General features: G+C 40.5%; 1 protein-coding gene across 2 annotated transcripts; it reads right to left on the minus strand.

Annotated features, from left to right (window-relative positions):
• Nucleotides 1-18800: 18800 nt before the first annotated feature.
• FAM104B (family with sequence similarity 104 member B) lies at nucleotides 18801-49340 on the minus strand. Of its 2 annotated transcripts, XM_010374537.2 has the most exons (4): nucleotides 48874-49340; nucleotides 45775-45874; nucleotides 21863-21993; nucleotides 18801-19562 (listed from the first exon to the last, which is right to left on the minus strand). In XM_010374537.2, the coding sequence occupies exons 1-4, from the start codon at nucleotides 48891-48893 to the stop codon at nucleotides 19466-19468; spliced, it is 348 nt and encodes a 115-aa protein (XP_010372839.1). In that variant the 5' UTR covers nucleotides 48894-49340; the 3' UTR covers nucleotides 18801-19465. The 2 variants fall into 2 exon arrangements, with proteins under 2 accessions (XP_010372839.1, XP_010372838.1); XM_010374536.2 differs by having other exon boundaries at nucleotides 18802-21993; nucleotides 48874-49278.
• Nucleotides 49341-72089: the final 22749 nt, after the last annotated feature.

Here is a 72089-nt window from a genome sequence, read left to right on the forward strand (position 1 = left end):
CTTGCAGTTAGATCTCAGACTGCTGTGCTAGCAATGAGGGAGGCTTCATGGGCGTGTGACCCTCTGAGCCAGGTGTGGGATATAATATCCTGGTGTGCCCTGTGCTAAGACCCTTGGTACAGCACAGTATTAGGGTGGGAGTTACCTGATTTTCTAGGTGTTGTGTTTCTCAATTTCCTTTGGCTAGGAAAAGGAATTCCCTTCCCCCTTGCGCTTCCCAGGTGAGGCAATGCCTTATCCTGCTTCAGATCTCGCTGAGGTACCAGGTTCATCTCACTGGGACATGTGGGACCACTTCCGCGGACCAGTGCCAACTGTCCAAATGCCTCAGTGTGATGAACCCAGTACCTCAGTTGAAAATGCAGAAATCACCCGTCTTCTGTGTCACTCATGCCAGGAGCTGGAGGCTGGAGCTGTTCCTATTCAGCCATCTTGGGCATGCCCTCCCTCACTAGGTTGTTTTTTATTTGGGACGCCTGGGGAATAAAAAGGCATGGCCAACTCTCCTTTTTCAGATAGATCAGTCTGTGAAACATTTTGCAATTTTCCAATCATAGTTGAGTTCAATTCAACTTTTCTGACACTCCACCAAAAGTCTCAGCCCTGCTTTGTGGCCCTGCTGTCACCTTCCCTCCTGGCCCTGAGTATTTCTTTGGTTTTTGTTCTAGGATATGACATTCTGAACATTGGTAAATGCCTTTTGATTTGAGCTCTTATCTGTTACTTATCAATATACACTCTCAGAAATGGCCCCTAGATTCCTGCATAATGATCAGAACTGTCTCTCTCATTAATGCTCTCTCTCTCTCATGCACACACACACACGCACACTCACACACACACACATGCACACTCACACACACATACACAATATAGTAATGGGCTTGGTTTCCCCAATATTTTTGTCCCTTCACTCCCTGAGATTGGTTCCATTATTCAGCACAGGTGTTCAGGAGACAGACAGAGACATATAGTAGCCATGTTTGCAGACATGTCCAACATAGGTGAATGAATATACTTTAGGCTTCCATTATGATGTGTTCTCATATGCCAAGGATAGATGGAAATGAGGCCGCTCTCCAGGGAACAGAACAAGTCTAATGAGAGCTTTCTGCATAAGGACCTTGTAGCAGTTCTGGTACACTGTTAAGCATAGAGATGGCCAACAAGGTAATCTTCTCACAACACCACAGCTTGGTGTTTCCAGCTCTTTTGACACAGCCTTTCAGATGGAAACCAAATAACTTGATTGGAAAAGTCTATTTTTAAGAAAGAAGAGATACCTCATATGGGCATTTTCTCCCATATAAGAAGAGCTGCCTTGGGACAAGGATGAAGAACTAGAAATTATCCCAGCAACCACACATCTTGCTAGTGACCCTATGGGTCACAGCATCTTGCAAGAACCTACATGGAGGACTCCAGTGGGAGATTCTAGTGGTCTTGCTTGGCTACCACACAAAGAAGTATTTTGGTTGGGACTTCTAGGCCTATCACAGATGGAGAGAGTACAGGATGTATTTTCATATATTTAGAACATTAGCCACATGCTCAAGACTTCCACAGAGTGGAAATTGACCATCTCTCTTTTCAGAAGGGAAACACAGACCAAGACAGTTTTGTGCTCAGTAATACTGCAACCTCAGGCTCCTTTGTATCAGACCCATAGGCTCAGCTTGTGAGCAACAGCTTTATTATAGGTTTTCTTGATCCTCATGCCCCAGTGGGCACCCAGCACAATCTTTATAAGAGAGAAATAGAGAGCTTCATTTTTACCATGGCATACATGACCTCACGGATTAAAGTATACTTGGTTTTGTTTTCAGCAAAATGAAGTCCCATGGGTCTGTAACATGGTGCAGACAAATCAGAAGGCAGGTAATTTGGTGTTGAATAAATATTTACATACAAATCATATGAAGGAATGGATGGAGACATGGTTTTACAACAGAGAGGGAGGTTTAACCAAGATATGAAGATTTGACATCAAAAACTACAACTTCGAACAAGGGTTTAAATGTTGTACTTCCTGTTCCAGGATGCATGTGAGTTGAGAAGCACCACTTAAGTAGATATATAGTACTTAAATCATTTGGGGATTTTGTAGTGTTTGGTATTGAGAGTGGAGAGAACTCCATGCTCCAGCATCCAGAAAGATGCATAAAAACATGGCTGTATATGAAAGCTTTTCTTGATGAGGTAGGTCGTGGTGAAAACATGTCACAGAATCTCCAAAGTAGGTGACTGGGCTCAGAAGAGACAACAGAGGACCAGTTTTGAAATTAAGAGTAAGGTCCCTTCAGGGGATCCCTTGCCTTTTTTTTTTTTTTTTTTTTTTTTTTATTATACTTTAAGTTCTAGGGTACATGTGCATTACGTGCAGGTTTGTTACATATGTATACTTATGCCATGTTGGTGTGCTGCACCCATCAACTCGTCAGCACCCATCAATTCATCATTTATATCATGTATAACTCCCCAGTGCAATCCCTCCCTCCTCCCCCCTCCCCATGATAGGCCCCAGTGTGTGATGTTCCCCTTCCCGAGTCCAAGTGATCTCATTGTTCAGTTCCCACCTATGAGTGAGAACATGCGGTGTTTGGTTTTCTCTTCTTGTGATAGTTTGCTAAGAATGATGGTTTCCAGCTGCATCCATGTCCCTACAAAGGATGCAAACTCATCCTTTTTATGGCTGCATAGTATTCCCTGGTGTATATGTGCCACATTTTCTTAATCCAGTCTGTCACAGATGGACATTTGGGTTGATTCCAAGTCTTTGCTATTGTGAATAGTGCTGCAATAAACATACGTGTGCATGTGTCTTTGTAGTAGAATAATTTATAATCCTTTGGGTAAATACCCAGTAGTGGGATGGCTGGGTCATATGGTACATCTAGTTCTAGATCCTTGAGGAATCGCCATACTGTTTTCCATAATGGTTGAACTAGTTTAGAATCCCACCAACAGTGTAAAAGTGTTCCTATTTCTCCACATCCTCTCCAACAACTGTTGTTTCCTGACTTCCTAATGATTGCCATTCTAACTGGTGTGAGATGGTATCTCATTGTGGTTTTTTGATTTGCATTTCTCTGATGGCGAGTGATGATGAGCATTTTTTCATGTGTCTGTTGGCTGTATGAATGTCTTCTTTTGAAAAACAAACAACCCCATCAAAAAGTGGTCAAAGGATATTGGAGCTTTTAATAGGGTGTGCACTTTGGTTTAGTTCGTGGCCTATAGAGACTTCCCAAACATTTCTTGGATAGGTATGTGGATGGGATCATAGTTTCATGTATTCATAGACAGAGAGGTCGACAGACAAATGAATGGATGGATTGAGACAAGATTATGCAGTATCTGTGGTGTCACATTTATGGTATAAAAGTCTTTGTGCAATTTGCAAAATAAAGGGAAGCCTGATATCCTTCAGTTCATGTTGTGATTTAAGTGTTTCTGGAAGAAAGTGGGTAATAGGAAATATAGCTGAAGGGTTTCACTGGGGCAAGGAAAGCCTTGACCACCAAGTAAGATATAAAGTGGTGGGGACCTTTTAGAACTGACCAAAAATATGACCCAAATGGCATCTACATCAGGTTAATCTGGCAGCAAAGAAAGGAAAGACAAGAGGAGACAGAGAAAGAAAACCATCCCTAGAGTGTTATTGAATTAATCTAAATGTGAGATGATTGTGATCTAAATTTGAGACCTGGAAGTAGCAACTGAAAAATTATAGGGAAGAGACATCCAAGGAACAATTAGAAGGTCAAGGAAGGCCTAGAACATCTAGGGGCATGGTGGTGGGATGCATTGAGATATGAAGGAATGTAAGCTGCATTTTGGGTAGTCTTGATGAATTTTTATTTAGCTATACGGATCATGAGTTGACAGAGAAACTTACTGGAGCAAATGTTCAGCATGGAGAACAGAATGCATATCTGGAATTTAAGGCAGTGATGAGGACAATAATAGACATCTAGTAGTAGTCATGTGCTTAGAGGTAATGTTTTAGGAAAGATAATCCTGAGGCAGAGAAGATAGACTAAAATGAGTAGATTCTTGAGGACTGAATTCAAGAAATATTTGATAGTGTGTGTCTTAGTTAGTTTGGCTGCCTGCTATGTCAAAGTACCATAGGCTGGTGGCTTATAAACAATAGAAATATATTTCTCACAGTTCTGGAGGCTGGAAATCTGAGATCAGGGTTCTAAGAGGCCGCCCCTAGAGTTGCAGACTGCTGGCTTCTTGCTGTACTCCTAGGTGGTGGATAGCTCTCTGACTTCTTATAAGGGCTTTAATTTTGTTCATGAGGGTTCCACTCTCATGAACTAATCACTTCCTAAAGGCCTCACCTCCTAATACCATCACATTGGAATCAGAGTTTCAATACATGAACTTTGAGGGGACACAAACTTTCAGTTCATTGCAGTGGGGGTGTGGCAAAGAGGAACAGCTTGGAAAGAATTCCATGGTGCACTCAAAGAGACAAGACGAAAAGTAGTGTGGCAGAAGATCAGAAAAGGGAAGGGAAGGAGAAAGCTTCCAGGAGTGGTAGTGAATAGGGCTCCATGCTGCTGAGAACTGAAAGAAAAAAAACTGAGAAAAGGCATCTACCATATTTGTTAACTAGCATGTGAAATGATAAAATTAAGCTTGCTTCTCCATGGGAGTGAAGGAAGGTGCTATCAAGCAGCAGCAAATAAACAGTGGAATTTTATAGCACTGCTGGTCAGCTCTCATTCAATCATACTGACCTTCCACGCTGAGAATTAGGAAATTAATGCAAAGTCGTCCCACAAAAATAGCCCCAAATTGCTCGCCAAAGACGCAGAGAAATGGCATTGCTTTTCTTTCTTGTTCTGACATCATTCTTTGCTTTTCCATGCAGCCATGAAACAAGTTCCATAGCATAGCTGGGCCACCAGATCAAGTTACAATCAGAAATTCTTGAAAACAGTCTGGAGCTGGATGGTTTCTTCTCATTATCTCCATACCTTCTGTGCTGCCAACTTTCACAACCTGCTCCTTCTGTGTTCCAGTACATTACGATCCTTTCCTTTCCACTCACATTCCATATGCCCATCCAGCAGGTGGCAGGAGCCATCCACTTCCAGGAGTGGGTATAGCTTAAAGATTTCTGATGACAGTCACTCTTTAGCACAATAGTTCTGTGGTATGTGTCTTTTCTGACATACCAAGGTCCTTCTCCCATGACCTTCATCATACCAGACCCTACCTTTGTCATCCAGCATATCCTTTTATTGGTCTTCTATAGGGGAACAATTTTGAATGAAAGCAAGTTACTTCTCAAATGCTGAGCCATGTCTCTGACCAAGTTGCAGTTCAGGCCCTATATTCTATCATGCTGGTAGAAGAGAGTCCTTCTTGCTAAGTCATATCAGACTTACCATTGACCAGAAAAGCAGTCATTCAATGAATTCCCAAACAGCCCCATAATGAGTCTGGCCTGCCTTCAGACTTAGCTCCTTAAACATGGGATAGGAAAGGGTAAGCTGAAGGGGAATGAAGGATCCGGAGCACTTTCTGTTTTTAGCTTACCTAGGGAAATTGTTAGATGAAGATAGTTTCCTCCTATAGGCTTAAGTATCAAGACTCAGCTTTGTTCGCTAGATTAATTGGTGGCCACCACTTTGAAACAATCTCCTTTCAACACTTTGCCAAAAGACCTGCTGCCAGATCCATCCCTGTTGTGAGTTGCTCTGATCCATTTTGGAGGCCATCCTATGGGTGGGAGCCCTAACTCACCTTTCTTTTCTGCTTCATTTAACCGGTATTTATTGTGTGTTCTGGAAATATAGCAATGAACCAGACACATATGGATCCTTTTTCATAGAGGTTTTAGTCTGGAGGGGAGGCAGATGTTTCACTCATAAATAAGTATCTATATCAATATTAACAATTGCCATAAAACAAAATTATAATCTGCCTTTGAAACATATAACAGAGAGACATCACCAAGCCTAGATGATCTGAGAAGGCTTTCCTGTGGAAGTGACATTTAAACTTCAACCTGAAGGATGAGTAGGAGTTATACAGGTGAATAAGACAAGGGAGGAAATTCCAGGCAAAAAGAAGAGCTTGTTTAAAGGCCTAAGTCAAGAAGGATGTTGGTGTATTTGAGGATGTGAAAGAGTCAGTGAGGTTGAGAGTTGTGCACTGAGAGAAATAGTGACATGAGATGAGCTTGGATAAATAGAGACTGAGTCTGGCTATATCAAGGAAAGCTTTGTGGGCCAGAGTAAGGGTCTTGCACATTGTCCTAAAAGGAATGGGTAGCCTTCCCTAGTTATCCAGGCCCTTAGAGATCCCTCACTATATATGCCCAGACATCTTATTCTTGTATTTTGCAGCATCTATCACAATTAAACAAATATTTTCACAGTTTTCCTTAATTACACAGTCTATTGCAGGGTTTGGAGAAGGAGAGTAACATAATCAAAATTACAATTTTAACTCAAAGTTTAATTTAAAAGTCAAAGTTTAATTTTACATTCATGTGATAGTGGATCACAGTGAGGCTGCAATAGATGTTGGGAGGTCACAACAAAGCTCTTACCTTAATCCACGTGAGAGATGATCATGGATTGGATTATTGTTAGCAGTGAAGATGAAGCTAATTGAACCAATGGTAGGTTTAGTTCTGAGGAGAGGATTTAATGATGGCTATGGAAGGTGTGGGAAAAGAGGTGTCAGAGTCAATGAGGAAACTGTATAGTCAGAAGGATAAGATGATAAGATTACACGTGAAAATGTCAAGTTTGAGAGGACTGAGACCCCCAAATAGGAGGAATGGGCTAGGGGATTTTATGAGTCTGGAAGAGAGAAGTGAGAGCTCAGGCCTGGCAATACACATTTGGGTTCTCTCAGCATAGGGATATTACTTGGGGCTGTGAATCTGAATGACATCCTTGATGAGAAGAAAAGAGGACCAAGGACTGTGCCCTGGAGAAATCCAAAATTCAAAGGCCAGATGGAGGATTTGGCTATATTGACTGAGAAGAAAAAGGGATTGGCAAGAAGAAAACAAATAGAATGGGATGACAAAGCCATGTAATCATTTTGTGAGAGAGATGCAGTGAGCATAGTCTGATTCCAGGCTTCTTTTGCCCTTAAACTAGGATGATGCCACTTTCTGATGTCTGTTTCCTCAATATCCTTACCTATAACAATATGACCCTCCCTCAAAAGCTGAGTATTGACAAAGTTGTCATTGTGTTAGATAATAGAAGTGCCAGGGATCTTAGAAGAGTTTCTGTGTTACACAACTCCAGAAGTCACCGTTCACATAGAGTGCAATGTGAATGGGACTTCCTAGGGCCTTAAGGCCTAGTGCAGCTCCATTCTTGAGGTGTCCTTTGTACTCAGCAAATTTGTTTACTCCAAGAGCTGTGTTCTGGAAAAATCGGTCTTAGAAATTAACATGAATCTATACTCTTGAGCTGAAAGAGAATAGGGCTCACTTAGTTGTTTGGGAATAAGCCCACATCCATTACTATTGGCCTCCTTTCTCTCTACCAAAACTGTCCTTCTCAGTGTGGAATGGGGGAGTTCTGGCTGCTAGGAAAAAGACTGACTTGAGATATCCTTGAAAGAGAAATCTGAGAATTTTCCTCTCATACTCTGTTTTTTTTAAAAGGTTAACTTCTACAAGATATTTATTAACTTTTATCATAGGTATGGGAGAGGGTATAATATTATCACTGGCATGGGAGAAAATTTTTGCAATCTACTCATCTGACAAAGGGCTAATATCCAGAACCTACAAAGAACTCAAACAAATTTATAAGAAAAAAACAACCCCATCAAAATGTGGGTGAAGTATATGAACATACTCTTTCAGGTTCTGACAAAAGGATGCCAAGACTCATTTTCCAGTAGCTCTATTCAAAGAGCTCCAGGTTTTATCTTTGCAGGTTCTTGACACCAGAGTCAGCAATTCTACTTCAAATAAACAGATCCAAATATGCAGCTGAAGCATATCTTTCTTCCTCCAGTTTGAGGATCCTCAAGACCTGCCTTCTGATGCTACCTGGGCCAATATGACAAGGCGGGGTCTACTTGCCAATACAGGCTTCTCCACTAATGCTCAGCTGTTACTCTTTGTGAGCAGAGCTTCCCTTCAACCCTAGATTTTAAGTTGAAGATTACACTGGATAACTTTCTGGTTTACTTTCCCTCTGATGACTCCTCCCAACCCAAAAAGGTCCTCACTATGCAGGTTAAAAACTCTGCTATTGACAGATTTATAGAGACTGGGACTGTGGAGGAAATGCTGCTCCAGAATCACTCCCTAGCATTCATCAAGCACGTCTTGTACTGCATGTGGGCAGAGCTGCAAAGCATTGAAGAGATTATGCAAGGATAACAAGATATCCACAACCAAATCGAAGTACACATAGTTCTATACATGGTCAGATGCTGGCAATCACTGGGGAAACAGTGTTCCCATCTGATATGGTTTGGTTGTGTCCCCACCCAAATCTCATCTTGAATTGTAATCCTCATAATCCCCATGTGTTGAGGGAGGGACCCAGTGGCAGGTGATTTGATCATGGGGGTGGTTTGTCCATGACGTTCTCATGATAGTGAATGGGTTCTCACGAGATCTGATGGTTTTATAAGTGTTTGACATTTCCTCCTTCACACGCTTACACTGTCTCCTTTTGCCTTGTGAAGAAGGTGCCTGCTTCCCCTTCTGTCACGATTGTAAGTTCCATGAGGCCTACTCAGCCATGTGGAACTGTAAGTCAATTAAAACTCTTTCCCTTACAAATTTCCCAGTCTCTGGTACTTCTTTTTTTTTTTATTATACTTTAAGTTCTAGGGAACATGTGCAAAACGTGCAGGTTTGTTACATATGCATACATGAGCCATGTTGGTGTGTTGCACCCATTAACTTATCATTTATATTAAGTATATCTCCTAATTATATCCCTCCCCCCTCCCCCTTCCCCATAATAGAACCTGGTGTGTGATGTTCCCCTTCCTGTGTCCAAGTGATCTCATTGTTCAATTCTCACCTATGAGTGAGAACATGGGGTATTTGGTTTTCTGTTCTTGCGATAGTTTGCTGAGAATGATGGTTTCCAGCTGCATCCACGTGCCTACAAAGGACAAGAACTCATCCTTTTTTTATGGCTGCATAGTATTTCGTGGTGTATATGCGCCACATTTTCTTAATCTAGTCTGTCACTGATGGACATTTGGGTAGATTCCAAGTCTTTGCTATTGTGAATAGTGCCACAATAAACATACGTGTGCATGTGTCTTTAGAGCAGCATGACTTATAATCCTTTGGGTATATCCCCAGTAATGGGATGGCTGGGTCAAATGGTATTTCCAGTTCTAGCTCCTTGAGGAATCGCCACACTGTTTTCCACAATGGTTGAACTACTTTACACTCCCACCAACAGTGTAGAAGTGTTCCTATTTCTCCACATCCTCTCCAGAACCTGTTGTTTCCTGATTTTTTAATGATTGCCATTCTAACTGGTGTGAGATGGTATCTCATTGTGGTTTTGCATTTTTTTGATGGCAAGTGATGATAAGCATTTTTTCATGTGTCTGTTGGCTGTATGAATGTCTTCATTTGAGAAGTGTCTGTTCATATCCTTTGCCCACTTTTTGATGGGGTTGTTTACTTTTTTCTTGTAAATTTGATTGAGTTATATACAGGTTCTTGATATTAGCCTTTTATCAGATGAGTAGATTGCAAAACTTTTCTCCCATTCTGTAGGTTGCCTGTTCACTCTGATGGTAGTTTCTCTTGCTGTGCAGAAGCTCTTTAGTTAAATTAGATCCCATTTGTCAATTTTTGCTTTTGTTGCCATTGCTTTTGGTGTTTTAGACATGAAGTCCTTGCCCATGCCTATTTCCTGAATGGTATTACCTAGGTTTTCTTCTAGGGTTTTTATGGTTTTAGGTCTAACATTTAAGTCTCTAATCCATCTTGAATTAATTTTCATATAAGGAGTAAGGAAAGGATCCAGTTTCAGCTTTCTACTTATGGCTAGCCAATTTTCCCAGCACCATTTATTACATAGGGAATCCTTTCCCCATTTTTTGTTTTTGTCAGGTTTGTCAAAGATCAGATAGCTGTAGATGTGTGGTATTATTTCTGAGGACTCTGTTCTGTTCCATTGGTCTATAGCTCTGTTTTGGTACCAGTACCATGCTGTTTTGGTTACTGTAGCCTTGTAGTATAGTTTGAAGTCTGGTAGTGTGATGCCTCCAGCTTTGTTCTTTTGGCTTAGGATTGTCTTGGCAATGTGGGCTCTTTTTTGGTTCCATATGAAATTTAAAGCAGTATTTTTCCAATTCTGTGAAGAAAGTCATTGGTAGCTTGATGGGGATGGCATTGAATCTATAAATTACCTTGTGCAGTATGGCCATTTTCACAATATTGATTCTTCCTATCCGTGAGCATGCTATGTTCTTCCATTTGTTTGTGTTCTCTTTTATTTCACTGAGCAGTGGTTTGTAGTTCTCCTTGAAGAGGTCCTTGACATCCCTTGTAAGTTGGATTCCTAGGTATTTTCTTCCCTTTGAAGCTATTGTGAATGGGAGTTCATTCATGATTTGGCTCTCTGTTTGTCCATTACTGGCGTATGAGAATGCTTGTGATTTTTGCACATTGATTTTGTATCTTGAGACTTTGCTGAAGTTGCTTATCAGCTTAAGGAGATTTTGGGCTGAGACGCTGGGGTTTTCTAAATATACAATCATGTCATCTGCAAACAGGGACAATGTGACTTCTTCTTTTCCTAACTGAATACCCTTGATTTCTTTCTCTTGCCTGATTGCCCTAGCCAGAACTTCCAACACTATGTTGAATACGAGTGGTGAGAGAGGGCATCCCTGTCTTGTGCCAGTTTTCAAAGGGAATGCTTCCAGTTTTTGCCCATTCGGTATGATATTGTATGTGAGTTTGTCTAAATACCTCTTATTATTTTGAGATATGTCCCATCAATACAGAATTTATTGAGAGTTTTTAGCATGAAGGGCTCTTGAATTTTGTGAAAGGCCTTTTCTGCATCTATTGAGATAATCATGTGGTTTTTGTCTTTGGTTCTGTTTATATGCCAGATTATGTTTATTGATTTGCATATGTTGAACCAGCCTTGTTTCCCTGGGATGAAGCCCACTTGATCATGGTGGATAAGCTTTTTGATTTACTACTGGATTTGGTTTGCCAGTATTTTCTTGAGGATTTTTGCATCGATTTTCATCAGGGATATTAGTCTAAAATTCTCTTTTTTTGTTGTATCTCTGCCAGGCTTTGGTATCAGGATGATGTTGGCCTCATCAAATGAGTTAGGGAGGATTTCCTCTTTTTCTATTGATTGGAATACTTTCAGAAGGAATGGTACCAACTCCTCCTTGTACCTCTGGTAGAATTCAGCTGTGAATCCGTCTGGTCCTGGACTTTTTTTGGTTGGTAGGCTATTAATTGTTGCCTCAGTTTCAGAGCCTGCTATTGTTCTATTCAGGGATTCAACTTTTTCCTGGTTTAGTCTTGGGAGAGTGTCCAGGAAATTATCCATTCCTTCTAGGTTTTCTCGTTTATTTGCGTAGAGGTGTTTATAGTATTCTCTGATGGTAGTTTGTATTTCTGTGGGGTCATTGGTGATATCCCCTTTATCATTTTTTAATGCATCTGTTTGATTCTTCTCTCTTTTCTTCTTTATGAGTCTTGCTAGCGGTCTATCAATTTTGTTGATCTTTTCAAAGACCCAGGTCCTGGAGTCATTGATTTTTTGGAGGGTTTTTGTGTCTCTATCTCCTTCAGTTCTACTCTGATCTTAGTTCTTTCTTGGCTTCTGCTAGGTTTTTAATGTGTTTGCTTTTGCTTCTCTAGTTCTTTTAATTGTGATACTAGAGTGTCAATTTTAGATCTTTCCTGCTTTCTGTTGTGGGCATTTAGTGCTAAAAATTTCCCTCTACACACTGCTTTAAATGTGTCCCAGAGATTCTGATACATTGTAACTTTGTTCTCATTGGTTTCAAAGATCATCTTTATATCTGCCTTCATTTTGTTATGTACCCAGTAGTCATTCAGGTGCAGGTTGTTCAGTTTCCATGTAGTTGAGCAGTTTTGATTGAGTTTCTTAGTCCTGAGTTCTAGTTTGATTGCACTGTGTTCTGAGAGTCAGTTTGTTATACACTCTCTTCTTTTAGATTTGCTGAGGAGTGCTTTACTTCCAAGTATGTGGTCAGTCTTGGAAAAAGTGTGATGTGGTGCTGAGAAGAATGTATATTCTGTCGATTTGGGGTGGAGAGTTCTGTAGATGTCTATTAGGTCTACTTGGTGCAGTGTTGAGTTCAATTCCTGGATATCCTTGTTAACTTTCTGTCTCGTTGATCTGTCTATTGTTGACAGTGGGGTGTTAAAGTCTCCCATTATTGTTGTATGGGAGTCTAAGTCTCTTTGTAAGTCTCTAGGGACATGCTTTATTAATCTGGGTGCTCCTGCATTGGGTGCATATATATTTGGGATAGTTAGCTCTTCCTGATGAATTGATCCCTTTACCATTATATAATGGCCTTCTTTGTCTCTTTTGATCTTTGATGGTTTAAAGTCTGTTTTATCAGAGACTAGGATTGCAACCCCTGCTTTTTTTGTTCTCCATTTGCTTAGTAGATCTTCCTCCATCCCTTTATTTTGAGCCTATATGTGTCTCTGCATGTGAGATGGGTCTCCTGAATACAACAAACTGATGGGTCTTTACTCTTTATCCAATTTGCCAGTCTGTGTCTTTTAATTGGACCGTTTTGTCCATTTACAAGAAGGTTAATATTGTTATGTGTGAACTTGATCCTGTCATTATGATATTACTGATGATTTTGCTCACTATTTGATGCAGTTTCTTCCTAGCATCGATGGACTTTACATTTTGACATGTTTCTGCAATGGCTGGTACCTGTTCTTCCTTTCCGTGTTTAGTGCTTCCTTCAAGATTTCTTGTAGGGCAGGCCTGGTGGTGAGAACATCTCTAAGCATTTGCTTGTCTGTAAAGTATTTTATTTCTCCTTCACTTATGAAACTTAGTTTGGCTGGATATGAAATTCTGGGTTGAAAATTCTTTTCTTTAAGAACGTTGAATATTGGCCCCCACTCTCTTCTGGCTTGTAGAGTTTCTGCCGAGAGATCTGCTGTTAGTCTGATGGGCTTCCCTTTGTGGGTAACCCGACCTTTCTCTCTGGCTGCCCTTAACATTTTTTCCTTCATTTCAAGTTTGGTGAATCTGGCAATTATGTGTCTTGGAGTTGCTCTTCTCGAGGAGTAGCTTTGTGGTGTTCTCTGTATTTCCTGAATTTGAATGTTGGCCTGCCTTACTAGGTCGGGGAAGTTCTCCTGGATGATATCCTGCAGAGTGTTTTCCAACTTGGTTCCATTTTCCCCGTCACTTTCAGGCACGCCAATCCAATGTAGATTTGGTCTTTTCACATAATCCCATATTTCTTGGAGGCTTTGTTCATTTCTTTTTACTCTTTCTTCTCTACACTTCTCTTCTCGCTTCATTTCATTCATATGATCTTCAGTCGCTGGTACTCTTTCTTCCAGATGATCGAGTCGGTTACTGAAGCTTGTGTATTTGTCACGTAGTTCTCGTGTTATGGTTTTCATCTCTATCAGTTCTTTTAAGGACTTCTCTACATTGGTTATTCTAGTTAGCCATTTGTCAAATCTTTTTTCAAGGTTTTTAGTTTCTTTGCACTGGTTGTGTAGTTCCTCCTTTAGCTCTGAGAAGTTTGATCAACTGAAGCCTTCTTCTCTCGACTCGTCAAAGTCAGTCTCCATCCAACTGCGTTCCTTTGGAGGGAGAGATGCACTCTGATTTTTTGGATTTCCAGCTTTTCTGCCCTGTTTTTTCCCCATCTTTGTGGTTTTATCTGCCTTTGGTCTTTGATGATGGTGATGTACTGATGGGGTTTTGGTGTGGGTATCCTTTCTGTTTGTTAGTTTTTCTTCTAACAGTCAGGACCCTCAGCTGTAGGTCTGTTGGAGTTAGCTTGAGGTCCACTCCAGACCCTGTTTGCCTGGATATCAGCAGCGGAGGCTGCAGAAGTTAGAATATTGCTGAACAGCGAGGGTTGCTGTCTGATTCTTGCTCTGGAAGCTTCGTCTCGGGGTGTACCCTGCCGTGTGAGTTGTAAGGTGTCAGTCTGCACCTAGTGGGGAATGTCTCCCATTTAGGCTACTCAGGGGTCAGGGACCCAGTTTCGCAGGCAGTCTGTCAGTTCTCAGATGTCAACCTCCGTGCTGGGAGATCCACTGCTCTCTTCAAAGCTGTCAGATGGGGGCATTTACCTCTGCTGAGGTTTCTGCTGCTTTTTATTTAGCTATGCCCTGTCCCCAGAGGTGGAGTCTACAGAGGCAGGCAGGCCTCCTTGGGCTGTGGTGGGCTCCACTCAATTCGAGCTTCCAGGCGGCTTTGTTTACCTTCTTAAGCCTCAGCAAGGGCGGGCGCCCCACCCCCAGCCTCGCTGCCACCTTGCAGTTAGATCTCAGACTGCTGTGCTAGCAATGAGGGAGTCTCCGTGGGCATGGGACCCTCTAGGCCAGGTGTGGGATATAATCTCCTGGTGTGCCGTTTGCTAAGACCCTTGGTAAAGTGCAGTATTAGGGTGGGAGTTACCTGATTTTTCAGGTGTTGTGTGTCTCAATTTCCTTTGGCTAGGAAGAGGAATTCCCTTTCCCCTTGCACTTCCCAGGTGAGGCGATGCCTTGCCCTGCTTCAGCTCTTGCTGGTCGGGCTACACCCGTGGACCAGCGTCAACTGTCCGACACACCCCAGTGAGATGAACCTGGTACCTCAGTTGAAAATGGAGAAATCACCCATCTTCTGTGTTACTCATGCTGGGAGCTGGAGGCTGGAGTTGTTCCTATTCTGCCATCTTGGGCACACCCTTCTCGGGTACTTCTTTATAGCAGTGTGAGAATGGACTAATACAGGAATATGGACTGCGGATAGTTGGGCACTACTATCAAGATACCTGAAAATGTGGACGCAACTTTGGAACTACATAAGAGGCAGAGGGTGGAACAGTTTGGAAGGCTCAGAGAAAAGACAGAAAGATGTGGGAAAGTTTGGAACTTCCTAAAGACTTGTTGAGTGCTTTTGACCAAAATTCGGATAATGATATGGACAATGAGGTCCAGGCTGAAGTAGTCTCATATGGAGATGAGGAACTCATTGGGAACTGGAGCAAAGGTCACTCTTGCTATGCTTTAGCACAGAGGTTTGTGGCATGTTGCTCCTGCCCTAGAGATCTGTGGAACTTTGAACTTGAGAGAGTTGATATGAAATTGGACCTTATGTTTAAAAGGGAAGCAGAGCCTAAAAGTTTGGAATATTTGCAGCCTGACGATGTGATAGAAAATAAAAAACTATTTTCTGGGAAGAAATTCAAGCCAGCTGCAGAAGTTTGCATAAGTAATGAGGAGCCAAATGTTAATTGCCAAGACAATGGGGAACGTGTCTCCAGGGCATTTCAGAGATCTTGGCAGCAGCCCCTCCCATCACAGGCCTGAAGGCCTGGGAGGGAAAAATGGTTTCATGGGCTGGTCCCAGGGTCCCCCTGCTCTGTGCAGCCTCAGGACTTGGTGCTCCATGTTCCAGCTACTCCAACTCCAGTCATGGCTAAAAGGGGCCAAGGTACAGCTCAGGCTGTTGCTTCAGAGGGTGCAAGCCCCAAGCCTTGGTTGCTTCCACATGGTGTTGGGCCTGCAGGTACACAGAAGTCAAGAATTGTGGATTGGGAACCTCCACCTAGATTTCAGAGGATGTATGGAAATGCCTGGATGTCCAGGGAGAAGTTTGCTGCAGAGGTGAAGCCCTCATGGAGGACCTCTGCTAGGGCAGTGCAAAGGCTAAATGAGGGACTGGAGCCCCCACAGAGAATCCCCACTGGTGCATGGCTAATGGAGCCATGAGAAGAGGGTCACTGTCCTCCAGACTCCACAATGGTAGATGTACTAACAGCTTGCATAGTACACCTGGAAAAGCCACAGACACTCAATGTCAGCTGTGAAAGGAGTCAGGGCAGGGGGCTGTATCCTGCAAAGCCCCAGGGGCAGAGCTACCCAAGGCCATGGGAGCCCACCCTTTGCATTGGTGTGCCCTGGATGTGAGACATTGAGTCAAGGGAGATTATTTTGGAACTTTAAGATTTAATGACTGCCCCGCTGGATTTTGGACTTGCATGGGGCCTGTAGCCCCTTTGTTTTGGCCAATTTCTCCCATTTGGAATGGAAGTATTTATTCAATGCCTGTGCTCCCATTGTATCTTGGAAATAACTAATTTGCTTTTGATTTTACAGGCTCCTAGTTGGAAGGGACTTGCCTTGTCTCAGATGAAACCTTGGACTTTTGGGTTAATGCTGAAATTAGTTAAGACTTTGGGGAACTGCTGGGAAGAAATGACTGTGTTTTGAAATGTGAGGACAGAAGTGGTGATCAGCCGAGGCAGGCAGATCACTTGAGGTCAGGAGTTTGAGACCAGTCTGGCCAACATGGTGAAACCCTGTCTCCACTAAAAATACAAAAACGAGCCAGATGTGGTGGCAGGTGCCTGTAGTCCCAGCTACTCAGGAGGCTGAGGCAGGAGACTTGCTTGAACCTGGGAGGTGGAGGTTGCAGTGAGCCAAGATTGTGCCACTGCACTCCAACCTGGACGACAGATTGAGACTCCATCTCAAAAACAAACAAAAAAAAAAAAGAGAGAGAGAGAGAGAGAGAGAAAAGAAAAAAAAAAAAAAGAAAAAAGAAAAGAAAAGAAAAAAGAAAAAAAAAAAGGAAATGTGAGGACATGAGATTTGGGAGGGGCCAGGGGTGAAAATATATGGTTTGGTTGTATCCCTACCCAAATCTCACCTTTAATAGTAACCCCCATAATCCTCATGTGTCCAGAGAGGGACCCAGTTGGAGGTGATTGGATCATGGGGACAGTTTCCCTCATGCTGTTCTCATGATAGTGAGTGAGTTCTCATGAGATCTGATGGTTTTATGAGTGTTTGACATTTCTTCCTTCAGACACTCACATTCCCTCCTGCTGCTTTGTGGAGAAGGTGCCTGCTTCCTCTTCTGTCATTCCCTTTCTGCCGTTCCCCTTCTTCCATGATTGTAAGTTTCCTGAGGCCTCCCCAGTTATGCAGAACTGTGAGTCAATTAAACCTCTTTCCTTTATAAATTACCCAGTGTCGGGTATTTCCTTACATTAGTGTGAGAACAGACGAATACACCATCTAAAGAAATGCATTTGGGGCAACCTAAGGAGCTCAGAGAAACCACAGAAGATAAAAAAAGAACCAGGGCCAATGAAACATGGAAGAAATTGATTCTACTTAATCCAAGTGATAGAAAGTTAAAGACCTACTCCTTAGTCTAAAGGAATACCAAATCTGGAGTCTGGGGATTGTCAAAGTGAGTGATGTGTAAATTTATACTTTCCATGTTAGTCTGTTAATCATCTATTTGTTTTATTTTATTATGTTACAATCTTGCCTACTTCAAAAAAGTCTTTTAGTAGTAAAGGAAGAGCAACTCTAACTCCATACAATTACTTTCACTGGATCCCTGAGAAATAGCACAGATATAAAATCTTTTCCTTTCATTTTAATTAGATTTTATAGACCAAAAAGTTGGGTTTTTTCCCCTTCCATCAGATGAGAATGAATGAATGACTTTCTCCCTGGAGAAGGCTATATATTTTCCCTAAAGTCTCCACCAGTATCTTAATTGGCATCTGAATTTCTAGTTTTGTTTGTAACCAGAAAATTTCCCTTCATTATAACAATACTGTGGCCAAAAGATACATGGAAATTGCCAACTAGTCAAATGTGCATCAGTGTGGAATCCCACATGTGATTTAGGCAGGTGCACCATCTTTGTACAGTTGGTCTCAAGAAACTGTCTTAAACAAAATATAAAATAGATCTCAATGGCTTCCTGGTCAGAATATTTGCCTCTTTTGGCCAGCCTCGGTTCATGTATTCAACCAGTTGTTCCATTCAGATGATATAGATTATACTCTGACCACAGCCTCCAGCCAGGAGGAACAAGAAATCAAGGAGGAGACAGAGTCTGGTAACCCTGTCAGCTTTAAGATCTGACTCACTCTGCAGCGATTTAATTGACAATACTAGAGTATTCATTTGAAAATGCTGCTGTATAAAAAGAAATGAATTTAGAAAATCATTCAACATGTAGACTCTGATGAAGAGCTTAGAGTAAATTTTGTTTCATTCTACTTTTTCTTTGGTTATGTAAACAGGGAACTATTCCCTAGAGAAAAGGTGTCCTGGCAGCCCTGGTCTTCACTATAAAAGCAGAGATACCCTGGCACTGCTGCTTGACCACTGTGTTTCTTTTAGCAAATCATTAACCACTCTCAGTCTTCTCAGGATTGTATGCAGTCATAGGGATAACTTACTGTCAACCTCCCACTCCTCACCTACGCAATGGAGAGCCCACAACACCTACCTCAGGGTTTAATGAGTAACTCACACAGAATATGACAAGCGGTGGGTTTGAATTTAAGGGTAGTTTCTTTCCCCAAGCACCACCACACCTCATTATTGGTGCAGCATTCTGCCCCTGCTTTATACTCTCATTTTAAAATATATAACAGGGTCCAATTTCACCTCTTAAACTAATCCGGTTCCCTTTTTTCAAACTCCTAATTAAAAAAAAAAAAAAAATCCAGAGAAGTCCTTTTGTAACACCAAAGGTTCTTGCCTGAGCCATGCCAAAGAGAGAGACACAGATCGGACCAAGAGAGAACAAGCTGTAGGCTTTATTAAGCAGAGTGACCATACAAAGCTTCCACAGCGTAGAAGGGGTACCAAGCGGGTAGCCAGTGTTAGATTTTTTGAACACCCTTTAAACTCTTTAAGGCGGGAAATATGTGCGGCAGGAACATGTTACCAGAGCGAGAAACAAAGACAATTAACATGACTCAGATCTTGAGGCAAACCGGAATTGTAACTTAAGTTTTATCTACTTATAACCTTGCAGTGGCATGACAAAGGAGACAGGATCTCACAGGATTTTACATATTGTGTTTACAAGGAATTGGAATTGGGAACATAGATAAGGTCTGCTGGTCACAGAAAAAGGGGCTTTTAACATTCCTTTTAGTTTCAGGGGAGGGGGAAGGGAGAGAGAGAGGACACAGGGAAGCTTACAACAAAATTTTTGCTGTTTATAGCTTTCTTGGGGAAGGAAACACAGGCACAAATTCTGATGTTAGGAATATTTTAAGCATGTATCTTCAATACTATTCATCCAGGACCAAAGTAAGTCCTGATGCAGGAAATGATGAGTTTCACAGCTTTCTGAGCCCCTACTCGACTCTGGAAGCTCAGCTGGAACCTCCTCTCACTTTCTACTTTCTTCTGATATTCCTTGAAAATACTTCTCCTTCATAGTGGAGATAATTAGTTTTAAACAGCCTGGTTCCTTCCCTGCTGTGAAGTATTGAGTTTTATTTCAGGACCAAAGGACATAAACCAGTTTATGACATGAACAGGTTTACACAATCTGCAAAAGACAGGACAGAGATTGCATATTGTATTTACTAGGACACGAGATTTACACTGACCACTCCGGAATAAGACTGTGCTTACTTAGTTCAAATAAGTACTGAAAAGTCATAGAGACTGAAAAGCCAACACTTTTTCTGTGTGTATGTAATTGCTTTATTATGTCTTTTTTTTTTTTTTTACTTTGAAAAAATAGTGCTTTGTTGTGGTGATAGTTCTATCTTTCATATTTTTAAATAGGGGGAATGAATGGAAATTTGCTTTCTCAGCTTTTCAACTACACTGTGTTTTTAACAGACACTTTCTTTCAGTAGGATGCTGTGTATTTAAGCCCGCAAAATTCTTCCTAGGTATTTCTGAATCCTGTTGTGTACATGTGGGTTGAAAGTTCAAATATTTCATCTTCTTTAGTGTTTAGTTGCTCACTTTATTGTTAGAGAAACTGGTGGCCAGGTATTCTTTCTCTGTTTTCTGCCATAAAACCTTTTAGAATTCAAATTTCTTCTCACATACATCTGGAATTGACTTTGGAAGCACTGGCCATAGAAAAAATGTTCTTACTCAAACCATCTAATTGAGAAATAATTGACTCATGCCTACTCCCTAAGGTTGGGGCCAATATAGTGTTGTAATTTTTTCTCCGTAACACTAAAATTCTACTACAAGTATCTTCCTTAAAATCCTACCCATATTCAAGGAAACAACCATGAAAATTGTGTGTGTGTGTGTGTGTGTATGTATGTATTATTTTCCTAGGATAGTGTTCATTTTCATACGTTAATTCTGTCATTTAATAAAATCTCATTCTTCTTTAAGTAAAACTGTTACCTTACATCTTTTCCAAACCTTGCCAATTGGCAAACACCTCTTTGTAGAGCTATCCATAGTTCACAGATCTGCTAGTTTCCACTCTGTGGACCTCCAAATATAGTGCAAAAGAGAATGTGACTAGGGAGGAGAGGACTGTTAGACTCTAAAGCATTTTTGTTTAAATCTACCAACAGGTTGTACACCTTGCATACTCCAGGGCAGACAACCTGATGCATCCTGGTCCATTGTTCTCACAGCTCACCACTGAGGAAGCACATCTATGAATTCCCTATTCAAATTTGGTTGGTTCTTTAGTATGACTAAAACATGGGGATCCCCCCATCTCTAAATCAATATTACTGCCTATTTCTTCTAATGGCATCTCAGCTTATTGTTTCTAAGCCATGCGAATCTTCGCAATTTTAATAATGGAAGCTAGCCCCCTTATCTCTATGAAAGGGTCCGTGTAGCATAAAGTGGGCAGTTCTCCAACCCACTTCCACAATTCTTGTTACTTTAAACATCAGTTTAGAAGCTTACACTGTATTAACATTTACTCTATACATAATAGATGGAATTATGAGATCACATAATGTGCTAATGTAATAAATTTTCATTTAAGACAAAATGTAATTACATATTTCTTATCTGACAGAATTGAGAAGTGTTTCCTACTAAGTCTGAAGTGCACACTCTAGAGGATAAATGATACAGAAGGTATCTAAGTATACAAGAACCTTAGAAACATTCTCCCTGGAAATACAAAGTGTAGAGACAGTTATTAGAGAGAGGTTTTCACGTTCATAGTCTAAACTGGGTCTGATTGTTGCCATTACAAGTAGAGAGCAATTTCAATAGAATATCTACCTTCTGAGGGGAGTATGGCAGTTCATTTCAGTGCAAGACTGAATCTGGCTTTGCATATTTGGGAATACTAACTTACAGTATTTTGAGTGTGGATTTTTTGTTTGTTTTTTTAAATGAAAGCTACATACTCTTTACTAGGCTATTGTGGTTTTTAAAATGAAGACTTACTTGTATTTTAAAAAGATGTTTAACATAGAGTTTCTAATTGATGGATCTGGAAATCAATCTGAATTGGACATATGGCTTCAATGCACAGGAGAAGTTTCCTCATATTGCTACCTTAACATGAATTTGACACCCAACTTGAAAACTCCATGTAGAAAGAGTAAAATAAAAATAAAAATTTCATAAAAAATTCTTCACAGACCCTTTAAAACTGCAACAGTGCAGTAAAACCCCAATTAAACAACTGCCCATTAACTTGTTATTTAAAATGTAGACTTAAAAACCAATAGACTTTTTTGGTGTGTATGCAATTGCTTTCATAAACACAGTTTACGTTGGAATAAGGAAGTCCTAGTTCATAATGTTGGAGGTCGTCCTCGCTGCTGCAGGCTGTTGAAGTGAGCCTCCTTCAAGGTCTGGTTGATGTGGGAGTAAAGACCTTGGCATGGTACATACCCCTCATGCAAGAACTGGGGAATGTTTGCATTGGGTTCAGTAACAATCTGGTTTAAGTTGCCTTCTGGTCCACTTGCTCTCTCTGGGATATTAATGCAGCTGCTGCTCCTTTCATTATCACTCCATGAGAACTGGAAGGAAAAAGACAGAAAGGGGATTGCTATTATGCTATTACAATATTTTTCCTACTTGGCTTGGAGAATAGCAGCATAAAACTCTATACTGGGTTTTAAAAAGCCATTTAAGATAGTTCATTCTATCCTCACAACAACGCTTTAATTAAGTTGGGATTAACAGCCCCATTTTACAGATGAGGAAACAGATCACTGCCTTGTCCAAAGTCACATAGCTACGAAGTGGCAGGGTGAGGATTCAAACACAGGCCTTCCAGTTCCAAATCCCTTCACACATTCTCTACCCTTGCTTGTACCATTTATTCCAATAACTGCATCAGAGAAGTAAGTACTCATCCTTTACCTGAAGTATCAATTAATGCTAAGAATGTAGTAGAAATAATGACCATAACAAGTAAGTTGGACTATGGGTAGAAGTTACAATGAAGCAAATAAGACACATACATTTATACACACATGCATACACACATAGATACAAATAAACAATGATTTTGTACACATATCCTGATAGTGGACATGTATGGTCTTCCTATATCAATTCAATGCTACATACATATCCTGAAAGGCATTTGACATACTTTTAGTCAAAGTTATATGCTACTTATTAGCATTTTATGACTAGCATTTATTGTTCTTCTATATTTATGGATTTAATAGGGTGTGTATTTTCTTCTTAAGATCTTTTTTTTTTATTGAACTAACCTGATTCAGTGCTATTTTTTACATTGGAGAAGCTACTCAGGGATCCCTGTAAACAGTCATTTCCAAGAATTTCCTGCCTTCCAATGTTACAATTCCCAAAAGAAGAAGGTAATGGCAAGGACTCTTATTCAAATTACAATATTTAACAATGCTGGTATTATATTTCTTCTAAGTAAGTTTTTTCCAAAGGCAACATTAGTAAGACTTAAACCAAGAGTGGTCATAGTCCATAGGTCACTTGCAGCTGCTCAACTTAGGTCACACAGTACACTGCCCACAGCTACCAAGAGACAACCTATGCTCATCTTTATCCAACTAGAAACATATGTTAAAAGAATCTATACAGGAAAAGAGATAGAAGGGGCCAAATGAAGCCAGATGTGAGAGTTAGCAATAGCAATCAAATTGATTTAAGGATTAAATGTCAAGGCCAATTCAAAAAGAAAATTAAAAAAAAATTCCTAGGCCTGAGTATAAAAATATAGAACTACCACTGTCACAAAGTAATGAAGTTATGAATATTCCAAAATTAAGCTATTACATTGGATAAAAAACCCACAGCCTACACTTTGGTTCCTCTTAGTTGGCTTTACTTGTTTTTTTTTGTTGTTGTTACAGGTACTGCCTGAAAAATAAGGTAAGAACTAGAAATCATTTCTGATGAATCAAATTTTCATCTCCAATGACATCATATTGATTTTACACTACAGTGCAACACTAGGGTGATGCTATGCTGTGTATATTAAAAATTCATAGGCTACAAGGGATTTCCTTAGAATAATTATTAAGAAAAAATACACCTACCTTTAATTTGTTTCATTTTAAAAGTTTTTAAACTCAATTGTGTACAGATATAAATAGAAATGCTCATTAAGACATTTTTATACTATCAATATTTTAATAGCTGAAAATCAGAAACAACTAAATATTTAAAAACAAAGAAGCAGTTAAATTATAGTGCATGCATTCATACAACAGAATCTCATCAGCCATTAACAATAATGATATATCATGCTATATCAGAAGTCTTTATACTTCAGGTTCTTAGAAAAGTCTAAATTTATAGGCTATAAAAATAGTTAATGAAGAAATAACTAAACAATGACACTGACAGCTTTCATTTGGGTAAACCATTTAAAAAATTAATTAGGTAAATGTAATGGAATAAATGCTTATAATTAAACTTGTCATATAATTTAAAATCTAAAGTTATATTGACTTAAATAATAAATACTCATTAAAGGTCTGGATCACTTCCAATTTTTAAAAAATTATACGAAAATATTTTTCTAAAAAATGTTTTCTTATTTAAAAGAAAATTATTTTTGTCTAATTCAAAGGTTACTTAAAAGTTATTTACGAAACAAGGTGAAAGTAACCAGTAAATAAGAGCAATGTAAAGAAATGTCTCCCTCTTTACATACTATATATTTACCTCTTTATAAATATAAAGGGGTATTTTTGGCAAGAAAGGTTAAAAGGAAATAGTTTTTTAATAATTATTTTATGAGAAATAATAATTTCTTTATATGAGAAAGAATCTTGTATAGTAAATTTCTATCCTAAAATAACTGGTTATTTAAGAAAGAAAGATGTCTAGCATAAAACAGGAAGTCTGAGCATCTCATTAATGATTTGTATCAAGTTGTATATAATTAAAGGGAAATTATTTATAATAGTCTTTTTAGAGATTGGGTTTTGATTTTTTTTAATTTATTTTTATTATACTTTAAGTTCTACGGTACATGTGCATAACGTGCAGGTTTGTTACATATGTATACTTGTGCCATGTTGGTGTGCTGCACCCATCAACTCGTCAGCACCCATCAATTCATCATTTATATCATGTATAACTCCCCAATGCAATCCCTCCCCCCTCCCCCCTCCCCATGATAGGCCCCAGTGTGTGATGTTCCCCTTCCCGAGTCCAAGTGATCTCATTGTTCAGTTCCCACCTATGAGTGAGAACATGCGGTGTTTGGTTTTCTCTTCTTGTGATAGTTTGCTAAGAATGATGGTTTCCAGCTGCATCCATGTCCCTACAAAGGACGCAAACTCATCCTTTTTTATGGCTGCATAGTATTCCATGGTGTATATGTGCCACATTTTCTTAATCCAGTCTGTCACAGATGGACATTTGGGTTGATTCCAAGTCTTTGCTATTGTGAATAGTGCTGCAATAAACATACGTGTGCATGTGTCTTCGTAGTAGAATAATTTATAATCCTTTGGGTATATACCCAGTAGTGGGATGGCTGTGTCATATGGGACATCTAGTTCTAGATCCTTGAGGAATTGCCATACTGTTTTCCATAATGGTTGAACTAGTTTAAAATCCCACCAACAGTGTAAAAGTGTTCCTATTTCTCCACAGCCTCTCCAACATCTGTTGTTTCCTGATTTTTTAATGAGTGCCGTTCTAACTGGTGTGAGATGGTATCTCATTGTGCTTTTGATTTGCATTTCTCTGATGGCGAGTGATGATGAGCATTTTTTCATGTGTCTGTTGGCTGTATGAATGTCTTCTTTTGAGAAATGTCTGTTCATATACTTTGCCCACTTTTTGATGGGGTTGTTTGTTTTTTTCTTGTATATTTGTTTGAGTTCTTTGTAGGTTCTGGATATTAGCCCGTTGTCAGATTAGTAGATTGCAAAAATTTTCTCCCATTCTGTAGGTTGCCTGTTCACTCTGATGGTAGTTTCTTTTGCTGTGCAGAAGCTCTTTAGCTTAATTAGATCCCATTTGTCAATTTTGGCTTTTGCTGCCAATGCTTTTGGTGTTTTAGACATGAAGTCCTTGCCCATGCCTATGTCCTGAATGGTACTACCTAGATTTTCTTCTAGGGTTTTTATGGTATTAGGTCTAACATTTAAGTCTCTAATCCATCTTGAATTAATCTTCGTATAAGGAGTAAGGAAAGGAACCAGTTTCAGCCTTCTACTTATGGCTAGCCAATTTTCCCAGCACCATTTATTCAACAGGGAATCCTTTCCCCATTTCTTGTTTCTCTCAGGTTTGTCAAAGATCAGATGGCTGTAGATGTGTGGTATTATTTCTGAGGACTCTATTCTGTTCCATTGGTCGATATCTCTGTTTTGGTACCAGTACCATGCTGTTTTGGTTACTGTAGCCTTGTAGTATAGTTTGAAGTCAGGTAGCGTGACGCCTCCAGCTTTGTCCTTCTGACTTAGGATTGTCTTGGCAATGCGGGCTCTTTTTTGGTTCCATATGAACTTTAAAGCAGTTTTTTCCAATTCTGTGAAGAAACTCATTGGTAGCTTGATGGGGATGGCACTGAATCTATAAATAACCTTGGGCAGTATGGCCATTTTCATGATATTGATTCTTCCTATCCATGAGCATGGTATGTTCTTCCATTTGTCAGTGTCCTCTTTGATTTCACTGAGCAGTGGTTTGTAGTTCTCCTTGAAGAGGTCCTTGACATCCCTTGTAAGTTGGATTCCTAGGTATTTTATTCTCTTTGAAGCAATTGTGAATGGAAGTTCATTCCTGATTTGGCTCTCTGCTTGTCTGTTACTGGTGTATAAGAATGCTTGTGATTTTTGCACAGTAATTTTGTATCCCGAAACTTTGCTGAAGTTGCTTATCAGCTTAAGGAGATTTTGGGCTGAGATGATGGGGTTTTCTAAATATACAATCATGTCATCTGCAAACAGGGACAATTTGACTTCTTCTTTTCCTAACTGAATACCCTTGATTTCTTTCTCTTGCCTGATTGCCCTAGCCAGAACGTCCAACACTATGTTGAATAGGAGTGGTGAGAGAGGGCATCCCTGTCTTGTGCCAGTTTTCAAAGGGAATTTTTTCAGTTTTTGCCCATTCAGTACGATACTAGCTGTGGGTATGTCATAAATAGCTCTTATTATTTTGAGGTACGTTCCATCAATACCGAATTTATTGAGCATTTTTAGCATGAAGGGCTGTTGAATTTTGTCAAAAGCCTTTTCTGCATCTATTGAGATAATCATGTGGTTCTTGACTTTGGTTCAGTTTATATGCTGGATTACGTTTATTGATTTGCGAATGTTGAACCAGCCTTGCATCCCAGGGATGAAGCCCACTTGATCATGGTGGATAAGCTTTTGGATGTGCTGCTGAATCCGGTTTGCCAGTATTTTATTGAGGATATTTGCATCGATGTTCATCAGGGATATTGGTCTAAAATTCTCTTTTTTTGTTGTGTCTCTACCAGGCTTTGGTATCAGGATGATGTTGGCCTCATCAAATGAGTTAGGGAGGATTCCCTCTTTTTCAATTGATTGGAATAGTTTCAGAAGGAATGGTATCAGCTCCTCCTTGTACCTCTGGTAGAATTCAGCTGTGAATCCATCTGGTCCTGGACTTTTTTTGGTGGGTAGGCTATTAATTGTTGCCTCAATTTCAGAGCCTGCTATTGGTCTATGCAGGGATTCAACTTCTTCCTGGTTTAGTCTTGGGAGAGTGTAAGTCTCCAGGAAATTATCCATTTCTTCTAGATTTTCTAGTTGATTTGCGTAGAGGTGTTTATAGTATTCTCTGATGGTAGTTTGTATTTCTGTGTGGTCGGTGGTGATATCCCTTTATCATTTTTTATTGCATCGATTTGATTCCTCTCTCTTTTCTTCTTTATTAGTCTTGCTAGTGGTCTGTCAATTTTGTTGATCTTTTCAAAAAACCAACTCCTGGATTCATTGATTTTTTGGAGGGTTTTTTGTGTCTCTATCTCCTTCAGTTCTGCTCTGATCTTAGTTATTTCTTGCCTTCTGCTAGCTTTTGAATGTGTTTGCTCTTGCCTCTCTAGTTCTTTTAATTGTGATGTTAGAGTGTCAATTTTAGATCTTTCCTGCTTTCTCTTGTGGGCATTTAGTGCTATAAATTTCCCTCTACACACTGCTTTAAATGTGTCCCAGAGATTCTGGTATGTTGTATCTTTGTTCTCATTGGTTTCAAAGAACATCTTTCTTACTGCTTTCATTTCGTTGTGTACCCAGTAGTCATTCAGGAGCAGGTTGTTCAGTTTCCATGTAGTTGAGCAATTTTGATTGAGTTTCTTAGTCCTGAGTTCTAGTGTGATTGCACTGTGGTCTGAGAGACAGTTTGTTATAATTTCTGTTCTTTTACAATTGCTGAGGAGTGCTTTACTTCCAATTATGTGGTCAATTTTGGAATAAGTGCGATGTGGTGCTGAGAAGAATGTATATTATGTTGATTTGTGGTGGAGAGTTCTATAGATGTCTATTAGGTCCGCTTGGTGCAGAGATGAGTTCAATTCCTGGATATCCTTGTTAACTTTCTGTCTCGTTGATCTGTCTAATGTGGACAGGGGAGTGTTGAAGTCTCCCATTATTATTGTATGGGAGTCTAAGTCTCTTTGTAAGTCTCTAAGGACTTGCTTTATGAACCTGGGTGCTCCTGTATTGGGTGCATATATATTTAGGATAGTTAGCTCTTCCTGTTGAACTGATCCCTTTACCATTATGTAATGGACTTCTTTGTCTCTTTTGATCTTTGATGGTTTTTTTTTTTTTTATTATACTTTAAGTTCTAGGGTACATGTGCATAACGTGCAGGTTTGTTACATATGTATCCTTATGCCATGTTGGTGTGCTGCACCCATCAACTCGTCAGCACCCATCAATTCATCATTTATATCATGTATAACTCCCCAGTGCATTCCCTCCCTCCTCCCCCCTCCCCATGATAGGCCCCAGTGTGTGATTTTCCCCTTCCCGAGTGCAAGTGATCTCATTGTTCAGTTCCCACCTATGAGTGAGAACATGCGGTGTTTGGTTTACTCTTCTTGTGATAGTTTGCTAAGAATGATGGTTTCCAGCTGCATCCATGTCCCTACAAAGGACTCAAACTCATCCATTTTTATGGCTGCATAATATTCCATGGTGTATATGTGCCACATTTTCTTAATCCAGTCTGTCACAGATGGACATTTGGGTTGATTCCAAGTCTTTGCTATTGTGAATAGTGCCGCAATAAACATACGTGTGCATGTGTCTTTGTAGTAGACTAATTTATAATCCTTTGGGTATATACCCAGTAGTGGGATGGCTGGGTCATATGGTACATCTAGTTCTAGATCCTTGAGGAATTGCCATACTGTTTTCCATAATGGTTGAACTAGTTTATAATCCCACCAACAGTGTAAAAGTGTTCCTATTTCTCCACATCCTCTCCAACAACTGTTGTTTCCTGACTTCTTAATGATTGCCATTCTAACTGGTGTGAGATGGTATCTCATTGTGCTTTTGATTTGCATTTCTCTGATGGCGAGTGATGATGAGCATTTTTTCCTGTGTCTGTTGGCTGTATGAATGTCTTCTTTTGAGAAATGTCTGTTCATATCCTTTGCCCACTTTTTGATGGGGTTGTTTGTTTTTTTCTTGTATATTTGTTTGAGTTCTTTGTAGATTCTGGATATTAGCCCTTTGTCACATGAGTAGGTTGCAAAAATTTTCTCCCATTCTGTAGGTTGCCTGTTCACTCTGATGGTAGTTTCTTTTGCTGTGCAAAAGCTCTTTAGTTTAATTAGATCCCATTTGTCAATTTTGGCTTTTGCTGCCGTTGCTTTTGGTGTTTTAGACATGAAGTCCTTGCCCATGCCTATGTCCTGAATGGTACTACCTAGATTTTCTTCTAGGGTTTTTATGGTATTAGGTCTAACATTTAAGTCTCTAATCCATCTTGAATTAATCTTCGTATAAGGAGTAAGGAAAGGATCCAGTTTCAGCTTTCTACTTATGGCTAGCCAATTTTCCCAGCACCATTTATTCAATAGGGAATCCTTTCCCCATTTCTTGTTTCTCTCAGGTTTGTCAAAGATCAGATGGCTGTAGATGTGTGGTATTATTTCTGAGGACTCTATTCTGTTCCATTGGTATATATCTCTGTTTTGGTACCAGTACCATGCTGTTTTGGTTACTGTAGCCTTGTAGTATAGTTTGAAGTCAGGTAGCGTGACGCCTCCAGCTTTGTCCTTCTGACTTAGGATTGTCTTGGCAATGCGGGCTCTTTTTTGGTTCCATATGAACTTTAAAGCAGTTTTTTCCAATTCTGTGAAGAAACTCATTGGTAGCTTGATGGGGATGGCACTGAATCTATAAATAACCTTGGGCAGTAAGGCCATTTTCATGATATTGATTCTTCCTATCCATGAGCATGGTATGTTCTTCCATTTGTCAGTGTCCTCTTTGATTTCACTGAGCAGTGGTTTGTAGTTCTCCTTGAAGAGGTCCTTTACATCCCTTGTAAGTTGGATTCCTAGGTATTTTATTCTCTTTGAAGCAATTGTGAATGGAAGTTCATTCCTGATTTGGCTCTCTGCTTGTCTGTTACTGGTGTATAAGAATGCTTGTGATTTTTGCACATTAATTTTGTATCCCGAGACTTTGCTGAAGTTGCTTATCAGCTTAAGGAGATTTTGGGCTGAGACGATGGGGTTTTCTAAATATACAATCATGTCATCTGCAAACAGGGACAATTTGACTTCTTCTTTTCCTAACTGAATACCCTTGATTTCTTTCTCTTGCCTGATTGCCCTAGCCAGAACGTCCAACACTATGTTGAATAGGAGTGGTGAGAGAGGGCATCCCTGTCTTGTGCCAGTTTTCAAAGGGAATTTTTTCAGTTTTTGCCCATTCAGTACGATACTAGCTGTGGGTATGTCATAAATAGCTCTTATTATTTTGAGGTACGTTCCATCAATACCGAATTTATTGAGCATTTTTAGCATGAAGGGCTGTTGAATTTTGTCAAAAGCCTTTTCTGCATCTATTGAGATAATCATGTGGTTCTTGACTTTGGTTCAGTTTATATGCTGGATTACGTTTATTGATTTGCGAATGTTGAACCAGCCTTGCATCCCAGGGATGAAGCCCACTTGATCATGGTGGATAAGCTTTTGGATGTGCTGCTGAATCCGGTTTGCCAGTATTTTATTGAGGATTTTTGCATCGATGTTCATCAGGGATATTGGTCTAAAATTCTCTTTTTTTGTTGTGCCTCTACCAGGCTTTGGTATCAGGATGATGTTGGCCTCATCAAATGAGTTAGGGAGGATTCCCTCTTTTTCTATTGATTGGAATAGTTGCAGAAGGAATGGTACCAGCTCCTCCTTGTACCTCTGGTAGAATTCAGCTGTGAATCCATCTGGTCCTGGACTTTTTTTGGTGGGTAGGCTATTAATTGTTGCCTCAATTTCAGAGCCTGCTATTGGTCTATGCAGGGATTCAACTTTTTCCTGGTTTAGTCTTGGGAGAGTGTAAGTGTCCAGGAAATTATCCATTTCTTCTAGATTTTCTAGTTGATTTGCGTAGAGGTGTTTATAGTATTCTCTGATGGTAGTTTGTATTTCTGTGTGGTCGGTGGTGATATCCCTTTATCATTTTTTATTGCATCGATTTGATTCCTCTCTCTTTTCTTCTTTATTAGTCTTGCTAGTGGTCTGTCAATTTTGTTGATCTTTTCAAAAAACCAACTCCTGGATTCATTGATTTTTTGGAGGGTTTTTTGTGTCTCTATCTCCTTCAGTTCTGCTCTGATCTTAGTTATTTCTTGCCTTCTGCTAGCTTTTGAATGTGTTTGCTCTTGCCTCTCTAGTTCTTTTAACTGTGATGTTAGAGTGTCAATTTTAGATCTTTCCTGCTTTCTCTTGTGGGCATTTAGTGCTATAAATTTCCCTCTACACACTGCTTTAAATGTGTCCCAGAGATTCTGGTATGTTGTATCTTTGTTCTCATTGGTTTCAAAGAACATCTTTATTTCTGCTTTCATTTCGTTATGTACCCAGTAGTCATTCAGGAGCAGGTTGTTCAGTTTCCATGTAGTTGAGCGGTTTTGATTGAGTTTCTTAGTCCTGAGTTCTAGTTTGATTGCACTGTGGTCTGAGAGACAGTTTGTTATAATTTCTGTTCTTTTACAATTGCTGAGGAGTGCTTTACTTCCAATTATGTGGTCAATTTTGGAATAAGTGCGATGTGGTGCTGAGAAGAATGTATATTATGTTGATTTGTGGTGGAGAGTTCTATAGATGTCTATTAGGTCCGCTTGGTGCAGAGATGAGTTCAATTCCTGGATATCCTTGTTAACTTTCTGTCTCGTTGATCTGTCTAATGTTGACAGGGGAGTGTTGAAGTCTCCCATTATTATTGTATGGGAGTCTAAGTCTCTTTGTAAGTCTCTAAGGACTTGCTTTATCAACCTGGGTGCTCCTGTATTGGGTGCATATATATTTAGGATAGTTAGCTCTTCCTGTTGAACTGATCCCTTTACCATTATGTAATGGCCTTCTTTGTCTCTTTTGATCTTTGATGTTTTTTTTTTTTTTTTTTATTATTATAGTTTAAGTTCCTCTCAGGGGTGTACTCCACCCTGTGAGGTGTGGGGTGTCAGACTGCCCCTAGTGGGGGATGTCTCCCAGTGAGGCTACTCAGGGGTCAGTGACCCAGTTGAGCAGGCAGTCTGTCCGTTCTCAGATCTCAACCTCCGTGTTGGGAGATCCACTGCTCTCTTCAAAGCTGACAGAGTCGTTCGCGTCTGCTCAGGCCTCTGCTGCTTCCCCTGTTGTTTTTTAGCTGTGCCCTGCCCCCAGAGGTGGAGTCTACAGAGACAGGCAGGTTTCCTTGAGCTGCTGTGAGCTCCACCCAGTTCGAGCTTCCCAGCGGCTTTGTTTACCTACTTAAGCCTCAGCAATGGCGGGTGACCCTCCCCCAGCCTCGCTGCTGCCTTGCGGTTAGATCGCGGCAGACTGCTGTGTTAGCAATGAGGGAGGCTCCGTGGACGTGGGACCCTCCCGGCCAGGTGAGGGATATATTCTGCTGGTGTGCCCGTTTCCTTAAAGCGCGGTATTGGGGTGGGAGTTACTCGATTTTCCAGGTGCTGTGTGTCTCAGTTCCCCTGGGTAGGAAAAGGCATTCCTTTCCTCCTTGCGCTTCCCAGGTGAGGCGATGCCTCGCCCTGCTTCAGCTCTCGCTGGTCAGGCTGCAGTAGCTGACCAGCACCGATTGTCCGGCACTCCCTAGTGAGATGACCCCAGTACCTCAGTTGAAAATGCAGAAATCACCCATCTTCTGTGTCGCTTGTGCTGGGTGTTGGAGACTGGAGCTGTTCCTATTCGGCCATCTTCCCCATTCGGATTTTGATTTTTTAAAAAACACTACTTATACACTAAAGAATTGGGTAGAACAACAACCTTTTCCTAAGGTATTGATTTACTCTTAATAAAATTGCAAGGGATTTTAATTTTTTTAATCCAATTTTCAACTTTTATTATCTTGCTGTTTCCAGCGTTCTCTCCCGTTTGGAAAGGCCTGAGATAACAGCCCTCTCCTTCAACTCATTTTCAGCTTCCGTAATTTTTTTCCTCAGGTTCTAACTGTTGGTCATGGCCTGATGCTAAAAATGTTTTATCTTAAAGGTCTAAAGAAAATGTTTTCTTCCAACATAACATTCTGTGCTGTTGGCTTTAAATTCTTCTATGAATCCAAAAATTTTCACTTATTACCCAGGAAACACTCTGCCTATGTCTAACTAATTCAAGTATCACTTTCATTAATTTTGATTTGCAGGTTACCTAAATGGACTTTCCATAGGGAATATTAATTGTACTGCAGGTATCGGGGGAAACCTGGCCCTGACATTTCACGTACATTCTTTTCTATTTCCCTAAGTGTTTGCTGGTCTGAGAAATAAAGGGAAAGAGTACAAAAGAGAGAAATTTTAAAGCAGGGTGTCCGGGGGAGACATCACATGTTGGCAGGTTCCGTTATGCCCCCTGAGCTGTAAAATCAGCAAGTTTTTATTAGCAATTTTCAGAGGGGAGGGAGTATACGAACAGAGTGTGGGTCACAGAGATCACATGCTTTAAGGGCAACAAAAGATCACAAGGCAGGAGGTCAGGGCGAGATCACAAGGTCAGGGTGAAAGTAGAATCACTAATGAACACTCACGTCCCGCTGTGTACACATTGTCATTGATAAACATTTTAACAGGGTTCAAGAGCAGAGAACTGGTCTGAGTAGAATTTGCCAGGCTGGAATTTCCTAATCCTAGCAAGCCTGGGGGTGCTGCAGGAGACTAGGGCGTGTTTCATCCCTATCTATATCTGCATAAAAGCAGACACTCCCAGGGCGGCCATTTTAGAGGCCTCCCCTGGGAATGTATTCTTTTCCCAGGGCTGTTAATTATTTAATATACCTTAGTGGGAAAAGAATTCAGTGATACTTCTCTTACCTGTTTTCAGTAATAAGAGAAATACGGCTCTGTCCTGCCCGGCCCACAGGCAGCCAGACTTTAAGGTTATCTCCCTTGTTCCCTGAAAGTCGCGTTATCCTGTTCTTAAGGTGCCCAGGTTTGATATTGTTCAAACACACATGCTCTACAAACAATTTGTGCAGTTAACACAATCATCACAGGGTCCTGAGGCGATATACATCCTCAGTTTATGAAGATGATGGGATTAAGAGATTAAAGACAGGCATAGGAAATCACAAGAGTATTGACTGGGGAAGTGATAAATGTCCATGAAACTTTCACAATTTATGTTCAGAGAATGTAGTAAAGACAGGCGTAAGAAATTATAAAAGTATTAATTTGGGGAACTAATAAATGTCCATGAAATCTTCACAATTAATGTTCTTCTGCCATGGCTTCAGCCGGTCCCTCCGTTCGGGGTCCCTGACTTCCCGCAAGAGCAGGAGTTTTTTTTTTTTTTTTCCCCTTTTGGTAACTGGTCTAACAAACAAATTTTACATTTTATCAAAATAACTCCTATTCATTGTTATTAAAGTTTTAATTTGCTTAGAAAAAAACTGAGGTTAAATTTTTTTAAAAATCAAGGTTACTACATCCATGTAATTTTCTTGCTTTTAAAGTCCTTGCACCTTTAAGTTACAGGGCTTTGACTCCTGGATATAAAAAGAACACCATGTCTTGCTAAATCTTAAAAAATGACAGCAGTTAAAGCCTTATCTTCAGACACAGTAGAAGATGCCAATCAAAATACACTGTGTGCATAAGACACAGGGCCAGAAATTAAAACTATTGAATTCTTCAATGCCTAGGGACTATTATAGAGGAGGTGGGTGTGTGAGATTGTAATGGTCAATTTTGAGAGATAAAATTAGTTTGGTTTCTCTATAAATTAACTATTAATACTGAAGGCACACTGATGGAAGACCAGCATCTGGGCCCCAATGTCAGAGTAACAAGGTTTTCTTGGAGCGTTAACCTGTCTGGACGGGGGAGGGGAGAGGGAGAGAACAAAGGCGACTAAGATGGCACATTTCCGGGTTCTTCATCACCAACTTTCCCACGCCCGGGAAAAACACAGACCGACTGCGCAAGCGCAACGTGACGTCTGATCGAGGAAACCGAAACTTACTTGGCCACGCCTGCGGAGACGCCTATGGCACGCCCTTGTCCCACCCACTGCCCTCCCGCTTCTGAGCCCAAAACATAAAAGCTGCTCCCGGCAGACGTGCGGTGCAAACTTCCTCGGCCCCTCTTCATATGCGGACCTAGGAACCTCACCCGAGAACGCGGGAGCGACTTCCTTGGCCTCCACCGCAGGAGGCCAGTGAACCTCGCCCTTTTCCCCTCACATTGGCTGGCTAATAAAACTTTTGTACTTTGCCTATTTGCCGCATCTCTGGTATCTGATCCGGTGGTCACATAAAACAAATCATAACCCACTTAATTTTTAAAAAAATAAAGGTTATGAGAAAGTTTATTGAAATTATATCTTATGGTCAAGATGACCAAAACTTAATAAATTTGTTTAGAAAATTTTAAAAGACAAATTTAATGGGCCTCATGCTGTCTTCATTAAAGCTTATTGTTTGGGAAATTAAGTCTCCTCTCTCAAAAAAATAAAAACTTTTGTCCCTTTTTGAAATCTTTGAGTCATCACTCGGCTAAATGGATGATTTATTGTGCAATGACCTTTGATCCTATTTTGTGATATCAGGTGTTTTTAACTTTTTATAGTTGACAAACTTTCCAAAATAAAATTCTAGCTTTGGTCCTCATTAATCTTTTGATATTAGGTCCCCTGAAGTCCAAAAGAGACATATTTGGGTTATTTGATATAATCATACAGAAGTATTGTCAAATATAAAATGGCATTTAACCTTCTTTGGATTATATTTATATAAATGTGTTTTTAGTATGTATTTAAGAATTGTATGAAATTCCTGTGATTCTGATATGTCTTGGTACATGTCAGCAGTCCCCAATCTGTTTAGCACTTGGGACCGGTTTTGTGGAAGACAATTTTTCCACAGATGGGGGATGGAAGGGATGGTTTCAGGATGAAACTGTTCCACCTCAGATCATTAGGCATTACATTCTCATAAAGAACACACAGCCTAGATCCCTCACATGTGCAGTTTACAATAGAGTTTGTGCTCCTATGAGAATCTAATACTGCCGCTGATCTGACAGGAGGCAGAACTCAGGCAGTAGTTCTCGACTGTCCACCACTTACCTCCTGCTGTGTGGCCTGGTTCCTAAGAGGCCATGGACCAGTACCAGTCTGCGGCTGGAGGACTGGGAACCCCTGGTATATGTTATCAGTAGTAATAATGATTATGTAAAATGGTTGTATGCCACAGAAGTAACCAAATTTCCTTGTCAATTACGTCTTTATGACTGTTCTAAGACTCTTGTTATTCATGGTTGTTTTACTTTTATCACTTTCAAAAGGTGGTTTTATAATCAGCTATAGGACTCTGACAGGTGCTCTTGAATGCAGGTTTCTGATAACTTTGGAGATTGTGATACTAGAATAGAGGAAAAACTTCCAAGACTCCCATAGAGAGCTAATGTGTTCATAAACATTGAGCAGAACAGGAGTTAATTACACAGACTAAACTGATGGAAAACTGAAATAATCTTTTTGTGACTTTGAAACATTGTTTGAAACTCAGAAACTTTTGTTTCTGAATTTCTAACTTTGTTTCTTTTTCTAACTTGTTTCTGAGTCCGGAAAACCATTTTTCTTTGAGCTATTTTACAGCTTCTAATATTGGGTTAACCATGCTCCTGTGAGAAAATCTGAAGCGTATTTCTCTCTACCTGATTTCTCCAGAATTTGAAAACTATTTGCAAGTATACATAGTTTATGGTAGTATAGTTATTTGCAAAAATTTGATAAGACTCTGTTTTCTTTTGTAACAGGACACAATTGAAGCCACTGATTTTACTGAGGCTTTGATTGGGATGGCAGATCCAAACAGATTGCTTTAAGTAATCAAAGTTGACTTATAGAGCCAATAAAATCCCCTTAAGAAAGCTGGCCTCATATATTGTCTACACAGTCCGTGTACAGGTTCCTGACCTGTGGTAAGTAAAGAATGGCACTTTCTGACAGGCCCAAGGAGTCCCACATTATCATGGGACCCCAGTAAGGAATTCACTCAATTAATGTGGATATTTACAGGCACAGATAAATCCATGGCAGGGCTCAAGGCGTTGAAGTGTAATCTGAGATTCTTTGTGGAATAAAGTTCCAGCAAAGCCAATTTAAAAACAAAAGAGTGTGCATGGCAAAGTTATTCTTGCTGACTTTATACAAATACTCAGGCAAAGTATAATAAAACTAACACTTATTTTATGCACAAATTTGTCCTATGATTTGTTTTTAGTGAAAATGGAGCTTGAAGAGAAAAAAAATGTTTCAAAATGAACTATAGTACACTTGTTGTTAGATTCTAGTCTTGCCTAATGTTTTTTCAATTTTTCCTATTTTCTAGTTTAGACTGAATTATAAAATTTTTTTGGCTACAGGTCTCCAAAAATAATGTTTTCATTTTTTTCTTTCTTTCCTTTCCTTTTCCCCATTTTTCCTGATATGAAATCACTAAAAATTAAGCTGTGCTTTCTTAAAACCCTGTGAACTGAAGCTAGACAACTTAAGCTTCAGAAAAAAATAACAGCAACCTATTTACATATATAAAACACTTTCATACCTGCCTACTGATGTATGGACTTCAGAGTAATATGGCCTATATTGATTTTCCAGGATTGTTCTCTATCTTTTTGTTTGTTGTTTTCTTTCTCTCTTCCTCCCCCTACTTTTTCTTCATAGAACATGATACTTCACAACCTGCTAAAAATGAGGTTTCCTAATAATGTGTGACCTACCCATCTATAAATAAACCATCCTTGCCACAAGAGATCAAACAAAATCTGAGACCAGAGATTAATTTTCTTCTAAAATGCTTTCTCCAAAAGATTTAAGAAAGAAAGTGGGGGAAATGTGAAAGGAAAATAAATCTCAGGGCCCTAAAATCATTAGGCCAAGGGAAAAGCCAAGCTAGGAACTACATCAGGCAAACCCACTTCCCATTTTATTCCTAAATCAGACAGCTACAAATATTTTTTTTAAAGCGACATACCTTTCTCACAATTTGCCCACAAAGAAATTCCTTTTGGGCTTCAAGATCTTTGAAGTCCTGTTGAATTTTGAGCTGGCAATGTAAACTGATAACTTGTCTTCACAGGTGTCAGACAGAAAGTCACACCTCTGCTCACCTGAGACAAATGCATATCTAATTACTCCCTCTACCCTATTGTTTATGTAAAAATGCAGATTCACTGAGCCAGACTAAATTGTATATTCAGTGAAAGGCAGATCAAGGACTCAAAAGATTGCAACCTCTTGTCTCTTATCTACCTATGACCTGGAAGTCTCAGCTTCAAATTGTCTTGTCTTTCCAGACTGAACCAACGTACATCTTACACATATTGATTGGTGTCTTCTATCTCCCTAAAATGTATAAAAGCAAGCTATACCCCGACCACATTGGGCATATGTTGCCAGGTGTGTGTAGCAGGTATATGCTTAACCTTGGCAAAATAAACTTTCTATATTAATCGAGACCTGTCTCAGATATTTTGAGTTCATACATATAGTTGGGACTTTAAATACTTTTTTAAAAATTTTAGTTTTGTATCTTCACTTTCTTTCTTATTTATTTATTTATTTATTTATTTATTTATTTATTTATTTGAGATGGAATCTCGCTTTGTCGCCCAGGCTGGAGTGCAGTGGCGGGATCTCGGCTCACTGCAAGCTCCGCCTCCCGGGTTCACGCCATTCTCCTGCCTCAGCTTCCCAAGTGGCTGGGACTACAGGCACATGCTGCCACACCCAGCTAATTATTTTTGGATCTTTAGTAGAGACGGGGTTTCATCATGTTAGCCAGGATGGTCTCGATCTCCTGACCTTGTGATCCACCCGCCTCGGCCCCCCAAAGTGTGGGATTACAGGCGTGACCCACCGCGCCCAGCCTGGATCTTCACTTTCTAACTCATCTACTACAAATATATTTCTTTTGTGAAAAACAAACATTTTATTTGTAAGTAGGCAAACTAAAGAATGCTACTACAAAACCAAATACAATCTCCTGCTTATGGATTCAGTTACTTCTGACTTCAAAGCAAAGACTTAAAAAGCGCTGTAATTCCATAAATGAGATTTTGGGAAGAGGTTTTAACCTCCTTTAGTCTAGTAAAGAGCATCTAAAAAGTCATATACACTAGCATTTTCTAGGCTAATAATGCTGTTTATTTAATAAACATAGCCTATATTATGCAACCTGGGCTTTGTCACACTTACCCTGTGAATCTATTTCATGTGAGATATCCCACTTAATGAACTGTTTGTCAGAATGATTGAGAGGAAAATTTGCTTCTTGATGGTATATGGTTTTGACACTTGAAACTGCTATCTTAGTACAGAAGCATTAACCTTACTACACTTTATTTTATTATTTTTTTAGAGACAAGCTCTCACTCCATCATCCAGGCTGGATTGCTGTGATGCAATTGCAGCTCACTGTGGCGTTGAACTCCTGGGCTCAAGGGATCCTCCTGCCTCAGCCTCCCAAAGTGCAAATTCTTTTATCAGAGAATAAATGAGATTTTAAGCACCTCACTATTTGGAAAGACTCATAATATATAAAACATCTTCAACACCCTCCTGATTCCTCATACAAATGTCTTACCAGAATGCTTATCCTATCTGACAGTTACAAAGCTCATTCTTTTTTCTCTGAATTTTCAATATAGGTTTAATGCTGATATCTGTGCAAGGAAAATGAAGGACAGAGCCCTTGCAAATTCACACACATAGCAAAATAAAATTATATTTATGAAGACTCTAAAGAAGGGTATCTCACTATGCAAAATTCACAAAGGCACTTTACAAAAATCCTGGAGTCCAGGTCTGTGTGAAAAAGCAGGATTTAGGTTAGTTTGGGCCATAATGAAATTCGCATACTTACCTGTAACCAAAGAAACTTTGAGACCAGCAGGGATTTGCTAGAACACATTCTGTTTTAGAATAGGCATCAAAATCACCCGTGTGGCTTTCTGACACTTTGACTTATGTGCACATGCTGGGGCCCAACCTCTGAGAGGCTCTCAAGTAGGCACAGATTGTTCTGATGCCCAAGCAGTATCTAAACAAATAGTTGCATGTCTATTATACAATGTATAAGGAGACACTTTGCCTGGGATACTTAGGGATTCAACAGGTAATTCTTGAGCCTAATCAAGAAGAATACAGTACTCTGAGAGTGACAGGATCAAGCTATTGCAATGACAAGAACGTAACACTGAATGCTGACTGGGGAAATAGAGGAGCCTTCTTAAAACGAAATGCATCTAAGCTAGGCCTTCAAAGATACAGAGAATATTATTAGGAAGGGTGTGACAAATGGAGAGAGCAATAAGAGCACAAGCAAGCTGAAGAAGAGTTATTGAGGAAACAAAGCCACAGATGATGTAGCTGGTATCTCCGAGAGAAGAGTTAGTGAGAACCAAAATATGCAAGAGAAGATATGGCTAGGTTATCAGGGGCCTTGAATGTCACTCTAAGAAGTCTGTACAAACAGGTATTTGAGCATAAGATAAATGCTCAGATCTATATTTAGGAAAAGCATTTTAATGGATGAATGAAATAGGGGGTGGATGAGACCACAAAAACCACTGGGAAATTTTGCAATGTATCAAGCAAGAGGCAATGCAAGTGTGAATTAGGATGGTGGAAATGTAAAGAAAGGGATATATTTGATACACACAGAGGTAGAATAGAAAGGAGTCATTGAGGAAATGACAGAGACATCTAAGTTGCTGTCAGGCACCTACGACAATGATTGGCAAATGGTAGGTGCTCAGTAAATATTTGGTAATGCAATTCAGGAAGTCTCAGATGTTCCCCGACATATGTTACAGCAAAGGAGTAGGGAGGGGATGGAGGAGCTAAGGTTTACTGAGCGGAGGTGAGGAATAAAAGGGAGTGAATGTAGATTACAGTTTGGATTTAAAAGACAGGGAAAAGACACAATATTTGAGAGAAAAATAAACTAGACACAAGATTAGTTAGGGAGTGAAAAGAGAGCCTTAGCAGGCTAATGAAGGAAACAGTAGATAAATAAAACTGAGGAGATGAGGAGGAATATTAATTACGGAATATCTTCATAAAAACAGAGCAGAAATTCATGCATGTATTTATGATATAAAATTATATAACACTTTCTAATTGTAAAAGCAGATGAACCCAGTATTTTATTTATTTATTTATTTATTTTTTGAGATGAAGTCTCACTCTGTCGCCCAGGCTAGAGTGCAGCGGCACGATCTCAGCTCACTGCAACCTCCGCCTCCCCGGTTCAAGCGATTCTCCTGCCTCAGCCTCCTGAGTAGCTGCGACTACAGGTACGCACCACCATGCCTGGCTAATTTTTGTATTTCTTTTTTTTTTTTTTTTTTATACTTTAAGTTCTAGGGTACATGTGCATAACGTGCAGGTTTGTTACATATGTATACTTGTGCCATGTTGGTGTGCTGCACCCATCAACTCGTCAGCACCCATCAATTCATCATTTATATCAGGAATAACTCCCAATGCAATCCCTCCCCCCTCCCCCCTCCCCATGATAGGCCCTGGTGTGTGATGTTCCCCTTCCCGAGTCCAAGTGATCTCATTGTTCAGTTCCCACCTATGAGTGAGAACATGCGGTGTTTGGTTTTCTGTTCTTGTGATAGTTTGCTAAGAATGATGGTTTCCAGCTGCATCCATGTCCCTATAAAGGACACAAACTCATCCTTTTTTATGGCTGCATAATATTCCACGGTGTATATGTGCCACATTTTCTTAATCCAGTCTGTCACAGATGGACATTTGGGTTGATTCCAAGTCTTTGCTATTGTGAATAGTGCCGCAATAAACATACGTGTGCATGTGTCTTTATAGCAGCATGATTTATAATCCTTTGGGTATATACCCAGTAGTGGGATGGCTGGGTCATATGGTACATCTAGTTCTAGATCCTTGAGGAATCGCCATACTGTTTTCCATAATGGTTGAACTAGTTTACAATCCCACCAACAGTGTAAAAATGTTCCTATTTCTCCACATCCTCTCCAACATCTGTTGTTTCCTGACTTTTTAATGATTGCCATTCTAACTGGCGTGAGATGGTATCTCATTGTGGTTTTGATTTGCATTTCTCTGATGGCGAGTGATGATGAGCATTTTTTCATGTGTCTGTTGGCTGTATGAATGTCTTTTTTTTTAGAAATGTCTGTTCATATCCTTTGCCCACTTTTTGATGGGGTTGTTTGTTTTTTTCTTGTATATTTGTTTGAGTTCTTTGTAGATTCTGGATATTAGCCCTTTGTCAGATGAGTAGATTGCAAAAATTTTCTCCCATTCTGTAGATTGCCTGTTTACTCGGCTAGGGCAATCAGGCAAGAGAAAGAAATAAAGGGTATCCAGTTACGAAAAGAAGAAGTCAAATTGTCCCTGTTTGCAGATGACATGATTGTATATTTAGAAAACCCCATTGTCTCAGCCCAAAATCTCCTTAAGCTGATAAGCAACTTCAGCAAAGTCTCAGGATACAAAATCTATGTGCAAAAATCACAAGCATTCTTTTACACCAGTAACAGACAAACAGAGAGCCAAATCATGAATGAACTTCCATTCACAATTGCTTCAAAGATAATAAAATACCTAGGAATACAACTTACAAGGGATGTCAAGGACCTCTTCAAGGAGAACTACAAACCACTGCTCAGTGAAATCAAAGAGGACACTAACAAATGGAAGAATATACCATGCTCATGGGTAGGAAGAATCAATATCGTGAAAATGGCCATACTGCCCAAGGTTATTTATAGATTCAATGCCATCCCCATCAAGCTACCAGTGAGTTTCTTCACAGAACTGGAAAAAATGGCTTTAAAGTTCATATGGAACCAAAAAAGAGCCCGCATTGCCAAGACAATTCTATTTCAAAAGAACAAAGCTGGAGGCATCACGTTACCTGACTTCAAACTATACTACAAGGCTACAGTAACCAAAACAGCATGGTACTGGTACCAAAACAGAGATATAGACCAATGGAACAGAACAGAGTCCTCAGAAATAATACCACACATCTACAGCCATCTGATCTTTGACAAATCTCAGAGAAACAAGAAATGGGGAAAGGATTCCCTATTTAATAAATGGTGCTGGGAAAATTGGCTAGCCATAAGTAGAAAGCTGAAACTGGATCCTTTCCTTACTCCTTATACGAAAATTAATTCAAGATGGATTAGAGACTTAAATGTTAGACCTAATACCATAAAAACCCTAGAAGAAAACCTAGGTAGTACCATTCAGGACATAGGCATGGGCAAGGACTTCATGTCTAAAACACCAAAAGCAACGGCAGCAAAAGCCAAAATTGACAAATGGGATATGATTAAACTAAAGAGCTTCTGCACAGCGAAAGAAACTACCATTTTTGTATTTCTTTCGTAGAGGCAGGGTTTCACCATATTGGCCAGGCTAGTCTCGAACTCCTGACCTCATGATCCACCTGCCTTGGCCTCCCAAAGTGCTGGGATTACAGGCATGAGCCACTATGCACAGCCCAGTATTTTACTTTCTTTCAAGCCCTAGCTTTCCTCTCAATTCTATCCCTCCATGCCTACAGCTTTTCCTTTATGTGAACCTCCACAACAAAACATTCACTCCTAATACATAGTCTATCCCTGGAATAATAATATGATGTTTATTCAAAGGCACCTGTAGAAACTTGAATAAGTAAACAGATGATCCTAACCAAATCCATCAGAGGGCACTTAAAATATGTGCTCCCAAAGTTCCAAGGCATTTAGAATGACGTGTACGCATTATCTAATACTAGGAACATTGTGGAATCTTACGAACTGTAAAACACCAAATTAATTAGGCTGTTGAATTACAACCATTTTCCAAATTAGCAAGGCAATGATAGTCATGTGTTAACTTCTCTGTGCTGATGGGGTAAATAATCTATGCTTTTTGTAGCTCAGTTTCCCTCATAAGATGAAGTTAGAACAGACACTGAGTTGTAAGTTATTTTCCAGCTCAGAAATTAAATTTATAAAAGCTTGTTCCTCTATTTTGAATGTATCTCTAAGTAGAAGCCAATTTTAGAAGGTTCCCATTTTCCCACGGGGTTTAAAACCACATCTAATGACCATTATTTTGTTCAACAATGATTTCATTCCCAAAAATGTCTCCCAAAGTAGTTCTGTCTCTTAGAATGTATGTGATCAAACGTGATGAGAATGACTCCAAACTACTAAGAATCTAAGAGAAAATGTTCTTCAAAAAATTTCACCAAGGCCAGGGCATGGTGGCTGATGCCTGTAATCCCAGCACTTTGGGAGGCTGAGGCAGGCAGATCACTTGAGGCCAGGAGTTCGAGAACAGCCTGGCCAACATGGAAAAACCCCATCTCTACTAAAAATACAAAAACTAGCTGGCCATGGTGGTGCATGCGTGTAATCCCAGCTACTCGGGAGGCTAAGGCACGAGAATTGCTTGAATCTGGGAGGTGGGGGTGCAGTGAGCGGAGATCGTGCCACTGCACATCCAGCCTGGGTGACCCAGTGAGACTGTCTCAAAAAAAAAAAAAAAAATGTCCCAATTGTCAACTGAATTGATATTACTTAAAATGATAACCTGACAAGGGGAGATTTCCTGTCAGTTGAAAAATAACAGGATTCATAGAACTCTAATTTTAAATGTATTTGGGGCTTCCTGGTTCTGTTTTTTCTCTCATTTGTCTTACTTCTGCTACCCCCTTGGAATTGTAGCATTAGGGCACAAAATCTTTTCCTACTCTATACAGTGGGGAAGAGAAAAAGGCAGAGATCTGCTCCAGATAAGCCACTTGTGTGTGTATCTACATAATTGTCCACTCAATTTCTTGTACTATTCAGTAATCTGAAAGGTAAAATGAATGCTCCTTGAAGTTGAAATTCAAGTTCCTTAGAATGGTGGTTACTACAGGTTTAGAAAAGAGGAAGGCGGGGGATGAAAAGAAGTTGGCTAAGGGGTGTAAAAATACAGTTAGATAAAAGGAATAAGTTATAGAATTCAACAGTACGGTAGGAAAATTACAGTTAACAATAATTTATTGTCTATTTCAAAATAGAAGAGAAAAATTATAAGTTTCCAACACAAAGAAAAGATATGTTTGAAGTGATGGATATCCCAATTACCCTGACTTGATCATTACACATTACATACAGGTATCAAAATGTCACATGTACCCCCAAAATATGTACAACTCTTCTATATCAATAAAAAATTAAAAACTTCAAACTCTTTTTCTAGCACCATTAAATTTGCAAAAATCATGAGACTGCCCCAAATTTTTCACTTTTTTCACCGAGAAAGCAAGATTTGCCTTCCAGCTAATAACATATCACTATGCACTAGAAAACATGTTTTCCATATAAAAATAAGGGAAGTAAGACTACTATTCCCTGCTCATATGAGGGGACAAAATTACAGGGGCTAATTCCTCCTGATTATGTTTGGCAAAGTTTTTCTGTGCTTCTTTTCCATTTTCTGTGAGATACTATATCATAATTTAAAGCTCCAGCTCAAAAGCCACTGTAATCAATTAAGAAAATTTTTATGAAGGTTTCTTGGAATAATACATTTCTTTTCAAATTGGATAATTTAGTGTAGGCAATGAATGAAATAGAGGGTATCTGCCCATACTTCCTACCTCTGTATCTTGAGAATCCTGAAAGATAGGGTTTCTCTTATTCCTTTTGGGCTGGGCAGAATGATGATTGCCCTCTTTACTGCCATTTCTTCTTCTTTTCCTGAAAATAAATTGCAAAGAGAGAGTTGTTAGATGAAACAACTGATCTTTTGGATGCTTAAACTGTAAAGCAATGACAACATACATATATGAGACCTTGCCTGAAAAAATATGTCACTATCTGCTATCCCAAGATATAAAAGTCATAAGTACTCCATCACCAGGCATGAAGATAAAAAATGTAATACAAGAACTCTAAGTAAAGTCAAGCTGTACATTTCATTTCTAGAAATAATTTTCGTAACTTTAAATGACCCTTGAAAATAAAGAATACGAGGAATTTAATAGCTAAGTTTTCAAAATCTACCTAATTAGTTTCATTGTCTTGACTCCACGAAGTTACAATTCCAGGGTAAGTGATTTTGAACCCCTTCAGTAACACTTGAGACATGTGTGTCTGCCAGTGTCTACTATTAAGTTCTTATGCCAGTGGTGTAGCGACACTGAAGAGATATTTCTCGTATTCTGAATGTGGTTAGGCACTTACTGTTGCCATACCAGCTAGTATTATGACATAGTTACTGCACTAGATTGTCACCATGAGATTGTGGCTGATTACTTCCTTGAAACATTCATTTCTCAAAATTGTTTTCAATGATTGGTAAGATTACATCTTCAGTTTCAAGTTCCTTGTCAATAAGTAATCAGACTGCAGCATTTGACATAGTTTTCACAGCACTCTATTATTAACCAGACGTTCTCCCCAGCCATCTGCTTAGAGACTACTTTTGAGTTATTGGTACTCTTAAGAATGGCTGAGTTTACTCATTTTTATAATTTCATTACTCTTTAATCAATTCTCATCTCTAGGAGACTGAGTACTAGTCATGTAGTGCAGCGATTTCTAACACTCTGTTAAATTAAACTGCTTTCTTTAAGAAAAGAAAAAGCAACACATAATAGGAAAAAAAGGAGTTCCTATACTCGGAACAGGGGCTCTTTAACCACATCCCTCCCTGAATCTGCCTTCCTGTGCCACCCACTAACATAGCCTGACCCCTCTTCTTAAAACTGAGGAAAGAGCAGGCCCAGAGAAGCACAGTGACTCAGACAGTAAAATGAGTAAGGCTGGTAGAGCTGAGGCTGGAAGGAAAGTTCTCTTTAGCCTTGGCCCAAGGTCCTCCAGGAAAGTTTTCAGGAAGTAAAAGTTAATGAAGAACTGCATGTCCAAATCAAACAATATCTTTATGATAAAGAACTTGCCAGTATAAATGAATTCAGCTTATTTGTGTACAGTGTCTAAAAAGGCACTTTTTTTTTTTCGGCAGGAAATGTGATTTTTACCCAGATATGTGAGACATGCTAAAGCAGTTTTAGTGGGATTTGGGGAGAGAAAGACCTTTGTAGTCAGATCAGGCTTGCTTCATAAATACTGTTTACTGTCAACTGTCTGTGTCCCTAATTCCAATAGCATGTTGGTAATTTGGCCCCTGAATTCATAGTTAGTGTATTTTTCTTTATATTGCAAGCTCCTCATTACATGATCTAAATCAACGCAGCAGGCTAGGTTGACTAGCTTTTCACCACTGGAATAAATAACCTTAGGATGCCTTCCAGAAAATAACCTTAGCATACCTTTCAGAAAATAACCTTAGGATGCCTATCCTTCCAGAATCACAGTTCTATGAATTGATCCAGGGCAGGGTCTTTGTCAAAAGATAGCCAATATACTAACAGCTGATCGAAACATGGAGCAACAATAAAACATCCACCACATCTACCAAGGAAATTCTATGCTACATCTTACTCACCGAAGCCTCAGTGAGATTATTATGAAATGAAAGAAAGAGCCTCGAACCTGGAAAGATCTGGGCTTTGTCCTGAGTCTGTTACCAACCAGCTAAATGGCCTTTGTCAACTGAACTGGCTGAGGCCAGTAAAACTGATTTTTAAGATATCTTAATGACATAGGCAAATGCTGACTACAAAATGCCGAATAAAAAATCACGTAGAAAACTGCTGCTGTATTACACTCCATTATGACATGATTCATTATATATAAAGAAAAAAAATGACTGGATATAAATATTATTTTATTTCACAATGTTTATTGAGCATCCACTAAGTACTAGGCACTCCTCCAGGTGCCAGGATAAAAGAGTGAAAAAAACACATGCCACAGCTCCTGCCTTCATTAGGGAGCATGGTGATGTTTGTCTTTGATCATGGTATTTTGAGTATTTGAGTATTTTGCACTCAAGTTTTACTGAAACTTTCAACAGCTTACAATACGCTTGCATTGTTTTTAAAACAGACTAATACTATGAAAATGAATTTTCAAAGTGTGAAGCTGAGTTTAAAAAGTGGAATGTTCAAATCATGAAACAATGTTAATCTCATTTTTTAAAATACAACTTTATGAATGAAAAACATCTAAGGAAATTTATCACAAAATATGATTAATGGTCACAATTGGGTGATCGGACTGTGGATAAGACTGGCTTCCTTTATTACGCTTTAACAGTCTAACCAAGTTTTCTACCATGAGATTCAGAGATGTTTGTAATGAAAGAATACATTGATAAAGGTCCATAGAACCCTCGTATCACGTGGAGAAAGATGACTAAACCAATCAGAGAAACAGAAATACTAGTTGCTAGGGTACCTAGCAGCCTCACCGAAGAAATGCCAATTTGAAAAACAGAATGCTATTGTCCACTGACTGAGTTTTCGCGAGGGACCACATCCTCACCTCACCCCCGCCTCCAGGGCTTGTAAGGCACTGACAACCAAAGAACCAGCATTTTCTTTCGGAGAAGGGTTCGCGGCATTTTTTTTTCAAGCAAGAAGGGCGGGGCATGAGGCGAGCAGGGCCGCTCCGCCCGGCAACACTGTCACCTGCAGGTCATGAGAGCCGAGCGCCACCAACCCCGGAAGAAAATACATCTCCGCTGCGTTTCTGCCCCGAGCCTCGAGATATTGGCTGAGAAAGCAAAGCGTGATGACAGTGGGGACCAGAGAACGGACAGGTACCGGCAGGAAAGGCCCCGACAAACCTACCGTACAGGGCAGCCTCCCATAGTACAGGACTGCCTCGCATCGTTCTGCCCTCGGAACCATAGCAACCGCGCAGGAAGTTCCTGCGCCGCCGGATGAACGCAGCCCGGAGGGCGGGGCTGGCTTAGGATTGATGGGCTCTGGGCCTGTGCATCGGAGCCCGGGGAGGTTGGCGCCGGTCTCCTCTGGGTCCGCCGCAGGCTTCCTTCCCTGCTGTTGGGAGCTGACACCTGAGGGACGATCCGCTGAGCGTCAGGATCTGCTGCGCGACTGCCCCAGCAGCCCCATGTTCGAGACCTGTGCCAATCCCATGGACATTCTCCTCCCACCCAGCCAGCCTCTGAACACGCTTCTCACGTGGTACACGCCCTGTCCTCCTCGCAGCCCTCACACCGCTGATCCTCCTCGGCGACCTCAGCGCCCCCGGGGCTGACCAGGCCGTGGCCTGTGCCTCTCTGTCCTCAGGGGGGTTCTCCTCCCACCCACCTAAGTCTCTTCCGCCCGCGGTCACGCCCCGGGCCTCAGGAAAGACTGCCATTTCTTGCATCCCCCACTCTCATAACGGGCAGCACCCGATCCTGTCCTAACAGCTCCCTCTTCCAATGCCCCAGCATCCACAGCCTTCAGCCCCAAGGAGGCCACCTCTCCACTAACCACAACCGCGTTCCTCACCATTTAACCTTCCTTAGCCAGCTTACCCAAAGCTATTAATTCTCTCTCTCCTCCCTACTCTCCTGGCAATCCCCCCCCAAGTAGACAATCAATGTACACCCTCCACAAGTGTACCTTCTCTGTCTAGTCTACTTACAAGATCCCTCCACAAGCACCAGCACCCAATTTTCTCATGATATTCACTGATTTTCCCTTGAGAAAACAGAAACAATCAGAGAGGAACTCGCACCACTTCCCAACAGCAGTGAACCTGCACTTATAATCTTGGCTGCTTCCCTGGAGGAAGTGACAGGATCCTACTTGAGACAAGGCCCTTCACCTGGATCCTATACCCTCCACCTTCTTAAGGGATCATCTTTTGCAGTTATGCTTTCACCTGAATTATCATGTTCCTCTTTCTGTACTTTATTATCTATAAAGTTGGCAAAGGGAGTGCTAGAGTTTAGGCTGATCCTGGTTCTTGCTGTTAAGTAGGTGATACCACAGGGGGCTGCATTCCCTGAGGATGGGGGCAGGGAGGGGGCAGATGTTGAAAGTGACTGATTCAAGAGCTAAAGATCGTGCCATAAAGGAAGCCTAACCCAGCTAGGGGCTAGGTGACCCTGCAGCCAAGGCTGTGGAGAAGACAACCCTGGACAGGGGACTTTTAGACAGCCATGTTTGTCTCTGCATTGTGCAATTTTAGCAAGAATCCTGCTAAGTTAGTTTAGTTAGAATTTCCCATCCTCAGTATCTCAGTTAGGTTCCTCATCCCTCAGGTGATGTCTGGTCACCCTGGCCCACCTTCACCAAGAATCCTGTTAGTTCAATTTAGCCACAATACCCCCTTACCCTTGGTGTTTCCTCTTAGTAATTTTCCATCCATTGCTCCCCACCCTGCTCCTTGGCTATAAATTCCCACTTCTCGTTGTTGTATTTGGAGTGGAACGCAGTTTCTCTCCCTTCACTACAAAACCCCATAGCAGTGGTCCCTACGCCTATCCTGATGGTCCTGAATAAAGTCTGCCTTACCGTTTTTTAACAAATGTCATGAATAAATTTTTTTCCTTAACGTCCTTTACTTGGATCCCATGCCCTTCCACATTCTCAAGGAATAAGCTTTTGTAATGATCATTCATTTTACTTGAATCACCACATTGTCCATGTCTATTGGATCATGCTGTCTTCTACAAAATGGGCAAATAGATGGTTAGAAATGAGGGATTTTGTTTTCTAGAGCTGATCGTGGTTACTGCTGTGTTGTAGGTGAGACCCCAAGGGGCTGCATTCTCTGAGGAAGGTTCGGGGGCTGGAGGATATGGAGATAGGGACTAGGTTACCCTGCAGCTGAGGCTGTGGAGTGGACAACCCTGGTCAGGGGCGGAAGAGAAGATGAAGCCCAGATTCAGAGTGGTCTGCAGAAGCCAGCACACATGGCCTGAGGCTGAGTCAGCCAGGGAGTACCAGATTCTGACCAAGATGAGAGAGACAAAAATGCAAGTTACACCAGCCACAGACATATTGTGAGCAAATCAGCATCACCAGCAGGATTTGGGAGATAAGTTAGCCTTCCTTCAGAAACCACTGAGGACACTGCAATCAACATGAGACTCCTAAGCAATGCAGACCATCTTGCATAGCTGTAAAGAAATACCTGGAGTCTGGGTAATTTATAAAGAAAAGAGGTTTGAATTAGCTCATGGTTCTGCAGGCTGTATAGAAAGCATGGCGCATGATTTGTCAGATACGTTCGAACCAGCGCAATTCTATCTTCAAAAAATAGGAAAAATCTAGGAAAAATGAGACTGGGACTTGCTTGGCTGCATTCTCGGGAAGTTAGGTATTTCTAGCCTCTAGATGTTTCTACTGAACAGACCCTGACTCAGGAGTGTCCTGATATCCCGATATCTTGAGAACAGAGCCATTCCTACTTTTGCTTTAAAAATCATAATATCTATTCTTGTAAAATATAGAAATTAAGAAAATTAATCCTTTATCACAAACCCTTGTAGCAGAGCACATCTCCCCATAATCTTTTTTATCCTGTATGCAAATGAGTATTGTACCTAAGGTGGATGCATTCCTTTTCTTACTTTTGGGAATACCCTACTCTGTCTACAGAGTAGCTGTACTTTCACCACTTTACTTTCTTAATAAATTTGCTTTTGCTTTGCACTGTAGACTCAACTTGAATTCTTTCTTGGGCAAGATTCAGGAACCCTCTCTTGGGATCTGGATTGGGACCCCTTTCTGGTAACAGCTTCTGGGGAGGCCTCAGGAAGCTTTTACTCATGGTAAAAGGTGAAGCAGGAGCAAGCACTTCACATGGCAAAAGCAGGAGCAAGAGAGAGAGAGAGAGAGTTGGAGGAGGGGAGGGAGGCGCCACACACTTTTAAATGACCAGACCTCACGATTATTATGTAATGGCCCATTTTGTCCCTTGTAATAATCTCCACTACAAAGTGTGCTTTTTGAGGTATTAATTTGACACCTTGAGTTTTTATGTGATTCATATTTGCAGGGTATATCTTCTTCCATCCTTTACTTGTAACTTGTTTATTTTTTAAGTGAGGTTCTTTTTTTCCCAAGATACAGATTGGTGATAAATATATTGTGAAAATCAAGATCTTCTTGCAGCTGTGAAACAGTAACAGTAAAAATACCAAAAAAATCAGATGTAGAAGCTAATATGGAACTGAAGTGTTATGCAGAAATCCACAGAATAATTTGTTAGGTTCCTCAAAAGAACCTCAATCAAATTTACTGACAGCCTTTATAGAAAGATAACTTGAAACTAAAGTGACACATTTATATGAAAAAGTATTACTTTATCGCCCCATTTTCCGCAGTAGGGTTTTAGATGAAATTTCATTTCACAAAACTGTTCTGTTGCTAAAAATATTTTGAAAATGGCTATATAGGATGATCTCTCAGAGGTTTCTCAGCTTAGAAATTTTGGGATTCAAATATCTTTCTCTAGATTGAATGGAAAAAGTAAAAAGAGAACAATATCATGGGGGAGGGAAATGTTGATCTCCTGTATTTTTCTTTTCTTTTTCTTCCTAAACTAACTGGTCTGTGTTGGTTCTCAGCTGTGCTGTTAATCCAGGGAAAAGTTGGCCTACAGGAGAACACATGGATTCACTGGGCCCCAAGGCAGTTTTGAATTGCTCAGAAACAACAGCCAGAATAACTTTTGAAAGAATAACTTTTGAAATGGAGATGATTGAGATCTTCTGACATGGTTTGGTGGTGTCCCCACCTTGTGGAAGGGACCTGGTGGGAGGTGATTGAATCATGGGGGCAGGTCTTTCCCATGCTGTTCTCATGATGGAGAGTGGGTCTCACAAGATCTGATGGTTCTATAAGGGGGAGTTTCCCTGTACAACCTCCCTCCCTTTGCCTGTTGCCATTCATGTAAGATGTGACTTGCCTTCTGCCATGATTGTGAGGCCTCCCCAACCATGTGGAACTGTGAGTTCTCCATTAAACCTCTTTCTGTTTTGTTTTGTTTTGTTTTGTTTTGTTTGTAAATTGCCCAGTCTCAGGTACGTCTTTATCAGCAGCATGAACACGGACTAATACATCCTCTGATTTATGTTACTTCTCACTCAAGTTGCTTGAAGTGCCTTCTCATCAAGAACTGTTTGGGTAGAGACAGACACATTTGTTCAGCCGTATTTTTCTCTGTTTTTTTTCTCCTCCTTCTTTCCTCCTTCCCTCAGTCCCTCCCTCCCTCCCTCCTTCCCCCTTCCTTCCTTCCTTCCTTCCTTCCTTCCTTCCTTCCTTCCTTCCTTCCTTCCTTCCTTCCTTCCTTCCTTCTTCCTTTCTTCCTTCTTTGTACAAAAATAAGTGAACTTATTTCTTCTCAGTAAAAATATCAGAATATTTCATAAATTTTGTGAGGTTTTTTTTTGAAATTTTTATTTTGGGTTGAGGGGTACATGTGCAGGTTTGTAATATAGGTAAATGCGTGTCACAGGGGTTTGTTGTACAGATAATTTTGACACTCAGGTATTAAGCCTAGTGTCCATTAGTTATTTTTCCATATCCTCTCCCTCCTCCTACCCTCCACCCTCTGATAGGCCCCAGTGTGTTGGTCCTTGCTATGTGTCCATGTGTTCTCATCATTTAGTTCCCACTTATAAGTGAGTACATGTGGCATTTGGCTTTCTGTTCCTACATTAGTTTGCTAATGATAATGACCTCCAACTCCATCCATATTGCTGCAAAGGTCATGATGTCTCTCTCTTTCTTACAGATGCATAGTATTCCATGGTGTATATGTACAACATTGTCTTTATCCAGTCTACTATTGATGGGCATTTAGGTTGATTCTGTCTTTTTTTATTGTGAATAGTGCTTCAATGAACATACTTGTGCATGTGTCTTTATATACCCAGTAATGGAATTCTGGGTCAAATGGTTGTTCTGCTTTTAGCTTTTTGAGGAATTGCCACACTCCTTTCCACAATGGTTGAAATAATTTACACTTCCACCAATGGTGTATAAGCATTGCCTTTTCTCCATAAAGTCACCAGCATCTGTTATTTTTGTCCTTGATTTTTTTTATTTAGCCTTATACAGTTTGACTATTTTTTTCTTTGAGACAGGATCTCATCTGTCTGTGAACGTGGATTCTACTTATGTCTGAGACTTCTAGGGATTCCAGCTCTCTTAATTGCCTATGTTTGAACTTTATGAATTTGTTACATTTCAGTTGTTTCCTTCTTACCCACTTTTATGACTGTCACTTCTCGCACATATGTTCTGCCAAAGGTAACACAGTTTGTGTGTCTCATCTCTCCTCAGAGGGACTTGTCATCCTCTTGTATCAGTTTCCATGGCCGCCTTATTACCTCAGCTCTCTCATGATCTAAAAAAAAAATGATAATATAGATTATTAGGCTTTTTCTCATTTTCAGGGCTAAAGTGACTTTCTCTTGAGCCTTTCTAAATATTATGTGGAGGTAGAGCTCTCCTTTGTTAATATTTTGACTACTGGTACAAAAATGCAGCATTCAAATATTTGAATTAAAAGATAATCCAGGGGATAGCTGACTATGGCTTGGAAGCTAAATCCAGCCCATGGCTCATTTTTGCATAGCCTTTAAGAGAAAGACTTTTTTTTTTTTTTTTTTTTTTTTTTTTTTTTTTTTTTTTTTTTACATTTTAAACTCTTATTTTTAAAAACCACAGCAATATGCCACAGAATCTATGTGGCCCACAAAGACTAAAATATTTATTGCCAAGCCTGTTAAAGAAAAATTCATGACCCTGTATTAATCTAATATGTACTATTCTGCATTACATTAAGGCATACATTTTCATCCAATATTTAATTTATTTACTCACAGACTGAAAAGTATGGATTACTTTCTGATCTTACCCTATCACCTTAAGAAAGCATCCAGCTTTATCAAACCATGTTTTCAGTCTGAGAAACTTGTCCCAGGGCTTAAATGAATACAGAAACATATATCTGAGGTCGGAGATTGTCAGGACTTGTTTCTGGTCATAACCCTGCTGACTAAAACAGGATCTGATTCAGACAGAATAAAGTGGATAAACTGGCAGAAACCAGCAGATGGCCATAAGGGTGATCCCTGGCTGCCTTTATTGCTTATTAGCATGAGACACTCCCACCAGCACCATCACAGTTTACAAATGCCATGGCAATGACCTGGAAGTTACAACAGCCTCCCATGGCAATGGCCTGGAAGTTACCACCTTTCATAGAAAGTTCTAAATATCTCACCCCTCAACTTGCATTAACCTGCCCTTAATGTACGTATCAGTCAATAGAAATGCATTTGCAAAGACCCCATAGGTTGGTGACTCTGAGTGTAGTGCCTGTGAGTCAGCCCTGCTCTGCAAGAAGCAGTTCCATTCAATAAAGGATTGCTGTCTGACACTACCAGCTCACACTTGAAATCTCTCCTGGGCAAAGCCAAGAGCCCTGTCAGGCTAAGCTTCAATTTTGGGGCTAGCCTATCCTGCATCAGTTTCAAAAGGAGAATTTTTCCAAGTATTCCATGACTGTGTATTTCTCAAGGTCATTTTAAAAAAATGTCAATATCTCAGAATCTTTCATTCTATGTCTTGGTCAATGTGTCATTTATGTAAGCCTGATGGTGACATATACCTCAAGTGTAACGACTGTTAGTCTATTATAAATGCAGTAGAATTATTGCCCAGTAAGACGTAACATCAAATATCCATATTTAATTGCATTGGACTCCTCCAAGTACTTACAGGAAAGTTGGTAAGAATATATATTCATGCTTGAAAATATTTTGGAATACGTGTAAAATGGATCAAATCCAAATACCACAGATGGCACTGTCACTAGATGCTGATGAAGTACATAATAGGAACCACAAGAGACAGTCAATAATAAAGGGGGGAAATGAAAGGGAACACATCAAAGCACCATCAGACAAGTGCAGAAGCACACACATGAACACACCCTGTAGCTGCAGAAACACATGTTAGAAACTAAAGCCCCACCATTAATTAGATTTTTTCTCACCAACTCAGGAGTTCGCAAATGAGTTTGCTAAGGGTCAAATGCCCACAATAAAACTGACCAATTTAAATACCACTGAGAGTTACTTAAAGCATTATGTGGAAAGCTACAGACAACAGTGAATTTATTCTGGGCAAGTCTTAATCCATCATCTTCACAGATGGCTAAAGAAAGGGCCTCTAAACATTTTGTCTCGTAATCTCTAAGGTAGTGACCTTCAAACTCTTTTATTATAATGCATGAGAAATACACAGTTTGTATATATTTCAGTGCACAAATAAAATATAAGTATGTATATGTGGGTGTGCCATGTATTTATATATTTTGTATGCAATGGATACTATTTACTATTTTATCTCATTTCTTTAAAATTATCATTCTTTGAACTCATCCAGCTGGTCAAGGGTTATCTCCCACAAGAATGGTGGGAAGAAGCTTAAATTTGGCCTGAGGTTAAACACTGCCCTTTTAAGCTGGAGTGCGGCTACTCAGCAATCATTAAAATCCAGGTCTCCGTGAAGCACAACCATGCAGCCATCTGATGCTGTGACTTTGATCGTGTGCTAATTAGTTGCTCACAGAAAGTCTAAATCCAGAAATCACTATCTCCCATTCTTTGAGAACTTCTGAGTGCACTATACTAAAAACTAGAATTAACAAGAAAGATAAAAGATACACTAAATATTAGGTCAGGATTATGACAAATGATGTTTTTCAATCCCAAAACTCTTTGAAGCCCTAGTCTAAAAATCCTTGTCTTGTTGACTTCATCAATCCTAAATCATTATGATTCCTACCCAATTCTAACAAAACTGTCCCCGACTTTAAAAGACCCACTTTACACCAGATTTCAAAATCAGAATAAATGTGCCTAAAGCCAGTCCACATCTGACATACTAGTGGCTCTTTTGAGGTAGTGCTCTTCCTTACAGTGTTATGCAAATAATGTCAGAGCTGTCTTATGAACAGGTTATTTGGATGCTATTTGGGGAGTACAGTTTGTGATGAGCACAGTCACCACTGCTGTGCATCATGTCACAGTAGACTGAGCCTAGATCCTACCATCAACATCTATGGAGATTTCTGAACTATACACTGCCTGAATGACCTACAGGTATATTCATGTAAATCTGTTACTATTCCAGAGACTTAAATGTGCAATAACATAACCTAAAAATAGTAAACAGGTGTGTATTTATTTAGTCTGCATTAGAATTTAGTTAAACTCATTGCAAGCATTACAGAAAACACAGAACCAAATAAATATTGGTTAATCAAAGCATGTATAAAAATTGGCCAAGGTGGGAGGATCACTTGAGCCCAGGAATTCAAGACCAGCCTGAGCAACACAGTGAGACCACTGCCTAAAAACATAAATCAATCAATTGCCCAGGTGTGGTGTCCACACATGTAGTACCAGCCACTCAGGGGAACTGCTTCTTGAGGATTGCTTGAGCCCAGGAGATCGAGGTTGCAGTGAGGTATGGTCATGCCACTGCCCTCCAGCCTGGGTGACTGAGCGACATCCTGTCTGAAGAAAAGCATTTATAAATATAGATATGAAAATAATTTAGTTCTTTCACAAAAGGTCTTTCTGAGGCACGTCCTCCACTAAGGGTGATATGGGACTGTCTGTTCCCAAAGTTTCTGGATGCATGAGAATGGTTGGGCAAGAGACAAAGCAAAACAAAACAAAACAAAAAGATCTCTCAAGTCCCTTTCTTTATGTTCCTGAGACCCTGTGGATGTGAGTCTGGGGACAGCAGGAAAACCCTGTCTGGCCCTGCATGTGCCTGACTTAATAGTGTGCATGCCCCTTGCTGGGCAAGTCCTTTGCTGCTCATGTGCCTTAGTGTCTGTCTCCTGTCCCTGCAGAGCCCTGACAGATGGTGACTTTTTTATTTTATTTTATTTTATTTTATTTATTTTTTATTGTTTTTAGATGGAGTCTCGCTCTGTTGCCCAGGCTGGCATGCAGTGGCGTGATCTTGGCTCACTGCAAACTCCACCTCCCAGGTTCTAGCAATTCTTCCTCAGCCTCCCGAGTGACTGGGACTACAGGTGCATGCCACCACGCCCGGCTAATTTTTTGAATTTTAGGAGAGATGGGATTTCAACGTGTTGCCCAGGCTGTTCTCGAAATCCTGAGCTCAGACAATCTGTCTGCCTCGGGCTCCCAAAGTGTTAGGATTACAGGCGTGAGCCACTGGGCCTGGCGACAAATGGTGACTTCTTTTGTTCTTGCCAACTAGGATCCAGCTGGTAGGTCCGCAGGTCATTCCTCCCAGAAGTTGAAGGGGGAGTGAGTGTGAGGAGGGGCGGGGGGTCTTTGCGTGCATCAGGCGACTGGATCCATGGCCATGTAGAGAAAAGGGTTGCGAAGTGGTCATCCTTCTACTAAAAGGCAGTGATGCTGCCATGGCCTCGTTGTCGTGGGGAGACCAGACAAGGGAGGAAGGAGGGCCCTGGAGGGGAGGAGGGTCAGCTGAACATGGAGTGAGTTGTGAAGGGGTACACTATTTGAGGTCTTTGAGTCCCTAGAGCATATGAATCTGCCCACAGAGGACGGATTCCAACCTCCTTAGTGGGGACCTGGGGAGAGGAGGACTGGACGTGGCAGGACAAGGAGGGGCAACTCAGCCCACAGGACAAAGTCAGATCTCACTGCGCATGCATCTTGGGTGGCAGCCTCAGTGCGCATGTTCAGTAGGCTTCTTCTGGTCAACCTCTTTGCAGCACGTTGCAAACGCTATGGAGCTGAGAGGGTGTGAGGGTTGCTTTCCTGCTGTCTGAACTCTTCTCCCCTACTGAAACGTAACAGGTAGGTCCGCAGGGCAGTCCTTCCGGGAGGTGAAGTGACAATGAGTGTGAGGAGGGGCCAGTAAGCTTCTAAATGGGTCAGGCTGCGTGGTCCCTGGCTCAGAGGTAGAAGTGCCTCAGCATCGTCATCTTTCTCATGCGGCACCAGGGCCATGGGCCTTCTGGTCTTGGCAGGGCCACAACTAGGGAGGAAGGAGGGCCACGGAGTGGAGGGTGGTCAGGCGGAGATGGGGTTACTGCTGGGGTTGCTGTTGGAGGTATCTGAGTCCTGGAAGCATCTGGAACCCCCAACAGAGGACAGATTCCAGACTCCTAGGTGGGGAGTCTGGGTGGGTGGGAAGGAATGGGAAGGGACGAAGTGCATGGTAAGGAAGGAGCTTAGAAACTGGGAATAGGGGGCGGAGCAAGATGGCCGAATAGGAACAGCTCCAGTCTCCAACTCCCAGCGTGAGCGACACAGAAGACCGGTGATTTCTGCATCCTGAACTGAGGTACTGGGGTCATCTCACTAGGGAGTGTCAGACAATCGGTGCTGGTCAGCTACTGCAGCCTGACCAGCGAGAGCTGAAGCAGGGCGAGGCATCGCCTCACCTGGGAAGCACAAGGGGAAAGGGTATCCCTTTTCCTAGCCAGGGGAACTGAGACACACAACACCTGGAAAATTGGGTAACTCCCACCCCAATACCGCGCTCTAAGCTAACTGGGCACACCAGAAGAATATATCCCTCACCTGGGCGGGAGGGTCCCATGCCCACGGAGCCTCCCTCATTCTTAACACAGCAGTCTGCGACGATCTAACCCCAAGGCAACAGCGAGGCTGGGGGAGGGGCGCCCGCCATTGCTGAGGCTTAAGTAGGTAAACAAAGCCACTGGGAAGCTAGAACTGGGTGGAGCTCACAGCAGCTCAAGGAAACCTGCCTGTCTCTATAGACTCCAACTCTGGGGGCAGGGCTCAGCTAAAAAAACAACAGGGGAAGGAGCAGAGGCCTGAGCAGACGCGAACGACTCTGTCTGACAGCTTTGAAGAGAGCAGTGGATCTCCCAACACGGAGGTTGAGATCTGAGAACGGACAGACTGCCTGCTCAAGTGGGTCACTGACCCGAGTAGCCTCACTGGGAGACATCCCTCCTAGGGGCAGTCTGACACCCCACACCTCACAGGGTGGAGTACACCCCTGAGAGGAAGCTTCCAAAGTAAGAATCAGACAGGTACACTCGCTGTTCAGCAATATTCTATCTTCTGCAACCTCTGCTGCTGATACCCAGGCAAACAGGGTCTGGAGTGGACCTCAAGCCATCGCCAACAGACCTATAGCTGAGGGTCCTGACTGTCAGAAGGAAAACTATCAAACAGGAATGACACCTATACCAAAACCCCATCAGTACGTCACCATCATCAAAGAACAGAGACAGATAAAACCACAAAGATGGGGAAAAAGCAGGGCAGAAAAGCTGGAAAATCAAAAAATAAGAGCGCATATCCCCCTGCAAAGGGGCGCAGCCCATCGCCAGCAACGGATCGAAGCTGGTCAGAGAATGACTTTGACGAGATGAGAGAAGAAGGCTTCAGTCCATCAAACTTCTGAGAGCTAAAGGAGGAATTACGTACCCAGCGCAAAGAAACTAAAAATCTGGAAAAAAGAGTGGAAGAATTGACAGCTAGACTAATTAATGCAGAGAAGGTCATAAACGAAATGACAGAGATGAAAATCATGACACGAGAAATACGTGACAAATGCACAAGCTTCAGTAACCGACTCGATCAACTGGAAGAAAGAGTATCAGCGATTGAGGATAAAATGAATGAAATGAAGCGAGAAGAGAAACCAAAAGAAAAAAGAAGAAAAAGAAATGAACAAAGCCTGCAAGAAGTATGGGATTATGTAAAAAGACCAAATCTACGTCTGATTGGGGTGCCTGAAAGTGAGGGGGAAAATGGAACCAAGTTGGAAAAAACTCTTCAGGATATCATCCAGGAGAACTTCCCCAACCTAGTAGGGCAGGCCAACCTTCAAATCCAGGAAATACAGAGAATGACACAAAGATACTCCTCCAGAAGAGCAACTCCAAGACACATAATTGCCAGATTCACCAAACTTGAAATGAAGGAAAAAATGTTAAGGGCAGCCAGAGAGAAAGGTCGGGTTACCCACAAAGGGAAGCCCATCAGACTAACAGCAGATCTCTCGGCAGAAACTCTACAAGCCAGAAGAGAGTGGGGGCCAATATTCAACGTTCTTAAAGAAAAGAATGTTCAACCCAGAATTTCATATCCAGCCAAACTAAGTTTCATAAGTGAAGGAGAAATAAACTCCTTTACAGATAAGCAATTGCTTACAGATTTTGTCACCACCAGGCCTGCCTTACAAGAGACCCTGAAGGAAGCCCTAAACATGGAAAGGAACAACTGGTACCAGCCATTGCAAAAACATGCCAAAATGTAAAGCCCATCGAGGCTAGGAAGAAACTGCATCAACTAACGAGCAAAATAACCAGTTAATATCATAATGGCAGGATCAAGTTCACACATAACAATATTAACCTTAAATGTAAATGGACTAAATGCTCCAATTAAAAGACACAGACTGGCAAACTGGATAAAGAGTCAAGACCCATCAGTCTGCTGTATTCAGGAGACCCATCTCACATGCAGAGACATACATAGGCTCAAAATAAAGGGATGAAGGAAGATCTACAAAGCAAATGGAGAACAAAAAAAAGCAGGGGTTGCAATCCTAGTCTCTGATAAAACAGACTTTAAACCATCAAAGATCAAAAGAGACAAAGAAGGCCATTACATAATGGTAAAGGGATCAATTTAACAGCAAGAGCTAACTATCCTAAATATATATGCACCCAATACAGGAGCACCCAGATTCATAAAGCAAGTCCTTAGAGACTTACAAAGGGACTTAGACTCCCATACAATAATAATGGGAGACTTCAACACTCCACTGTCAACATTAGACAGATCAACGAGACAGAAAGTTAACAAGGATATCCAGGAATTGAACTCATCTCTGCACCAAGCGGACCTAATAGACATCTATAGAACTCTCCACCCCAAATCAACAGACTATACATTCTTATCAGCACCACATCGCACTTATTCCAAAATTGACCACATAATTGGAAGTAAAGCACTCCTCAGCAAATGTAAAAGAACAGAAATTATAACAAACTGTCTCTCAGACCACAGTGCAACCAAACTAGAACTCAGGACTAAGAAACTCAATCAAAACCGCTCAACTACATGGAAACTGAACAACCTGCTCCTGAATGACTACTGGGTACATAATGAAATGAAGGCAGAAATAAAGATGTTTTTGAAACCAATGAGAACAAAGATACAACATACCAGAATCTCTGGGACACATTTAAAGCAGTGTGTAGAGGGAAATTTATAGCACTAAATGCCCACAGGAGAAAGCAGGAAAGATCTAAAATTGACACTCTAACATCACAATTAAAAGAACTAGAGAGGCAAGAGCAAACACATTCAAAAGCTAGCAGAAGGCAAGAAATAACTAAGATCAGAGCAGAACTGAAGGAGACAGAGACACAAAAAACCCTCCAAAAAAACAATGAATCCAGGAGTTGCTTTTTGGAAAGATCAACAAAATTGACAGACCACTAGCAAGACTAATAAAGAAGAAAAGAGAGAGGAATCAAATAGATGCAATAAAAAATGATAAAGGGAATATCACCACCGACCCCACAGAAATACAAACTACCATCAGAGAATACTATAAACACCTCTACGCAAATCAACTAGAAAATCTAGAAGAAATGGATAATTTCCTGGACACTTACACTCTCCCAAGACTAAACCAGGAAGAAGTTGAATCCCTGAATAGACCAATAGCAGACTGTGAAATTGAGGCAACAATTAATAGCCTACCCACCAAAAAAAGTCCAGGACCAGATGGATTCACAGCGGAATTCTACCAGAGGTACAAGGAGGAGCTGGTACCATTCCTTCTGAAACTATTCCAATCAATAGAAAAAGAGGGAATCCTCCCTAACTCATTTTATGAGGCCAACATCATCCTGATACCAAAGCCTGGCAGAGACACAACAAAAAAAGAGAATTTTAGACCAATAACCCTGATGAACATCGATGCAAAAATCGTCAATAAAATACTGGCAAACCGGATTCAGCAGCACATCCAAAAGCTTATCCACCATGATCAAGTGGGCTTCATCCCTGGGATGCAAGGCTGGTTCAACATTCGCAAATAAATAAACGTAATCCAGCATATAAACAGAACCAAAGTCAAGAACCACATGATTATCTCAATAGATGCAGAAAAGGCTTTTGACAAAATTCAACAGCCCTTCATGCTAAAAACGCTCAATAAATTCGGTATTGATGGAACGTACCTCAAAATCATAAGAGCTATTTATGACAAACCCACAGCTAATATCATACTGAATGGGCAAAAACTGGAAAAATTCCCTTTGAAAACTGGCACAAGACAGGGATGCCCTCTCTCACCACTCCTATTCAACATAGTGTTGGAAGTCCTGGCTAGGGCAATCAGGCAAGAGAAAGAAATCAAGGGTATTCAGTTAGGAAAAGAAGAAGTCAAATTGTCCCTGTTTGCAGATGACATGATTGTATATTTAGAAAACCCCACTGTCTCAGCCCAAAATCTCCTTAAGCTGATAAGCAACTTCAGCAAAGTCTCAGGATACAAAATTAATGTTCAAAAATCACAAGCATTCTTATACACCAGTTACAGATAAGCAGAGAGCCAAGTCAGGAATGAACTTCCATTCACAATTGCTTCAAAGAGAATAAAATACCTAGGAATTCAACTTACAAGGGATGTAAAGGACCTCTTCAAGGAGAACTACAAACCACTGCTCAGTGACATCAAAGAGGACACTAACAAATGGAAGAACATACCATGCTCATGGATAGGAAGAATCAATATCGTGAAAATGGCCATACTGCCCAAGGTTATTTATAGATTCAATGCCATCCCCATCAAGCTACCAATGAGTTTCTTCACAGAATTGGAAAAAAACTGCTTTAAAGTGTATATGGAACCAAAAAAGAGCCCACATTGCCAAGACAATCCTAAGTCAAAAGGACAAAGCTGGAGGCGTCACGCTACCTGACTTCAAACTATACTACAAGGCTACAGTAACCAAAACAGCATGGTACTGGTACCAAAACAGAGCTATAAACCAATGGAACAGAACAGAGTCCTCAGAAATAATACCACACATCTACAGCCATCTGATCTTTGACAAATCTGAGAGAAACAAGAAATGGGGAAAGGATTCCCTATTTAATAAATGGTGCTGGGAAAATTGGCTAGCCATAAGTAGAAAGCTGAAACTGGATCCTTTCCTTACTCCTTATACGAAAATTAATTCAAGATGGATTAGAGACTTAAATGTTAGACCTAATATCATAAAAACCCTAGAAGATGGGGATGGCATTGAATCTATAAATAATCTTGGGCAGTATGGCCATTTTCACAATATTGATTCTTCCTATCCATGAGCATGGTATGTTCTTCCATTTGTTTGTGTCCTGTTTGATTTCACTGAACAGTGATTTGTAGTTCTCCTTGAAGAGGTCCTTTACATCCCTTGTAAGCTGGATTCCCAGCTATTTTATTCTCTTTGAAGCAATTGTGAGTGGAAGTTCATTCCTGATTTGGTTCTCTGCTTGTCTGTTACTGGTGTATAAGAATGCTTGTGATTTTTGCACATTAATTTTGTATCCTGAGACTTTGCTGAAGTTGCTTATCAGCTTAAGGAGATTTTGGGCTGAGACGATGGGGTTTTCTAAATATACAATCATGTCATCTGCAAACAGGGACAATTTGACTTCTTCTTTTCCTAACTGGATACCCTTGATTTCTTTCTCTCAATGAGTTTCTTCACAGAATTGGAAAAAACTGCTTTCAAGTTCATATGGAACCAAAAAAGAGCCTGCATTGCCAAGACAATCCTAAGTCAAAAGGACAAAGCTGGAGGCGTCACGCTACCTGACTTCAAACTATACTACAAGGCTACAGTAACCAAAACAGCATGGTACTCGTACCAAAACAGAGATATAGACCAATGGAACAGAACAGAGTCATCAGAAATAATACCACACATCTACAGCCATCTGATCTTTGACAAACCTGACAAAAACAAGAAATGGGGAAAGGATTCCCTATTGAATAAATGGTGCTGGGAAAATTGGCTAGCCATAGGTAGAAAGCTGAAACTGGATCCTTTCCTTACTCCTTATACGAAGATTAATTCAAGATGGATTAGAGACTTGAATGTTAGACCTAATACCATAAAAACCTTAGAAGAAAATCTAGGTAGTACCATTCAGGACATAGGCATGGGCAAGGACTTCATGTCTAAAACACCAAAAGCAACGGCAGCAAAAGCAAAAATTGACAAATGGGATCTAATTAAACTAAAGAGCTTTTGCACAGCAAAAGAAACTACCATCAGAGTGAACAGGCAACCTACCGAATGGGAGAAAATTTTTGCAACCTACTCATCTGACAAAGGGCTAATATCCAGAATCTACAAAGAACTCAAACAAATCTACAAGAAAGAAAACAAACAGCCCCATCAAAAAGTGGGCAAAGGATATGAACAGACATTTCTCAAAAGAAGACATTCATACAGCCAACAGACACATGAAAAAATGCTCATCATCACTCGCCATCAGAGAAATGCAAATCAAAACCACAATGAGATACCATCTCACACCAGTTAGAATGGCAATCATTAAGAAGTCAGGAAACAACAGGTTTTGGAGAGGATGTGGAGAATTAGGAACGCTTTTACACTGTTGGTGGGATTGTAAACTAGTTCAACCATTATGGAAAACAGTATGGCAATTCCTCAAGGATCTAGAAGTAGATGTACCATATGACGCAGCCATCCCACTACTGGGTATATACCCAAAGGATTATAAATTATTCTACTACAAAGACACACGCACACGTATGTTTATTGCGGCACTATTCACAATAGCAAAGACTTGGAATCAACCCAAATGTCCATCTGTGACAGACTGGATTAAGAAAATGTGGCACATATACACCATGGAATAGTATGCAGCCATAAAAAAGGATGAGTTTGCGTCCTTTGTAGGGACATGGATGCAGCTGGAAACCATCATTCTTAGCAAACTATCAGAAGAAGAGAAAACCAAGCACCGCATGTTCTCACTCATAGGTGGGAACTGAACAATGAGATCACTTGGACTCGGGAAGGGGAACATCACACACCGGGGCCTACCATAGGGAGGGGGGAGGGGGGAGGGATTGCATTGGGGGGTTATACATGATATAAATGATGAATTGATGGGTGCTGACGAGTTGATGGGTGCAGCACACCAACATGGCACAAATATACATATGTAACAAACCTGCACGTTATGCACATACCCTAGAACTTAAAGTATAATAAAAAATAAAAATTAAATAAATAAATAAATAATATCCAACTTAAAAAAAAAAAAAAAAAAAAGAAAAAAAAAACTGGGAATGCCGCGGGCTGGTGACCACAGCCCTGAGGTCTGTAGAGTGCCTGGCAGAGGTGGCCCGTGAGGAGCACCCAGCACTGTGTCGCAATTTCTGAACTCCACCATGGAGGTTTGAATGGGCAGGGCTCTGTATTTCAACAAAATTTGATTTTAGGGGGCAAATGGGCCTAGCAAATTTATGTGTGAGAAAAGTCGTTGTCACTCAAATTTTAATTCTCTAACTGTATTTTCCTAAATGTCTCCGTGATGGAGAGTTCAATTGTGCCACCAAAAACCTTATCAGAAATTTCCTGAGTCTTTGCCAGGAGCCTTAAGACATTGCTGTGCTAGCTTGACTAACATAAGTAGCTTTGTAAGCATACGATTCAGAAGACATACACACACATTTGTCCCTGGGACTTACTTTCAAAGTTTTCCAAATTAAAAAAAAAAAATTACAAGTTAACATTTGTCCATAAAATTGGCCAAATATAGGTATCCTCTCAAGTGCATTTTCCTAATCAGGATATTCTGTTTGCAGAGTGAAATATGAGGTACCAAGTAATATCAACATATAGGCCTATACCAAGATGAAGTTTATGACCTTCTGAGCTGACTGTGCCTCTGCTTGTGAGTGCCTTAACGTTCAATATTTTCTATTAGCAGAACGTTATTTTTGTGATAGTGTTATTAAACTAGTATACATACACTGGTAAAAGGTCTTCCGTGCTGATAAAAAAGTGATCATGGCATCTCATGAAGGACAGACTAATCCAAGAGGATTATGTTCTGGTTTTGTCTGAATAGATGATCTTCTGTTCCCCGGTTTTTTGCCCATGACTTCCTTCTCATGCTTATTGATAACTGATTGCACACATCTCTACCAAGATAGATTAAAATGGCTACCAAAGCCCTTAAGGGTAACTGTCTTAGAGTAAACTCTCTGTGGGAAGAGTAACTTTATGAAACATTAAGAATATGAAATAGTGTTGGAGAAATGTCTTTAGACTTATGATCAGAAGTATCTATGTATTCTGTATACTTATATTATTGAGATGTATGTCAGTGTATTTGCACACACTCACCGCTCCTGGTCCCGGGAGCTCTGTCATGAAGAGTCTCAAGACGAGGAACCACTAACTGAAAGTAGGGATCTTACACCTGGCCAAGAAAGAGAAGAAGATCAGGGTGCAGCTGAGATTCAAGGTGCTGGGAAGGGAACAAAAGATGTCTGTGGGAAGGGGAGGAGGCCTATGTGTGCATCACGCATTATGCCATGACCAGTAAGGGGAGGAAAGAAAACATTAGGAAAGGAACACAAACATTTGCTGAAATTTGGCTGTAAAAGTGAAGAGTATAGTTTGCAGTCTTATGCAGTCTCTGGATATAATGAATCTTCTCTTTTTCTTTGCGATCTACTTTGTATGCTTGCAAATACAGTCCTTGCTAAATTAGAACTTAGGTGACCACAGCCTTGAGTTCTGTGGAGCGCTTGGTAGAGGTGTCCAGTGAGGAGCACCCAGCACTATGTTGCAACTTCTCAACTCCACCCTGGAGATTCGAATGGGAGGGGCTCTGCATTCCAACAAAACTTGATTTTTGAAACCATCTGATGTAAGAAAATGTACATTATTTCACTAGTGTAATTTGATCTTCTTAGAATGTTGTATCATCTTCTCAGCTGTGGTGTCCACAGCGTTGTATGCACCCTTTAATAGCGTGTAGAGTGCCAAGTCACCGTACCTTGTAACACCCTGAATAAAGCCCATTTGCATAGGGATGCTAGTCCCATTTTATAAATAAGAAAACTGAGGCTCATGGGTTGAGGTTTACCAAAGAACACTTGAGTCATGGAGACAGAATTCATATTTCATTTCAAGGTTTATTCATATTTCAAGATGATGATTCCTCCTATCATCTATGTTGTAAGAGAAAGTGACTGGTTTTGCTTAAGATGCATAATACTCAAATATGGTTGTACTATAAGGTACTTCAGTATTGGCTCAGGACAAAACATGGTTCAGTGAAGCAAGATAGAAATTCCAGAAAAGAGCTCAATGAATGACAGCCACTGTTTCCTTTCATTGGTGTTTTTGACAGTATGTTTGGTAAAAGTTGGATAATTCAGGACACTGGCATATGGATAGCTATATTAGTATGATTTTGAGGGACTTTTAAAAGTTGTTTAAACACTTTTATAATTAGAAAACTTAAAGTGCCATAAGATTATCCTGAAACAGAAATTGTTTCCTCAACAGGTAGCATTTTCAAGGTAAACACTGACAGAATTTGGGCCATGGATTATTTAGCAATTCACTGTTAAGGGGTTTCCAGAATATGGTTGTCCATAATGCTGGTTTGTTTGTTTGTTTGTTTATTTATTTATTTATTTATTTATTTATTTATTTATTTTAAATTATACTTTAAGTTCTGGGATGTATGTGCAGAATGTGCAGGTTTGTTACAGAGGCATACACATGCCATGATGGTTTGCTGCACCCATCAACCTGTAATCTACATTGGGTATTTCTTCTAATATTCTCCCTCCCCTAGCACCCCCAGCCCCCAACAGGCCCTGGTGTGTGATGTTCCCCTCCCTGTGTCCATGTGTTCTCATTGTTCAACTCCCACTTATCAGTTAGAACATGCAGCGTTTGGCTTTCTTTTCCTGTGTTAGTTTGCTGAGAATGATGGTTTCCAAAGGACATGAACTCATCCTTTTTTTATGGCTGTGTAATATTCCATGGTGTATATGTGCCACATTTTCTTTATCCAGTCTATCATTGATGGGCATTTGGGTTGGTTCTGAGTCTTTGCTATTGTGAATAGTGCTGCAATAAACATATGTGTGCATGTTTCTTTATAGTAGAATGATTTATAATCCTTTGGGTGTATACCCAGTTATTTATTTGCACTCAACTTCCTGTACTCTCACTGTGGGACAGTGATTTTGCCGTTGTTGTTGGTACTTTATTCTCATTGAGATTCATCTATGGAATGTTACATATAGAGCCTTTGGACCTAAGCATAACTTTAATTAATTTTAACCAGAAAATTTTCAAGTTACTTCAACAAGGGATGGGTGTCACGACTGTATGACTTGTCATAAGCCAGCCAATACATTGATGTAAACTTTCAGAAAATTACATTTAAGTTATGATTAAAATGCTATTTATGTGGCAGACTTCAGATATCTTAGATAGTTGATACTTGCTATTCATAATACACAATGGTAACATATGGAAAATGTAGGTGTAGTGTGGTTTATCCTTAGATTGTCATTTAAAATAACATTTCAGGCCAGGACCAGTGCCTCATGTATATAATCCCAAAACATTGGGAGGATAAGGCCAGCAGATCCCTTGAGCCCAGGAGATTGAGGCCAGCCTGGGCAACACAGGGAAACCCCATCTCTACCAAAAAATACAAAAATTATACTTGGTGGTGGCATTCACCTGTAGGCTCAGCTACTCATGAGGCTTAGACAGGAGGATCCGTTGAGCCCAGAATGTTGGGCCTGCAGTGGGCCAAGGTGGTACCACTGCACTGCAGCCTGGACAGAGTGAGACCCTGTCTCAAAAAACAATTAAATACATAAAATACGATAAGACTTCGTAATACGAGAAAACGAAATTGTAACATTTTTGCATCACATTTGTTATGACACTAGCCTACAGGGTTTTATTTCATAATGCTGAGGAAAAGAATATTATCATTTCCTTATTTGTATTTTATGTTTGTCTGCTTCAGTTGATAATTTTTGCATTTTTAAGTGTCTGACCTGGAAGCTGATCTCCAAGAGCTGTCTCAAAGACTGGAAATGAATGCAGAGATGATCCTGATGTCAAGGGGAAGATTCTGCCAAAACTAGAGCATTTAAAAATGCCAGAAGCAGGTACGTTATCCATTAAATGCAAAATTAGGTGCTTTCTGTTTTCTACAAAATTATACTTTTGATAATAGAAAGAGAGAATATTAGTGCCCCTTTAAAAACAGAACTCAAATGCAGACTTTCTTTGAAAGGTAGTTCAGACCCTGAATGCCTGACTGCAAGACTTAAACACTATCAGATACAGAAACAAATTGGGTCAAAGCCATATTGAATCGTCAAATGTGAAAGCATTTTCTTCTGAGTATAACCAACAGCTAACAATTTTCGAATTAGTTTTTAATTTCTGCTTTTAAAAAATACATTGTAATACCATTTGTAATACCAGTTTGTATGAAATGTGCTGAGAACTGAAGAGGATTCTAGTACCAGCTCTACCATAATTTGTGAGATTCTTAATGAATCCCATAAATTCTACACCCACATTTGCTCTTATTGAAAATAGTGAATGAACATCAGATTAAATTCTATTTCAGTGCTGATTTCTGCATACTGTGGTTTTGTTGGATAGAATACAAAGATACTCGACTTTCATGATTTGTTTATCATAATAATCAGCTTCAGTTCAATTATAATATGAGTTGAGACTTCATTGCTCCTAAGAAAATAAACAACCACTCTACTTGATATTTGTTTCTCTATATGGAGACCTTAATGACTGTTCTTGGATTTTCTCAACATCTGAATTCTGTGGCTCTTAGTGAAGCCTTGAATATCTGAATAATAGAATGGCAGGAGACAGGTTTCTGTGGCCCATGAAGTAGGGAGAATGCATGTAGGTTAGTGAGCATGCTCCTTGCCCTACTGTTAGTCTTCATGAGCTACTGTGTGTAATTAGATTGAAGACACATATGATAGAATCACCTCTAACTATATCATAGATTACATATTACAAATTTCTGTCTTGAGATGTCAGTTAACAGGATCTAAAGTTTAAAGTCCAGGGGCACGCCCAGATGGCCATATAGGAAAAGCTCCAGCCTCCAGCTCCCAATGTGAGCGACACAGAAGACGGGTGATTTCTGCATTTTCAACTGGGGTACCGGGTTCATCTCACTGGGGCATGTCGGACAGTTGGTGCTGGCCTGCAGGTGCAGCCCGACCAGTGAGAGCTGAAGCAGGGTGAGACATTATCTCACCTGGGAAGCACAAGGGGGAAGGGAATTCCTTTTCCTAGCCAAAGGAAATTGAGACACACAACACCTGAAAAATCGGGTAACTCCCACCCTAACACTGTGCTTTACCAATGGTCTTAGCAAATGGCACACCAGGAGATTATATCCCACACCTGGTCCAGAGGGTGCCATGCCCACGGAGCCTCCCTCATTGCTAGCACAGCAGTCTGAGATCTAACTGCAAGGCAGCAGCGAGGCTGAGGGAGGGGCGCCCGGCATTGCTGAGGCTTAAGTAGGAAAACAAAGCCGCTGGGAAGCTAGAATTGGGTGGAACCCACCACAGCTCAAGGAGGCCGGCCTGCCTCTATAGACTCCACCTCTGGGGACAGGGCATAGCTAAACAAAAAGCAGCAGAAACCTCGGCAGAGGTAAATATCCCTGTCTGACCGCTTTGAAGAGAGCAGTGGATCTCCCAGCATGGAGATTGAGATCTGAGAACAGACAGACTGCCTGCTCTAGTGGGTCCCTGACCCCTGAGTAGCCTAACTGGGAGACATCCCCCACTAGGTGCAGACTGACACTTCACACCTCACGAGGCTGCGTACACCCCTGAGACGAAGCTTCCAGAGCAAGAATCAGACAGCAACACTCGTTGTTCAGAAACATTCTATCTTCTGCAGCCTCCGCTGCTGATACCCAGGCAAACAGGGTCTGGAG

Source organism: Rhinopithecus roxellana, chromosome 7, assembly GCF_007565055.1.
Source record: "Rhinopithecus roxellana isolate Shanxi Qingling chromosome 7, ASM756505v1, whole genome shotgun sequence".
NCBI classification, from domain to species: domain Eukaryota; kingdom Metazoa; phylum Chordata; class Mammalia; order Primates; family Cercopithecidae; genus Rhinopithecus; species Rhinopithecus roxellana.

Excerpts from the sequence above, each read along its gene's own strand:
- FAM104B (XM_010374536.2), bottom strand. The coding sequence starts at position 48,893 with ATGGGAGGCTGCCCTGTACG. Across the intron at positions 45,875-48,873 it reads ATGGGAGGCTGCCCTGTACG|GAAAAGAAGAAGAAATGGCA; the intron begins GTAGGTTTGTCG and ends ATTTATTTTCAG. Across the intron at positions 21,994-45,774 it reads AGGATTCTCAAGATACAGAG|TTCTCATGGAGTGATAATGA; the intron begins GTAGGAAGTATG and ends TTTTCCTTCCAG.